We start from the raw sequence: 72089 nt of genomic DNA on the forward strand, positions 1-72089 counted from the left end.
TCAGACCGCTGGTGTTCAGCAGAATCACCAGCTAGAGCTCCTCAGAGTGCATAGGGCAAGCAAATCTGATAATGGTCACAAAATATTGGGGGACTTCCTAACTGCCATGAAATGGACAGGAGCCTTACGCAGGTGCTGAGCCATATCCCCTGATTTAAACTGGACTGGGAATCTCTTGAAATGACCTTGAATCCTGCCTACAATTGAGACTCAGGGACATAGAAACAGATATGAAGGATGGCAGAGAGGACAGTTGGCCTCCGGAAGAAAGCCACTGTGGGAGTGAAGTGCGGCAGGGCGTCCCATTCTGGGCAGGAACACCAGGCATTAGTGAGGGCCAGTGGTTCTGGTAAAGTGTGAACTTGAGCTTGGCTTTCCATCAATTGTACTTTTATTCCCATCCTAAGTGTCTGTGCACTTAGTAAGGACAAGTGTAGGTAACATGTCCTATTTGTGGTCTAAAACCTTTCAATGCATTTTGACACTTCCAGTCATTGTGATGATTCCTTAAGTTTTGCTTGCTCAAGGGAGAATTAAACAAACACCATATTTCCCAGACCCCCCTTATATCTTGGGTATGGACAAGTGCCTACATTTCTTCAAACACACATGGCAAGACTTCAGTTGGAAGGGAGTTTGTGCAGCTGCATTCTGGTGGTGCGGGCGTAGTGGCTGAGATCACCACATCCACATTGCATTCATCCTTCTCCACTTGGGCCACTTTCGCCCCGCTTTCAAGGGCGACAGCCACACAAGGCTCCTCATGCTCTCACAATTTACAGACTAAAAAGATGTGTTAACGGAATGTGCTGGATCTTTAGCTGGGAAAGTTGAAATACTAGAGGTGGGGCTGGGGAGAACTGGGCTCTAAAGTTGGCCTTTGAGGCAGGTAGGAAATTTTCCAGAAGGTGGGAAAACAATCTCTGACCAAGCAGCATCTGTATCCCAGGGTCCTCATCTGACATACTGTCAGGTGGGTGGTAGTGCCGTGGCATGGGCTGGGGGTGGTGGTGAGTGGAGGGATTCTGCTCTCTTGTTTGATACAGTTGTTCAGAAGAAGTCAGGGGCTGTCATATATATATGGGGGGGAGGGGAGTGGGGCAGAGAGAGAGAGAGAGAGAGAGAGAGATAAAGATAAGGCAGGGTTTCAGAACCCCTGCCAGGTGGCTGGTTTGCTGGGCAGTGCTCCAGTTCTGGTGAGAAATTACAGTGCTAATAAAGCTGAGCAGACTAAAGTTCTAAGGATCAGGGACCCTTACCATGGAAATTCCAGAGAGGCTGGGGCTCTGCAAACACAGCAATGCTAGAGTGCGGCAAAGGAGAGACCACACATAGGGCATCATGTCTATATTCTGAGCCACCATCCAGCGGGAACAGGGCTTAAAGCCATTAGATGAGACTGCCATTGGGTCAGGTATAAGACTGGTTCAAATGGGTAAACATGCTAGAAGCAGGGATGGCTTTAGGCCTGATTCGCACGGCTCCACTTTTCTGTGCTTGTTTTGTCCCTTCCTCATCTTAAGGCTGACTTCCCCCGTGGTCACAAGGTAAATTGCAGAAGCCACAGAGCCAAGATGCTCCTCCTTCTCACTCAGAGGGAGACAGGACATTTGATACAAATTTCAAACAGACTATCTCTGACCAGTTTTCTTGGGCAGGGAATTAGGGGCAGTAATGGCTTAGGTCTGGATCACCAATGTGGTCCCCCCTGGAGTGAGGGGTGAGGTCCGCTTCACCCAAACCCCATGACTGCTGTGCAGTTGGGGAGGGCTGGAATGGATGTTTTAAGAGACAACCCTATGTTCAAGAGGAATCTTCAAACTCTCCTAGGCTTGGTCAGAAATCACTAGCAGCATAGTCCATTAAATCACCAACTAAACTTTTGAAACATTGCACATAACGGTATAAGTCAGGATTCTCCAGAGAAACAGAGCCAATAGGATGTGTATCCGCAGAGAGAAAGATTTATTTTAAGTAACTGGCCTACATGATTATGGAGGCTGGTAAGTCCAAAAGCTGTAGAGTGGGCCACCAGGCAGAGACCAGAGAGCAGCTGATGTTGCAGTTCGAGTCTCAAGGCTGTCTGCTGACAGAATTTCTTCTGTCGTATTGCAATTTTAGGGCACTTGCTTCTGAGTGGGGCACCTGTCTCTGAGAAGGAGGTAAGGACTCTCATAGTACCAAGTTCCAAGAGACAGGCCTGGTAGCACAAAAGAAAGTCTGACTACCTAGCCACATGGTTGAACTTGCTCCCAACTGCCTCTGAGTGGCAAAACTTCCAGAAAAAGGCACATTAGTTGGAATCTGCTTCAGTAAGAAAAAAAGTGGTGTCCAGTATAGTTTTCATATACACTCTAGGCTTGGTGCCTTAGGAAGTTAGGGAATCTGAGATAGAAGAGAAGTTAGGGAGGTGAATTGAGCCCCAAACTTGCCTTGCAGGACACGAGCACTGTTTCTGACTCGGTGAGGGCAAAGAGAAAGCCCTCCCATTCCTGAAGCTATACCCAACCTCATGAGAAACAGATTCTTTGTTTATCTTTCATTGTTGCCTTAAAATTATCAGCTACTGAGTAGTTTTGTTATTAAATGGTTATTGCAATGATGATTGTATTAAATTTCAGTTATTTTTATGTTTCTTTTAGGAAAAGGGAATGAAATTATAGAAACAATACTCTTTTAGATAGTAGAAATTGATCCCATTTTCCCTGTCAAAAATAAAATTGAGAGGTTTCGAATTAGAACTTAGAGGTTTAAATAGCTGTAGCAATGAGCTTCCTTTTTAGAAGGTGTTAAGTTCTAATCATTGCCTCATTATCACTTCAAAAGATTTGCTTTTTCAGCTCTGTGGTTAGAAGCGTGTTAATGTCTTAGCAGTGAAGACGAGTTAGGGATTTTGTGGTTTTTTTAGCTAGAACACTCACGGTGAACATTGCTTTTAGTTCAAATTCATGTGAGTGGACTCTTAAGTGGAAGATTTTGGAACATGAAATGGACTGGCATACAATCCATTTTTAAGAGTCAAAGATTTTGATTTTAAAATCAGTAAATCTGGTCCAGTTTGTAGGTTATGAAATGAGATAGACTAAAACATCTAAAGGTGTTTTAAGAGTCTAGGCTTTCCTTGTCCATGATGATGACCACTAGCTACATGTGTCTTCTGAGCACTTGAGATGTGGCTAGCCCTCATGGTGTTGAACTGTAAGTTTTAAATACATACTGGCTCTGGAAGATGTATGTACAAAAGATGAAAGTAAAACATTTCATTAATGTTTAAAAATATCGATTATACATTGAATGATCATAATTTGAATATATTGAGTTAAATAAAATATATGACCAAAATTATTTTCACCTATTTCTTTATACCTTTTATAGTTATTTAAAGGGGCTAATAGAAAATGTAAAATGATATATGTGATTTGCATTAAAATCTGCTGGACTAGCACATGATGTCCTTCATGTTTGTCATTTTTTCCTCATATCTGTGGCCACTGTGTTGGCCTTGGGCGCTTCTGCTTGGTCACTGCAACAGCCTGCCATCTGATCCTCGTTCATTCTCAGCTCAGCTCCATTGTCTGTTCTTTTTGGCCAAGTCTTCCTCAGTTGGCAGGTCATTGCAGTGCCTCACACTGACAGTGACTGCACCGGGAAGTGCTAGGTTCCAGGTCCTCCGTCTGGCCCTCCTTTGCACCACTATGAGGCTTTTAAATTGTAAATTGCTTTAGTCCAAAACTGAAATTTGTTGGAAGGATGTGGGGGCAGAGATAAGTGGAATCTTACTGTATGCACTTTTTTGTGTCTAGATTATTTTGCTAAACATCCATGCTTTTTAAAAGTATTTTTGATGTTGTTTTTAATTCATTCGCATTTCAATTTATATCAGGGACTCCAAAGGTTGGGCCTTGGGAAAGGAAGCAGGAACTAGAGCACCATGGGCTATGGAGCGATTGTTTTATTGTTTTTCTGTTGCCATGTCCATGATTAAAGAAGCAACTGTACAGCTTCTGATTTTTACCCATGAATCAGTTTCTGCTACATGTAGAGAGTGACACTTGTCACAGCCTGATTTTATTTTATTTTATTTTATTTTATTATTTTGTGATCTCACTCTGTTGCCCAGGCTGGCATGCAGTGGTGCAATATTGGCTCCCTTCAACCTCCACCTCCTGGCTTCAAGCGATCCTCCACCACTGCTTCCCTAGTAGCTGGAACTACAGGCATGTGCCACCACACCCAGCTAATTTTTCTGTTTTTTGTAGAGCTGGGATCTCATCATATTGCCTGGGCTGGTCTCAAACCCTGAGATCAAGCCATCCGCCTGCCTTGGCCTCCCAAAGTGCTGGGATTACAGGTGTGAGCACCGTGCTGGGCAAAAGGTTTGGAGACAGCCTGATTTTAAATCAAAGGCATCTAGCTGGGGAGCCCTGGTCTAGGAACTGTATCTAATTTTTCTGTTTATCTTTCACACTGCAGCTGACCTGAGCCTATGGACTACCTCTCAATACTGACTTCTGATGTAACAATAGAAACAGGAACTCATCATTGTGTGCTGTACAATGTAGGGAGTACTTTTAAACAACCATTATATTATTGGATTCCCACAACTGTAAGCAGTAGGCAGCACACCAGTGTTATTTATTATCATTTTGTAGATGTGGTCACAGAGAGGCAGACCAACTAACTGATCTTTCCAAAGTCCCAAGCCAGGTGACTCAGCTGGCCTGTCCTGCAGGCAGGACTCGGCCAGCTCTCTGAGTCTCCTTCTACTGGTGCACATTTCCTGTTAGTATTTTCCTCAGGGAAATCCCTTTGGCTCTGATTCCTGAGAAGAAAGCTTGTCTTCTAAAGTTGCCAAATAATCTGGTCTGCTTTCAATTGAAGGTACTTTGAATCGTGGGAAGGGGAAAGGGGAGAGCTGTGCTAAAAACATGAGTCATTTCTTCAAGATTGAGGAAACAAGGTTTTATATCTCGGGGACTTTTCAGGAGGACGATCAGTGTTTCTTGGTGGTAAAAACAAGGAAGTGGAGGAAGGGAAGAAAGCACACCCAAGTATTTATTTTCCCTTCTGTCTTTGAATGCACATTCTTCCTATTATATTTTCTATTTGCCACATCTCTTACTCATTTTAACAACTTTTTGTTAAGAATACCTATTGGTTAAAAATTATTTTTTATTTCTTAACATTGCAGTTTGCTTTCTATACTATGTCCTTAATTGACTACCTCTGTATAAGTAGCTGGTACACATGTATTTTTTTTCAGGAATCCTTTCTTACTTATATTCAGATGTGGCTTAATTGGACAAACCCCACTGAGGTTCATCACTTTTCTTTTCCTTTTCTGCTTGACTATCCTCTTTCTCCTCCAGCCATCCATCCACCTGCGAGAAAGGGCTATAAAAGGCATCCTTACTTCCTTGAGAGGAAGGAAATGGCAGTGAGTTTTTTCACCAGTAGAAACACGTAGATGAGTCATATTTATAACCTTTTTTTTTTTGGTCGCCCACACTGGAGTGCAGTGGCGCACTCTCTGTAGCCTACTTCTTTAATGCATACACCTGTTTAGTAGGCATTTCATTGCCAACTTTTCAATGCTCTTATGGGTATTTAGTATGATCTGTAAGAATCTGGAGGACTGGTTAGTATATTAAGTCCTGAACTTTTTAAAAGAAACTTGGTTGCTTGTTCTGTTGGTATGAATTAAGTTCTCAACCAAGAAAATAGATTAATTAATTGGGCAATGTTAGCTGTGGGCATAGTTTTAGGAAGACTTCTAGGATCTTTAAAATATCCACTTCTGCCTCTTTCTGGGATGAGAACTATGATATTTTTTCTTAAAATCACTTTGAGCAAATTATAATATACATACAGAAAAGTGCACATATGTGAATATAATTATTCATTTTCAAAAACTGAGTATATCTAAGTAACCAGCAGCCCCCAGTCCTCTTTATACTCCCTGCTATTCTTTTCTCTTTAGCCTACAGGCAACGCTTGTCCTCACTTCTAATAGCAGAGCTTGGTTTTTCCTGTTTTGTACCTTACATAAGTGGAATCTTACTTTACGTAGTCTGGTGTCTAGATTCTTTTGCTAAACATCAATTTTTTAAAAGTATGTTTTAATACTGTTTTCAATTTATTCTCATGTGCAAAGCCTCGGACGTACAGGGAAGTGTGAGAAAAAACCTGAAAACCAGTAAGCATAATCCCATCACCTATAGAGACCTACTATTATAATTTTTGGCTATTTTTTTGAACACTTTTTATATGAAATGTTTAAAAATTTTACATAGCTAAGTGTGCTGTGTATTTAACTTTGAATTCTGTCTTATTTTGGCTTAATATGATATTTTAGCATCTATTTTTTAAAAAATTATTATTACTTTTACTGTTTTTAGTGACAGATCTGCCTCTGTCACCCAGAGTGGAGTGCAGTGGTGCAATCATAGCTCACTGCAGCCTTGAACTCCTGTGCTCAACCAATCCTCTGCCTCAGCCTCCCAAGTACCTGGGACTACAGACATGTACCCCCATGCCCAGTTGAATTTTAAAAATCTTTTTAGAGATGAAGTCTCCCTATTTTGTGCAGGCTGGTCTTGAACTCCTGGGCTCAAATGATCCTCTTGCCTTAGCCTCCTGAGTAGTTGGGATTACAGACATGAGGCACCATGCTTAACTCAGCATTTTATTTTTCATTAAAGACTTCATAAACATTTTAAAAGGCTGAGATTGTCATTTTATAAATGAACCATCATGTACTTACCTATTCCCTTTAGGGTGAATATCTAGATGGTTTCCAAATTGTTGTCAAACAAGTAATGCAGTGGTTGACATTTTAATACAGAAATATTTTGTTTGCTTCCCTCTTTCCCTCCGCCACTTCCTTCCTTCACTTTTTCTTTTTCTTTCTCTATTTTCTATCTTCCTTCCTTACTGTAAATACTTTTCATGTGCCAGTTACTGTTATAGGTACTAGGGAGAAAGCAGTGAGTAAACCAAAGTACTTGCCCTTGCTTGCTTTCATGATTCTAACTTACTTCTTTTTTTTTTTTTTTTGAGACAGAGTCTTGCTCAGTCGCTCAGGCTGGGGTGCAGTGGTGTGATCTCAGCTCACTGCAAGCTCCGCCTCCCGGGTTCACGCCATTCTCTTGCCTCAGCCTCCCGAGTAGCTGGGACTACAGGCACCCGCCACCACGCCTGGCTAATTTTTTTTGTATTTTTAGTAGAGACAGGGTTTCACCATATTAGCCAGGATGGTCTTGATCTCTTGATCTTGTGATCCACCTGCCTCAGCCTCCCAAAGTGCTGGGATTACAGGTGTGAGCCACCGTGCCTGGCCACTTCTTTCGAAAATCAGATTTATTGAGGTATTATTTATATTTGCATGCAGTCAAAAGCATCACTTTCAACATGCATTTTATGACACTGACAACCTATACAGTCATCTAAGTACAACCACAATCAAGTTAATTCACAAAAAGTTCCCTTAGATCCCTTTGCAGTCACTTATCTCCACCCGCCACCTAGTAAATGCTGATCTATTTTCCATCTGTACAGATTAGCCTTTTCCTGAGTGCCATAGAAATGGAATCATTCAGGACTTAGCCTTTTGTCTCCGTCCCCTTCCCTTGGGATACTGCTTTTGAGATGCATCCGTGTTGTTGCATGCATCAACACTTAGTTCTTTTTTATTCTAGAGCAGGCTTCCATTTTATGGATGTACAACATTTTTAAAAGATTGATCTGTTCACCAGTTGGTGGTCATTTGGGTTGTTTCCAGTTGTTGGTGATTATGAATAAAGCTGTTGTAAACATTCACTTTTAGACTTTTCTGTATGTGGACGCATGTTTTAGTTTATGTGGGCCAAATACCTAGGGGTGGGACTGCTGGGTCATGTGCCACGAATTTGTTTAACTTTATAAGAAACTGCCAAACTATTTTCCAAAGCGGCTGAACCATTTTGAATTCCTGCCAGCAGTAAGTGAGAATTCCACTTGCTCTGTGCCCTTGCAGTAAAATATTTTCAGGTTTTTAAAAGTTTTACTTTTTTCTAATAGGTATATGAGCTTATATTTTATTGGAAAGCATCTGTCCTTTGCCCAACTTAATCAGTGTTGATATATTTCAATCTCTCACACTTCCTTATAGATTAACAGAGACTGGATCAGTCCCTCAAATTCTGATGATTAGAAGGGGCCTCTTGGAATTCCTGAGTGGCAATTCTAACTGTGGGTTCTTTGGAGTTCAGGCAGACCTTTGGGGTTGACAAGTATTAGGAGTGTGCTGTATATCAGGAGGGTATGTTTGTGCACTGGGGTGGGGAAGTGGGTGAGGGAAGCCTCTCACTGGTATGTTTATTTCAAGAGCAGAAGAACCTGGGAAATTCCCAAGGAAAGCTTTGTTCCCAGATGACTAAGCAAGATGGGTTGCTGGTGAGCTTAAACTAGGAGACAGCCTGGGGTGGTACTCAGGAATCCAGTCCCGAAATAACAGGGGCCTGAACTAGATTGTAATATTGGTAAAGGCTGGGTGTGATAAAATAAAAAAAATGTATAAAGAGAGTGGAAATGATAAAAGGATTATCAAAATTAGTAGCTGAATATTATTGACATGAGGGTAAATAAGGAGTTGACATGCTTGAAGTTTCACATTTAGACAATAAGGAGAAGGATCTCAACAGTACAGTGAAACAACATTTTTCAAGTCCCTGTCTTTCTAAATCCAATCGTCATGCACTTCCCCAGCTGCATTTTACTTGACCTATCAGCATACTGACATAGGCTAACTGATGCAAAAGAAGGTCCCTTCTTCTTTCCTCTCTGAATCTTAGGGTACTGTTATACTTCCTCTTGATTCCATTGTTTTACTGGCTGCTTTTTCTCATTCTCCTTTGCTGGTTCCTCCTCATCTTCCCCACCTCCAAATATTTAAATCTCTAGCCCAAACCTTTTTCTCAGACCCCATATCTACCTAGCTACTCAACACTTCCCCTTGAGTGTCTAATAAACATCTCAAACTTCAACATATCCACGACCAAACTCTCGATCTCCATAACCCCAAGCCTGCTTCTTTCAGTCTTCCTCTCTTCTTCCAAATGCTCAGGCGCAAAACCTTGAGATCACCTTGATGTCCCTCTTTCTTTTATGCCCCACATTATCTCCATCAGCATATGTTTCTGGCTTCACCTCCAAAATATGCCTGGAATCTGACCATTTCTTTCCGATTCTACTGCACTGTCGTGGACCAAATCATCATTATCTCCTAACTGGATTCTTGCTGAAACTCTCTGTTTTTGCTCTTGTCCTCTTAGATCCATCCTAATGGCAGGAGCCAGAGTAATTTAAAAGAAAAAACACTCTAAGCTTGTCATTCTGCTGTTCAGAATCCTTCAATGGTTTCTTATCTTATTCAGAGTTAAAGTCCTTACAATAGTCAATGGCTAAAGGATTCTACAGCAATTGACTTCTTTCTACTGCTCTAACCCAGGACTGGCTACATAATTTGCATTTCCTAGTACCAAATGAAATGCGGGGCTTCTTATTAAAAATATTATGAAGCAATTCAAGGTGCGGATGACAGAGCATTAAACAAAGTGCAGTGCCCTTCTATGCCCATGGCCTTCTGTGGCTGCACATCTGCACAGCTAGCCCTGCTCACACGTCGTCTTGTGCCACTTTTTCTTTTGCTTTCTCTGCTCCATTTGTAAGGCCTTTTATAGGTTTCTTGAACATACCAGTCAGGCTCCAACCTCACATTCTCTTTCCTCTGCTTGAATTGCTTTTACCTAGATATGCGTGCAATTCATTTCCTGGTTTCCATCAGGAGTCTGCTTAAATATCCGTTGATAAACAGGGACATTGGGAAGGAGCTGTTTGGGGCATAATAGATAATATAATGGCATTTAGGCCTATTTGTAGACTCATGGAATTGTACAGGGTAGACCAGAGAGCATTTAAATGTACTTATTTCTAGGATTAAAAAATCTGCCGACAAAATAAATTAAATGCCTGCCTAAACTTATATACTACCTGTTATGAATTGAGAGCATGGTATTCAAAATAGAAATTCTCAGAAGTTAAGGATATATGGCTCATGCCTGTAATCACAGCACTTTAGGAGGCCAAAGCAGGCATATCACTTGAGCTCAGGAGTTTGAGACCAGCCTGGGCAACATGGTGAAACCCCATCTCTACAAAAAATAGCTGGGCATGGGCCTGTAGTTCCAGCTATTTGGGAGGCTGAGGTGAGAGGATCACTTGAGCTCAGGAGGCAGAGGCTGCAGCAGTGAGCTGAGATCGCGCCACTGCACTCTAGCCTAGGCGACAGAGCGAGACCTCAAAAGAAAAAAAAAAAAGGAGAGAGGAAGAAATTAAGGATACATGATGCATACATGGAGGAGTAGTGTAGGATGTGTCAAACAGCACCAGTCATAAAGTCTTACAAGTAGGCAATGTTCTAATTCTAACATACTCATTTTGGGGAAGTGTTTTTAAAAGCAATAGGTAAAATAAATGAAAGAATGTATATAGAAAAGAGCAAAGGCCTTCAAGCCTCTTCTTTTGGAAATATCCATAGCTATAGGGAAAGATAATTTGCTAAAAGAAAAATAGAGCTTTAATTCTGGAGTCAGACAGCCATGGTTTTGAATTTGGCTTATTCATTTATCAGCCATGAAACTGATTCTCTATGCCTTATTTTCCTCACTTGTAAAAGGTGGATGATGATAATAATAATTTTTCCATAGGATTTTGGGAAGCATGAATGAGCTAACCCATGTAATGCAGTATAGCAGCTTGCACATAAATAAGTGGTATTTCATATTTTGATAACTTACAGGAAAGATATTCCATACCATAAAATACATCAAGCTGCATTTAAAAAATTGTCCCTTTTTCCATAGTCCTAACTTTGAATGTAACATTTTTAGTCATTGCTTTATAAAGACATGGATGTTTATGCTGTAATTGTTTGTGGCTTTGTTGAGGGGAAGTTACACCATGTACTTTATTTTAGCTGACATTACAAGAAAGTTTCTCTGTTGTTCCAAGGAACACTTTTTTTTTCTTTTTTGAGACAGAGTCACCGTCTGTTGCTCAGGCTGGAGTGCAGTGGTGCAATCATAGCTTGCTGCAGGCTCAAATTTCTGGGCTCAAGTAATCCTCCTGCTTCAGCCTCTTGAGTAACTATAGGCATGCATCACCATGCCTGGTTAGCAATCCTCCTGCCTCAGCCTCTTGAGTAACTGCTTCTACAGGCATGCATCACCATGCCTGGCTAATTAAAAAAAAAAAAAATTTGGTAGAGAGTGGATCTCACTTTGTTGCCCAGGCTGGTCTTGAACCCCTAGCCTCAAATGATCCTCCCACCTTGGCCGCCCAAAATGTTGAGATTACAGGGATGAGCCACTGAACCCAGCTGGAGCACAAAAATTTTTTTTTTAAATTGAGACAGAGTCTTACTCTACCACCCAGGCTGGAGTGCAATGGCACGATCTCCGCTCAGTGCAACCTCCGCCTCCTAGGTTCAAGCCATTCTCCTGCTTCAGCCTCCCGAGTAGCTGGGATTACAGGCACGTTCCCCTACGCCCAGCTAATTTTTGTATTTTTAGTAGAGGTGGGGTTTCATCATGTTGACCAGGCTGGTCTCTTAACTCCTGACCTCAGGTGATCCACTCGCCTCGGCCTCCCAAAATGCTGGGACTACAGGCCTAAGCCACCGTGCCCGGCCAGCACAAAACATTTTTGAATAACCTAAAGTATGGTTTAAAACAGAAATTTCTGGGTATTGAGAAAAACTGGCATGTTTCTGAATTGTTGTTCAGCTGTACTTTTTGTTTCGAATAGAAATGCTTCAGATTGGCAGCCTGTTCTTACTATAGAGACGAGAATATGCAACATCACTTATTTCCTTCACTTTGTTTCTAAAGTGAACCCTTTAATCTTTATACTGGATGTTTCTTTATCAAAAACTGGATAATGACTTTATTCTCTATTATTTTATACAAGGATATATTTAGGGATAACTTTTCAAAAACATCAGCCATAGTTATCAAGAAAGAGAGGCGACAAAGGCTCTTATTAAAGTTCCATTAACTTTGACATTCCAGAAGATATGAACTTTAGATTTTGGAAAGATGCCCCAAATAAATGTTCTATCTGCCACTGAAAAAGTCTTTACTGTTGACTCATTATCCCTAGGACATGAGTTGCTTTTCTGGTTATGATTTTTCAAAACCAGAAAAGAATGTTCCTTAACCTAGTCTTTCTCTTAGTACTCCTGTACTGCCTATTAGAAATGGCTGATCAGGATGTGGGACACACATTGCGTTATATTCACCTTTAGTGTTCATTGCTAACTGGCAATGAAAGAGTTCTGTATCTAGCCAGAGATGGCAATGCGGGACTGTGCTTATTTGTACAGTGTCTATGGTACATTAGTCAAATATTTGAGGGTTTACATAGAGAATTATGTTGGCTTCCTGGAAGTTTTTTTGCTTGTAGATTATCCTGACTGGCTGTGACAATTGCTATTGCTCTGTGTTTGCTAGAATTTACCAGCTCGTTGGATCCCACAAGGGAGCAAAATAGAAAAAAAAAAAAAAAGATTAAAGTAAAATGGAATGTACCAGCTCTGTGCTGGGAATACTTGTGTGTTGAAATGAGGACATACCAGAATCAACTTTGCCTTGGTTCACAGTCCAGATGAGGAGTCACCACTGGCAATTAGAGATAAGATTCAGAGGAGAGCTCTGCCTTTTTTTTTTTTTTTTGTCACGTGCTTCTAAGGAAATCATAAAGCTTTAAGCATAGGGATTGTGATTGAAAAATATAATTAGAACAAGAGTCAAAGAAATACAAAAACTTAAATATAGTTACCATTCTCATCCCTATTTCACAGATACTGGTGCTCCATTCATTCTTCATTTCTTCCTTAGAAAAACACCTGTTTAGCTTTACTCTAAATCTCAATACTTCTTGCCCCAAATTCTCCCATGCTATGCACAGATTCAGGACTTTGAGGATTCTACCCAATTCATGAGGGCAGAATTGCTGATATTTTTCTTGCTACTTTCAGATTCTTGAATATTAAAATTCTTGCCACTTTTTCTAAGGCTTCCTCAAGTCTTAGTTCTAAGGTAATTCCCGGACAGTCTCATTCCCTTTGAAATTTGAAAATTGGAATTTCTTTATTATTCCTGCCACATGGAAGTGAAAGAGACAATTTTATCTGCCTATGAAAGGCTTTACAGTTTCCCTGTTAAAACTAATATATATATAGTTTAACTAATTAGAAAATCCTCTCTCTTTGTTCAACCATAGCTCCAGCTTTATTATTTCCCTAACATACACTAAAGAGTCCCTTCACAGTCGCCTCTCTCAGAGGGTGGATCTACAGAAAACACAGTTGTGAAAAACTCTAACTTTAAAATATATATTTAAGCAATTATGTTTTAAGCAGTAAGATTTGGAAATAGAGAAATACATGCTATCACTATACAGGCCCATTTTACCATTAATACCATAAAAGCAGAGACAGTACTATATATTTTACTTATTTATTACTGTCCCTATAATTTTTTGTGTTTTTATTAATTTATGTACACTTAGCACCTACAATAGTACTTGGTATATAAAAGATACTGAAATCTTTGTTCAATGAGTTAATTAGTGTCTTTGTCTTCCGTTGTAGCTCATGTAACTATTAAGGGTCCTACCATGTGGTATTGTGTTTAAAAGATGGGTTTGAATGAGAGATAGGAGTTTCAAACAAGAAAATCTTATATTTTAGCTATTACTCCCTGAAAGGTATAATTATATGTTGGTTATGTCTTATCTTTTGTATAAGAATTCTGAGTAGGAAAAACTGAGTAATTTGTATTTATTTTATATCTCATACAAATATAACATTTTGTTACAAAAATAAATTGATACAAGGGTTGGAAGTTCTGGATCCCAGTCCCAGCTCTCTCCTTGATTATGTCTGGGTCCATGAGCACATTTATGTTTACCTTTCTGGATATAGTTCTGTTAACAGCATCACCAGGTTGGGCTAGATGCTCCCCACTATCTCCACTCTTCCTGTTCCCATTGCACCCTGGTTACCTATCAATTTCTCCCCACTTACGGCATTATATTGAACACATCTGCCTATGTGTGTTTCCCTACTTGATTTGAGAAACTTGGACGCTACCTCACTAAAAAATAATGGCTACTATTTTTGACTACTATCAAGTGCTATATTCTACCTATTGTATGTTACTTAGAGCACCATTAAATAAGTATATCTAAGTCAATTTTGAAGAAGTGAAAATTTAAGACTTTGAGAACTTAAACAACATGCACCAGGTCTGTAAACTTATGAGATTCCAATCTCTACTCTAACCCCAAAGTCTCTGCTCTTAGCCCTCTACACTATATCTTACTTCTTATCTACAGGATGATCATCATGTCCTGAACACCTACTAAGTGCCAAATATTTATATCTTGATTATAATCCTGAAAATAACCTCGCACAGTAGACATGATTATTCTCAGCTTGTATCCTATAGGCCAGGTAACTGATGCGCAAAGATGACAAGTAATCTCCTCCCCAGCCATACAACAATACCGGTGGGGCAGTCTGGTACTTCTTGTTGCAAATTACCTCAAAGCTAGTTGATATTTATGCTTTCCTTCACCTCCTACCCATTCATGTTCCCTTTACCTTTAGCCAGCGCCTTAGCTACTTGGGATTCTTTATATGATTAAATGCTTTTTTCACTTGATCGTTTTTCTTGTTTTTTTTTCCTCTCTTTTTTTTTTTTTTTTTTTTTTTGAGACAAAGTCTTGCTCTGTTGCGGTTCAAGTGATTCTCTTGCCTCAGCCTCCCGAGTAGCTGGGATTACAGGTGTGCACCACCATGCCTGCTAATTTTTGTATTTTTAGTAGAGATGAGGTTTTGCCACGTTGGCCAAGCTGGTCTTGAACTCCTGACCTCAAGTGATCCACCTGTCTCGGCCTCCTAAAGTGCTAGGATTACAGGCATGAGCCACCATGCCCGGCCCTTGATTGTTTTCAAACCTTCATTCCTGAAGTGTCTGAGCCCTTGGTGGGCCTACCTCGGTTGGGTTGTTCCATTCTACGAAATGTATCACTTAATACAAAAGTCTTGACATACATTCCCTGCCCCCAAACAGATTGAGACAGGGAGAATAAAAAGAGAAAAGCATGCAAGTTTTGTTAATTTTACATTCACATGGGGATGTTCACAAGAGAGGGAAATGTCAAGAAGAGGCCAAAGTAAGATGCTTTTATACTTTTTAGATAAACAACAATAAATTTGTGAAGAAATGACAGGGGAAAGGGGATCTGGCTAGGGATAGTAAATTCTAGGGGAGTCAGTAGAAGATATTTGGAGTATGTAAAACTAGTGGAAGATAAGGGTTACTTCCAGAAGTTTATTTACCTAGGCCTGTTGCAGAACCAAATCTCAGTCTCCAGTGATAAGGAATAGTCTTTCACCCAGGTAAGGAGAAGGCAGCCCTCTCAAAAGAATCTTTTTGGCTTGCTACATGCAGGAAAAGACGGGGTGACTAGACTTTTTCTGAAACAGTAATTTTCCCAATGTTTTTTAGCTCAAAATATACCAATTTGTTATATTTGGGGATGATGTTTCCTTCACTTCTTCACTGTAGAAGCAGAAATTCCAAATACCTCTTTGAGAGTTACTCATTCTCTGGGTGTCGTCCACGTATATATAAAATATACATGTTAATAAATGTCTGTTTGTTTTTCTCTTGTTAATCTGTGTTTTGTAATAGGGGTCTGTTTCAACTACATGTTGGGGTTTTATTTTTCCCTACCCATTCATGCACCAATCAATCTAGCATCAAGCTATATAAAACAACAACTGATAAGTTCAGGAGAATTGGGCATGGCTCATCAAACACCCTGCTATTTGCCCAGGAAGCTAACACATTGCTGTTGGCTGTTGTGTGTGCCCAGGAGAAGGGATAGAGGCTTACATCCTAGCTTTTGCTTTTCCAAGTATGCTTAAGGAGTGAGTGTGTGTGTAGTTTCTCAGCTTGGAGAGTTCTGATGTGAGGTGAGGTTCGTTTATTATGCCCTCAACACTCCTTATCCTGTTTCTCAGGGGACCTTTCTGAATCTCACTTTGCACAGGTCTCCCCCAAAGCTGCCTCCTGGGCTGTCATCTCCTGGTTCCAAGGGGTGGCCTGAATGGGACTGGGGGAAGAATGATCAGGAAGCAGTTGGTCTGCCTTGCCTGCTGTTACTCTTCTCAGTGACCTGGTTTCAGGGTTGTCCTGATGTGATGCCACAGCTTCTGACAAGTGCCATAGATCCTGGCTGGTGATGATCCAGTAGGGTACACATGGTGGAGAAATGTCCACCACCAGAAAGCTCTCCACAGCCCATCCCTGCCTGCTGCACCTGTGGTCTCTTTGGCTCCAACCCTGGGACACAGGCTTTTTTATCTTGTCTAGGTTTTCTCAGAGTCTTTATGTCCTGATCCATCATCCACTTTCTTTTCACCGTGACACTTCTGGGCTCAGTTTGGGGAGGAATGATGGTATTCAGCATTAGTTCACCATCTGGTGAGGAACTAGAATCTTTTATGCATCTTTATATTCCCTTCCTTAAGATGCTTAAGATATGTCCTAGAACAGTAGTCCCCTACCTTTTTGGCACCTGGGACCAGTTTTGTGGAAGACAGTTTTTCCGCAGATGAGGGCAGGGGATGGCTTCGGGATGAAACTGTTCCACCTCAGATCATCAGGCTTCAGATTTTCATAAGGTGCATGCAACCTAGATCCCTCACATGTGCAGTTCACAATAGGGTTTGTACACCTAGGAGAATTGAATGCCACCTGCTGATCATAAAAAACATAAAAAACTAAAAAAAAAAAAGGAAAACCACTTTGTCTATGATCTTTAGACTTATTTATATTTAAATTGTTTTTTTCTGTTTAATTTTTAAACAGGAGGTGGAGCTCAGGCGGTAATGTTTGCTGCCGCTCATCTCCTGCTATGCAGCATGGCTTCTAACAAGCCATGGACTGGCCCTGGTCCACAGCCTGGGGACTGGGGGCACCTGTCCTAGAACACTGACTTGGACTGCCTCACCAAGTTTAGTATGAAGGACAAGTCTGTTTCATTGTGAGGAAAAACTATGTTAGAAAAATATAAATATAAATATATAATATGCTATACTTAAGTTAGTATAATTTAATGCACAATAACTGTGAAGTAAATGACCACTAAATAAATAAGACTTTGGATGAGCAGCTGGAGTAGGCTGCATGCCACTGTGACAGCATTATTTCTCAGTGCTGCAGCAGTTAAGTGCTACTTAAAGAGAAGAACAGATTACTAAAGGTTGATTTGAACAAATCCTTTAATACATTTGCTTGTTGTTTGGGATTTGTTATTTCAAAAATATTTTAACTTCTCAATTTTGGCCCAAACACCATTAATTATTTGTGAATGAGCTTTGTAAAACTGAATGCAGAAGTTTTGATTATGAGGCAAAAACTCTGTCATCCTGTTTTAAGGAAGATCTACATGCCCTTCTTGGTGATATTCTAGGAAGCAAAAGGAGAAGTGCTCTCTGGGAGATGAATTTCACTACCCTTGTTTTCCCCCTCCTTGCAAGGTTGGAACAAATTCCCATTTATTTAGCAAGCAAAACATACTTCACAATTTCCAAATAAGAAGTAAAGTTTGCCATGTACACATCTGGAACCTGTGCATCTAGTCTCAGTTTACAACAAATCATATTTGTATTCTATGAATTCACCAGAAAGCTCAGTTTTGAGTTGACTCAATTCATAAGAAAAGTGCAATTAAGGTAGCTGATATTGATGACAGTTTAAGTTAAATATTAACCATTCACCCCTAGTACGATTTCAGGTTCTAGCTTGTTTCAAATTAAATCACCATATTTATCAAATTAGATCACCAGAATTATTTAGTGTAACTCTTTGTAAAGTTGCCTTTACTAATGTAACTTAATCTGCCTTATTTGAATGTCTTTGGCATTCTTGAATGCTGATATGAGAAATGGTCCTATGGAATTAAAGTTTCTGCATCTTTTTAGAAGACTCTGTTGCAAAAATTAATAATTCTGCAAGAGCTACCATTCACAGAGTACATCAGATGACCCAGGCACATGCTTTACTGAATTTAATTCTCACTGTAGTCTTTTAGGTGTATATTATAATCCTTACTTTATATATGAAGAAACCGAAGCTATGTTAAACAACTTGCTCACACCTAATAAGTGCTTGACACAAGATTCAAACCGAGGTCTGTTAGATCTCTAAGTTTGTGGCCTTAACCAATGTTTTATATTGTAATTATGCTATATGTGTAGAATTACTCATATAAAATGGTAAGAAATTGGGAGGAACTATATTGTAGAGCCAGAAGTCTGATTGGGATGGCAAGCTACAATCAGGATGATCTTTGGCACTTATGGACTTGCCTGGAAATTTCCAGATTCCATTTTATCAGAAGCTGGATAAAGACTGGACTTTGGTCACCCAACCCTGCTGGAGACTCAGATTATTCCTGACTCGGACATTAAAGGGAAACTTAGTTCCACGGGCAAGGGTGTCTAGGACACTTAGGTAACCACATGAACAGGCGCTTACCTTTGACTTCAGGGCCTTCAATGAGTTATGGGTTAAGAAATCCTTATCTAAGCCATGCTAGTTCCCAGTTTTTCTTGGCTTCTGGGAAGCCCTGTATCAAATGAAATACTCAATTCCAATATTTTCCTGAATGTTATTATGTTCTTCTTTCCCTCTAAGTCAGTAGACTTCAAACTGTGTTCCACGTAGTTCTTTGAGTTCCACAGGCCCTCTTTTAGGGTGCCCCATTGCTTGAGGAGAAGATGGAAGGGATGGAGCTGTGGGCAGGCATCCCGCCCCTTAGTCCAAGCAGCTTCAAGGCCACAGGCATGAAGGACATTAGCTCAGCTCCACCACTGCCTAGTGATTTGATTTCTTTATGCCCCAGTGTCCTCATCTATAAAAAGGTACTAATAGTCCTATCTTGTAGGTTTCTGTCATGACAAAAGGACTAAATTGCATGTATGACACTCAGAACCCTGCCTGACAAAAAGCAAGCACCCAGGAGTTGTTAGTCATAATTATTGCTTGACTATGCTTTTAAATACAATGTTTTTTATAATGAAGAACACTGAAACTAAAAAAAAAAAAAGGAAAACCACTTTGTCTATGATCTTTAGACTTATGTTTAAATTGTTTTTTTCTGTTTAATTTTTATTTGTATGTTATTTTCACGTAAATGAGATTTAATTCATTCCCAGTCTGCCATTTTTGATCTACCAAACTACCTCCTCATAAATGATCATCCCTGACTTCCCAGTGAGAAACTTGGAAATTGCCTTTATTTCTTGGCTGACAGATCTGATAAATGAGTGTTAGAAGGAAAACTTTAGCTAAAGTAAATTTAACGGAATTTGTTGAGCCAAGAACAATTTGCGAATGAAGTAGCCTCCCGAGCCAGAGTAGGCTCAGAGAGACACCAGTGTAGCCACGTGGTGTAAGAAGATTTATGAACAGAAAGAGAACAGGGAAGCACAGAAAATGGAAGTGAGGTACAGAAGCAGCTGGACTGGTCACAGCGTGGTGCCTGCCTTATTTGAACATGGTTGAAACGGTTGGCCCTCTCTGATTGGCCAAAACTCAGTGTTTGGCACAAGAGTAGGTTACAGTCTGTTTACAAATCCATTGAGGTTATAGTTTCCTAGGTACAGAGAAGCCTTTAAGTCAAACTTAAAATACGTAAGGAGACAGCCGTAGGCCAAACTTGATTTATGCTTCTTTGCCCCTCACTTTGCTACTGGCTTCACTGCCTCAGGTGCTCTGTGCTTGAGACAATTTAAGATTGAGACCCTTTAAAATATTTTGCTGTCCTCTTTGCAGATGAGAGTGTATTAGTCTATTCAGGCAGCTATAAGAAAACACAATAAACTGAGTTGCTTATAAACATTAGAAGTTTATTTCTCTCAGTTCTGGAGGGAAGTCCAAGACCAACGCACAGGCAGACTGGGTGCCTGGTGAGGGCTCTCCTCCTGGTTCACTCTTCCTGTGGGCCTGTTTTATAAGGGAGCTAATCCCATCCATGAGCACTCCACCCTCATGATCTAATGACGTCCCAGAAGCCCCATCTCTTAATATCATCACCCTGGGGGTTAGGAATTCAACATCTGAATTTCAGGGGGACACAAACCCTTAGACCATAGCAGAGGATACACAGAAGTAAAAAAAGATAGATAACAACAAAAGAAAAATAATGGCGATTACTAGTCATTTTAATTTTTTTTTTTACTTTCCTTGCTCCCGCTTCCTACTTTTGAAACATTTTTAAAGTTTTCAATGAGAAAAGAAAAGCCCAGACATTATTTATTTTATTGTATTTTTTCCCCAGTAAAATATATCATGCATACAAACTGGTAAAAATAACATACGTTCACTGTTTTAAAAAGGAGGATGAAATGAGACTCACTGAGTGTAATCTTGGGTTTGCCCTTCACCTGGCTCCCTCTTCACTGCCTCACTGTCTCTGGGCTTTAGGGAGAGGATGTCTATGGACACCGTCTGCAGCCTCCTTTGCCTTTCAACTTCCAGTTAGTTTTGGCCAATGGAGTATTGCATTAAACTCGTTTTTCTACACACTGCCCCTACTTTTGTACACAATCCCTTTCTTAACTTCTCCTCAAATTAACTTGAGGTTTCAATTTACTTCCTTTAAGGATCCAACCAGCTCCCCCTGAGCTGGGCCGGCGGAGGCTCTCCCTTATCCTCGGCAGAGGTATATACCAGTTTAAACTTTGTGTTAATCATCCCTTTGCTTAAAAAGAACTAATGCCATCATATAAGTATGTCAAAATGCATATTGTTTAGTTTTGTGTTTTTTGACTTACGTAAATGGATTGATTCAAAGTCTCCCTCACTTGTGTTCCATTTTTTTCCCTTTGCTAATTTGGAAATTATACATTTTGGCCGGGCGTGGTGGCTCACGCCTGTAATCCTAGCACTTTGGGAGGCCGAGGCGAGCGGATCACGAAGTCAGGAGATCGAGACCATCCTGGCTAACACAGTGAAACCCTGTCTCTACTGAAAATACAAAAAATTAGCTGGGCATGGTGGCGGGTGCCTGTAGTCTCAGCTACTTGGGAGGCTGAGACAGAATGGTATGAACCTAGGAGGCAAAGCTTGCAGTGAGCCGAGATCATGCCACTGCGCTCCAGCCTGGGCGACAGAGTGAGACTCTGTCTCAGAAAAAAAAAAAAAAAAAAAAAAAAAGGAAATTATACATTCTATGTCTAGGTATTTAATAGTTATTTTAGAAACTTTAATGTTTACATTTAATTTAATAAGTTTCAACTTAAACTTTTCCTTCCCTTTAAACATTAAGGTCTTAGAATGCTTCAACCCTGATTACCTCTCACCCAACTGCAATGCTATTTTTATTCAGTATTTTGGATCTGCCTAATTTTTAAACTTGCAAAAAGTGGTCACTGTTGGTATTACTATTTCATGCCATCAGTGATTCCTTAGATGGAGCCAGGTGTTATAGTTTTTTTCACTCACCATTCCATTTTGCATCTGAGATATTTCTTTGGGATCATTTCCCTTTTTCTTCAGAGGTTCTTTAGTGAAGTCTGTTGCTAGCAAAATCTGTCTTTGTCTGCAAATGTGTTTTATTCTTGTTCTTGAAAGACAGTTGTACTGAGTTTTTCTTAGTATTCTGAAGACAATATATCACAATCTTTTGACTTCCACTCTTGCTTTTGAGAAGGCAGCTGTTAATCATTGATTCTCTGAGGTGAATATCTTCTCCTTTTAACTACTTTTGGATTTTCTCTTTTCGGTGCGTCTCTTTGGTTTGTTTTAATGTATTGTCTAGAGATATAGGTCTGTTTTATTTATTTTTTAATCTTGTTAAGTTTCCTTGGACTCAGTGAATCTGAGAATAATCTTTCATAAGTTGCAAAAATTTCTCAGCCAATTTCTCCGTTCAAAAACATTTTACCTTCATTCTGTTAGCTCACTCTGAAAAACTGAGTAGATATATTTTACGTTTTCTCATTCTATGCCCCAAAACTTTCAACCTCTCTTTCCCAGTTTTCATCTTATCACCTTTCTGGCTGTGTTTGGGTAGTCATCTCTTCGGTTGTGTCTAATCTGCTTTTCAATACATCCAATGAATTTCTAACTTCAAATATTAATTTTACATTTTCTATTTCGGTATTTCAAATCTGCTTGACTATTTTAATGGCCTCTTATTACTCTATGTCATTTTTAATTCCTTCTATTATTTCTTTAAACATGTTAAACACATACATATGTGTGTATATATGTGTATGCTTTTTTATATATATATATATATATATATATATATATATATATAGTTACCCCTCAGTATTCATGGGGGATTGGTTCCAGGATGTCCTGCAGATACCAAAATTCACAGAGATACTCAAGTCCCTGATGTAAAGTGATGTAATATTTGCATATAACCTACACATATATTCCCCTGTAAACTTTAAATCATCTTCCTAGATTACTTATAATGCCTAAGACAATGTAAATGCAATGTAAATAATTATTATACTGTATTGCTTAGGCAACAGTGACAAGAAAAAAGTCTGCATATGTTCAGTACAGATACTACCATCTATTCTTTTGTCTAAATATTTTCCATCTGCAGTTGGTTGAATCCACCAGTGTGGAACCTATGGATGTGGAGGACTGACTGCACTTACTTCTGCTAAACACGTTGGTATACTATCAACCTGGAGATTTAAAACTACATTTTCAGCTTGGGGCTTCAATTTGGGAACACAGATTATGTGAATTTTGTTGCAAGCCAACATAAGGATCAGTTTATGGAAGGAATTCTTTGAAGTGACTCTTCCTCCTTCCCTTCTCTTTCCTCTCCCTGTCTTCTTTTCTTCTTTTTATCTCTCTCATTCTTTCTCTAAATCCTTAACCTTCCCCCTTTCCTCTCTCTCTCTCTTATCCTTCCTTCCTTCTGACAAAGACTCTCTCCTTTGACTAAAACTTTAGTCAGGCTCCTGAGCACTTTCTGACTAGGCCCAACCTTGGGCTTCCCTCCCTGTCTTTGTAGAATCCAGTGTGCGCAAGGATCTTGCTAAGTCAGCTTAGCTGTAGAAAATCCCCTACCTTTGCTATCTGAGCCCCCTCCATATCTGATCCCCCTGGCCTGCCTTCAGGAATTATCCTGTTAGATCAGTCTAGCCAGAAACCCTTGTCCTTGATGTTTCCCCTGAGTAATTTTCTGTTCACTGATCCCCACTCTGCTCCTTGGTTAAAAATCTCCACTTATTCTTGCTGGAGTAGGAGTTGAGCCAAATCTCTCTTGCAACTGGAAGACCCTGTTACAGTGCTCCCCATACCTATGACCATGGCTCCCCTTGAATAAAGTCTGCCTTACCATCTTGAACAAGTGTCACAAATGATTGTATTCTTTAGCTCTCCCTCCCTCCATTCCTCCCTCCCTTCATTCCTTCTTTTCTTACCTTTTTCTTTTCCTCTTTCCTTCTTTTTTTTTTTCTTTTTAAATGGAGTTTCACTCTTGTTGCCCAGGCTAGAGTGCAATGGCACAATCTCAGCTCACCACAACCTCTGCCTCCTGGGTTCAAGTGATTCTCCTGCCTCAGCCTCCCGAGTAGCTGGGATTACAGGCATGCACCATCACGCCCAGCTAATTTTGTATTCTTTAGTAGAGACTGGGTTTCTCCATGTTGGTCAGGCTGGTCTCGAACTCCTGACCTCAGGTGATCTGACCACCTTAGCCTCCAAAGTGCTGGGATTACAGGTGTGAGCCACTGCACCCAGCCTCTTCTTTCCTTCTTTTTCTTCCTGCTCTGAGGTTATAATTGGCAAGTAGTGCTAGCATCTATCTCTGCAGAGTGGGTTTCCATGTCCCCAGTTATTCTCTCTTTATGTTTTGTGCAGGGGGCTTTAACCTGACTGATTTGAATCCTAGACTATATGCCCTGGGCCACTGGGATGAAGACAATGCCCTCAGCATAAATACCACTTGAATGCTGTTCTTTGGGACCTCTAAGGACTCACCTTACTGCTCCATAACTTCAACCCTGCATTTAAAAATGTTTTCAAAATGTAATTTTAATATAGGTGTTCTGCACTGGGAGGTTTTTTTCTACATAGGCAATATGTCATTTGGCCAAAAATGGAAGAAATGGAAAAAACAGAATAAATAATGTGATTTTTTTAAAGGTTTAGTAAAGCAATGCAAATTTTGGTAGATTTCAAAACTTGAATCATTTAACTAATTTTTTGTATATAATGAAGAATGTAGCTTCAAAAATCTAATTTTATCTATCACTATTAGAAGCACATAGCCCTGTTTCTGTCATAGTTATTTAGAAAAGAGAAGATAAGGCCAGGTGCAGTGGCTCACACCGGTAATCCTGTCACTTTAGGAGGCCTAGGTGAGTGGATCGCTTGAGGTCAGTAGTTTGAAACCTGCCTGGCCAACATGGCGAAACGCCATCTCTACTAAAAATACAAAAATTAGCTGGGTGTGGTGGCATGTACCTGTAGTCCCAGCTACTTGGGAGGCTGAGGCATGAGAATCCCTTGAATCCGGGAGATGGAGGTTGCAGTGACCCGAGATCATGACACTGCATTCCAGCCTGGGTGACAGAGTGAGACTCCATCTCAAAAAAAAAAAAAAAAAAAAGGAAAGGAAAGAAAAGGATCTGCACATGAATGGAATCTCAGGGCTATGGCCTATGTAGGTAAAATAAAGGTGAAAATTATTTCTCTTATTCAGTGTTGCAGGAGGTCAGGGACCCAGAACGGAGGGACCAGCTGGAGCTGTGGCAGAGGAACATAAATTGTGAAGATTTCATGGACATTTATCAGTTCCCAAAATTAATACTCTTATAATTTCTTATGCCTGTCTTACTTTAATCTCTTAATCATGTTATCTCCGTAAGCTGAGAATATACATCACCTCAGGACCACTATTGTACAAATTGATTATAAAACATGTATGTTTGAACAATATGAAATCAGTGCACCTTGAAAAAGAACAGAACAACAGCAATTTTAGGGAACAAGGGAAGACAACGATAAGGTCTGACTGCCTGTGGGGTCTGGCAGAATAGAGCCATATTTTTCTTCTTGCAGAGAGCCTGTAAATGGACGTGCAAGTAGGAGAGATATCGCTAAATTCTTTTCCTAGCAAGGAATATAATATTAAGACCCTAGGAAAAGAATTGCATTCCTGGGGGGAGGTCTATAAACGGCTGCTCTGAGAGTGTCTGTCCTATGCGGTTGAGGTTCTCTGCTCTTGAACCCTGTTTTCTGTTAAGATGTTTATCAAGACAATACATGCACAGCTAAACATAGACCCTCATCAGGAGTTTTTGATTTTGCTCTTTACTTTGTGATCTTTGCTTTGCCCTTTGCCTTGCGACCTTTATTGGCCTCAGAAGCATGTGATGCTTGTTCTCCCTTTTGCCCTTTGAAGCATGTGATCTTTGTGACCTACTCCCTGTTTGTACACCCCCTCCCCTTTTAAAGTCCTTAATAAAAACCTGCTGGTTTTGCGGCTTAGGTGGGCATCACGGACCTACCGATATGTGATGTCACCCCTGGCGGCCCAGCTGTAAATTTCCTCTCTTTGTACTCTTTCTATTTATTTCTCAGACTGGCTGACACTTAGGGAAAATAAAAAGAACCTATGTTGAAATATTGGGGGCGGGGTTCCCCGATAATTCAGTTTTTCTAAAACTACACCGAACTAAACTAAATTCTCCAGTGAGCATTCTCACAGCCTGTCATTTTCATGGGTTCACTTCCTACATTTTGTTCCCTAAATCTTAGTGACAATGCCTCTTAGGATAGAAGCTGAAACAAACAAAAATTGTTAGGTTGTAGATGTTAGTTCCCTGTTGATACTAATTCTTTTCTCTTCTTCAATTTCTTATTTGATGAGAAAAAGCCCTCTCGCATTCTCAAGTTCAATGGTCTTTTCAGCAGAAGGGCACATGCTAGTAAATATAATTTTCTATCTGTGTGTGTCTGAGTTGGTGATAATAACACCTCACATCTGTGGAAGATAAGTTATTATTCTCCTTGGAAAAACTCTGACAAAGATTAAGTTTTCTTGAGACTATTACATATTTTTTCACAATTAAAAAAAAAGTTGTAAAACTTATCAAAGTATTAAAATAGTGCATTTCTGTTATAATAAAAATAGCTTCTGTATATATGGGTTTCTCATATATATAAATATATATGGGTTTCTCCTAACTCTTCAGGGTAGATATTATTATATTCAGAAATTGTGGATCAGAAAAAAAAAGTAAGTACTTGCCCAAGGTCACACAGCTATAAAATGGCAGAGCTGGGATATAAGCCATGTCATAATTTGCTCTAAATTATACTATGCCAAGGCCCCTTCAAGCCTTAAATCCCTAAAACCTCATAAATATAGAACTCTCAGGGCTTCTGTAGAAGCCCTGTGGTCTAACCTCTTAATTTTACAAACAAAGAAACTGAAACCCAGAGAAGTTAAGTGATTAACCAGGATCACACAGTAATTAGAACTTAGATCTTATGATCCTGGGCCACTGATTGTTTCTGCATGCAAATCTGAAATTTAAAATTTGAGAACTATGAATGAAAAATGTTTAAATGAAAGTTGAAAAACATCCCAACTTTGGATACAGTCTTAATGTAGGAATATTTGCCACCTAATATTGATAATGGTATTGTGAAGAGTGGTGAAGTGGCGACGGAGTGTGAAGAACCTTCTTTCCTGAAGTTTGACCTGCTCTAGGAGAGGAAACCAATCATTCCTTCTTTCTTTCTTCATCCTGTGCCAGGACCATGGCATGTGCTGTTCCGTCTGCCTGCTATGATTCCCTACCTCTCACTTGGTTAACCATCATTCTTCCTTCAGATCTCAGTTCAGAGCATCACTTCCTCAGGGAGGTCTTCCTAGAATTCACTGGCTCCACTTACACTCTGGGCCTGCAGTGTGGAATGACTGCAGTTTCCTGAGTCAACCAGGACCCTGGATCATGGCTCAAGCTGACATCTGCTGGCAATGCCACCTTCCCCATTTATATTTGTGGATCCACCCTTACTCCACCTTTTTCACCGGGCAGACACCAACTTATCCTTAAGACATAGTTTAATCATTACCTTTCCTTAAGGATGGGGGTGGCCATGATGACTACCATGGCCTCAGAGCTCTTATCACAATGCCTGTAGCACTTTGATGAGTTCACTGCTTTATAGCTCTATCCCCACTGCCAGAATATGACCAAGTTTTTTTATCACTGCATCCAGAGGGGTTTGAATGGTTCTGGGAATAAGAGATATTTGTTAAAGAAATGCTTTTTCAAAAAAAACTTAGATCACTGGAAATTATTCAATTCATACTGAAACCCTGATTGGGAACTAAATAGTAAATATTTACAGTTTATCACAATAGAAAGTTCTTCATTGCTTATGTGGATATCTTATAGTTATGATGCAAGTTACTCTGTTTACACTGTACAAAACAAAATTTCCAGTGTGTTTGTGAAGCTATACAGTGTCTTTTATATGTCACACTGTAAATATTTGCTGAAGTCATGCAATGGGCTATACACTTGTGGAATTTTAAGAGGTGTTTGGTAATTTTCTGTGCTGTCAAAGAGGGTAAAGTCTAAACTAGGTGTTAGCACTATTAGATTTATTCAGAAAACTTATCTTCCTACCTGTACCAAAATCACCAGCTCCAGGGGCACAGGAAAGCCTTTCTCACACCTGACAGAGCTCCTCAAACTAAAGCAAGAGCCCAGGACACATCCTCTGTGCCTTGGGGCCAGCAATAATGTTCCTGCCCTGCTGCAGTGTGGCCTCCTTCTCCACTGGACCCTGAGACCTCAGGGCTGAGCAGTTCCCCGGTGAAACACATTCTTTCTGTACTAACACCCTTCCCTTTCTGACTCCACCATATCAGTTTCCTTTCGGCATTCTATCAAATTACTATAAACATAGGGGCTTAAAAGAGCACAAGTTTATTTTCTTACAGTTCTGGAGGTTAGAAGTCTGAAGTGAGTCTCACTGGGCTAACATCCAAGGGTAGGCAGGGCTGTGTTCCCTTCTGGAGGCCGTATGGGACAATCAGTTTCCCTGCCTTTCTGGCTTCTAGGGGCTGCCCACATTCTTTGGTTCATGGACTCTTCCTCCATCTTCAAAGCCAGCAACTACAGGTTGAATCCTTCTCACATTGCTTTACTCTGCCCTCCTTTTCTGCCTCTCTCTTCCAGTTTTAAGGATCACAATGTGATTACATGTGGCCCACCTAAATAATTCATAATAATCTTCTCATCTCAAGGTCCTTTACTTAATATCGGTGAAGTCCGTTTTGCTAAGGTAACGTGTTTACAGAGTCTGGTGTTTAAGATACGGACATCTTTATGGGGAAGATGGGCATTATTCTGCCTCCCACATCCACCATTTCCATGATTATTGCCATTTTCCCTCAGATATATACAGCAATTTGATTATTCTCCAATAAAGTCATTAACGTAATAGATATTTATTGATGACTTTGGCTATAAAGATGAGTTAAAATATATATGTTTACATCTAATATAAAATATACAGAGCCAAGCAAACAGTTGTAAAACCACGTGAAAAGTGTCATCTGAAAAGAATTTCAGGGTATTAAGAGATCAGAGAGGAAACAGTGCTCAAGTCATCTCTGAATGAGACTGGAGATTGGAAATTGACTAGAAGCCTCCTGGCAGGGGGAGCTTGGAGACAATCTTGAAGAATGTCTGAGAATTTTCCAAATAGACAATAGAGAATAGAAGGGGCTAGATAGAGAGAACAGCATATGTGAAGGCTCTAGACTGTGAGAAAGTATGTGGGCTTTGGGAACTGTGGTTAACTTGGTGTCACTAGAGCGCTGCTGTCCTGTCGCACTTACAGTGATGATGCAACTGTTCTGTGTCTGTTCTGTCTGTCACTGTCGCCACTGACCACATGTAGCTATTCAGCATTTGAGATGTGGTTAGGTGACAACGGGACTGAATGTTTTCTTTCGTTTTATTGTAATTAATTTAAATCTAAATAGCCACATGTGGCTAGTGACTACCATATTGTCAGCACAGCTGTAGGGCATAGAGTACCTCTGAGTGGGTGATGGGAGAGATGAAGCTGGAGAGGTGAATGGGGATTGGATTATGCCAGGCTTTTGTTTGTTTGTTTGTTTGTTTGTTATGCAGGGAGTTTTGCATTTGTCCCCTGGAGATGTGATTTTCAGGCTGTGTTCCATGGTCATTGGTTCTGCACAGGTTATCCAGGGCTGCTGCTGGGGCTGGCAGGGGGGTGAGAAAGGGTCAGGAAGACTTGAGTGGCTGGGTGGAGGTCTGCTCCCCACTCCCCATCAACCCATCTCATGAGTTCCCTTCAGCTGAGCAGCTCTTATGACATCAGTTTAATATATTGGGCTTTTGTTGTATCGTATTATTGAGAGAAAATGACTGCGTTGCAGGATGGTGAGAAATAAATGATAGAGATTTGCATTTCTCATATGTCACTCTGGCTAGAGGTCAGCTCAAGGCTGTAAGGAAGAGACTGGAGAGACAGAGAAAAGAAGTGAGTCTGTCTTAATAGTCCCGACAACAGACCATTGGCTATCCAAATCATCAGTACACCAGGGAATAGCTTTCAGGTGATCTGCCGACTTTCAACATGAAAAATTCAGTCCAGAGTCCCAGGTGGGGCTCACGAGTCTGCGTTTTTAACAACTCACCAGGTTATTCTTATGTGCCCTAGAATTGGAAACCCATGTATCTCAAGATTTTTTGCACAAACTGCAGCCCATAGGATAAGAGAGAAACTTAGATCAGAGTAGAGGTTTTGCGACTCTAAGAACCAAAATGATTTCAGGTGCCTGGTCATCCTCAGCCTGGTGGACACTCCTTCATTCACTGGAGAAGCAGCAGCAGGGCTTGCTTCGAGTCCAGGGAAGCAAGAAAACAGATCTGATCCCCCTGTGGAGTGTGGAGTGGGGGCACTGCCCTTGATGGTGGGAGTGAAACCAACTTGTTTGCAGGTCAGCACATGAGAGACAGCCCTGGAAGCACTCAGGGGTGATGAACTTGACATGGAAGCAGAAATCCTGCAAAGGCTGGGGCGGAAAGCTGCCGTGGAAGTATGCGTCATGATTGTTAATGTGACTTTATCTTAGTCCATTCCTGCTGCTTATAACAAAATACCTTAGGCTGGGTGCAGTGGCTAATGCCTGTAATCCCAGTACACTGGCAGGCCAGGGCAGGTGGAACACCTGAGGCCAGGAGTTCGAGACCAGCCTGAACAACATGGTGAAACCCTGTCTCCAGTAAAAAAAAAAATAATAATAATAATAATACTAGCTGGGCTTGGTGGTGCACACCTGTAATCCCAGCTACTCAGGAGACTGAGGCAAGAGAATTGCTTGAACCCGGGAGGTGGTGGCTGCCATGATCCGAGATGGCACCGCTGCACTCCAGCTTAGGCAACAGAATGAGACTCTGTCTCAAACAAAAACAAAAACAAACCTCAGACTGGGTAGCTTATAATCAATGGAAATTTACTTCTCACAGTTCTGGAGACTGGGAAGTCCAAGATCAAAGTGCCAGCAGGTTTGGTGTCTGGTGAGGCTTGTACCTTCTTGCTGTGGTGGAGCCCTCATAACTTAATCACCATCTAAATGCCCCACCTTCTAATATGGTTGCTTTGGAGATTAAATTGCAACATTAAATTTGGAAGGACACAAACATTCAAACTATAGCTGACTTCATCTACATCTCCAGCTGGTGAGGTCTGGAAGAAGTCAGGTTACACATATAGATGAGAAAACTGAGGGTCAGAGAGTGGAGGTCTGTTGTATGAAAGGAAAATAAAAACCTGGGACCCCAATTCAGTACTCCAAGGGGAAAAATTAAGCTGAAAGCTGACTCATGCAAGCACCTGCCATTCCTTTTGTTCTTAAGCAGATAGCTACAGATAAAAGATTAAATATCTTCACTCTGTGTTTGAGGCAGGAGAATAGGGTCTGGAGGCAGGGAACCGAATGACTTCCTAGACCTAAATCAAGTGGAAATTCTTCAGCTGTGACAGGAAATATTCTCTCCATTTATATAGGGCGTACACTGAGTAAATGACTTTGTAACTTTACTTCATCCTCTTCATTTACATAGGGCATATACCAAGTAACCAATGGAAACCTCTAAAGGGTATTTAAACCCCAGAATATTCTGTAACAGGGCTCTTGAGCCCCTATGCTCAGGCCCGCTCCCACACTGTGCAGTGTACTTTCATTTTCAGTAAATCTCTGCTTTTGCTGCTTCATTCTTTCCTTGCTTTGTTTGTGCGTTTTGTCCAATTCTTTGTTCCTGGACACCTTCCACTGGTAATGTGTTCACCTTATCTTGTGTAAAGTGTGGATTCACTGAGTGCAAGACAAATACATAATTGACTATTCCCCTACCTGATCCTTTTGTCTTGCAATATGTGAGTTCAGTCACGTGACCATACCCTCCCTATTCCTTCTCCAGCTTGCTTTTCCCCTTTACATTTTTGAAGCCCTTAAAATCATCTCTGGAGAAAGGCACAGACCTGTCTCCTGGGTGCATCCTCAACCTTGGCAAAAAAAACTTCTAAATGGATTGTGACTTGTCTCAGATGCTTGTTGGTTTACAGTTGTTATATGTTATCTAAGGTAACTCAGCTCTTTAGTGGAATTCTAACCCAGGTATGCCTAAATTCAAAACGTGAGGTTTTTTTGCATTATAGTGAATGATGGATATCAAGGCTTTTCTGATGACTTTGAAAAATAGTTGGATAGGCCAGGCACAGTGGCTCATACCTGTAATCCCAGCACTTTGGGAGCCCCAGGCAGGTGGATCACAAGGTCAGGAGTTCAAGACCAGCCTGGTCAACATGGTGAAAACCCATCTCTATTAAAAACACAAAAAATTAGCCAGGTGTAATGGTGGGCCTGTTTTCCCAGCTACTCGGGAGGTTGAGGCAGGAGAATCACTTGAACCCAGGAGATGGAGGCTGCAGTGAGCCGAGATTGCACCAATGCACTCCATCCAGCCTGGGCGGCAGATGAAAGAGTAAAACTCTGTCTCAAAAAAAAAAGTAGAGAACAGAACATTCTCCAGTTATGGCCTCATTGTTTTGTTTGTTCTTGGCAAAGTTTCCACTGACATAACTCAGTAAACTTTTACATCTGAGTTCAATGCAGTGTTTTCAAATAGGTGTGGACAAGAGGTTCGTTCATTGTTGATGTAGAATTGAGTACGGAATATACTTTGCTTAAATTACTTTCACTATTTTTTCTCATAATATTCTTGAAAGTCATCTATTAATGCAGTTCTTACATAAAAGGAAGAGATAACTAAAAAGGATATAGAGCCAGGAAGTAAATTATTTCCCCAAACACTTCAAACAATTTAAATGTTCAAATATAGAGTTATTTGTGAATATGCAAAGTAGCAAATCAAATGGGTAATTCTCAAAGCCTTCTGTTTTAAGTGATGAGAAGCAAAGCCTTTTCAAGTTTATGTAAATAATTGACCACTTCCTTGAAAAAGTTTTAAGATTTCTCTAGAGACAAGGTGAATCATATCAAGTGGCCTAAATAAACTTTAGTTTTGAATGAGTAAATAGCTCAAGGCAAGGTGGTGGTTTTACTAAAGTAAAAAAAAAGAAGTTGTCAAGAATCAGGCTTGCCAAAAAATTTTCAAAAACTAAGATGACAGGATTTTCTTTGGAGGGTTATGAAATGTTCTGAAGTTAGACAGTCTAGAATTAGATGGTTCAACAACTGAGTGAATTTACTAAAAAACACTGAATTTTACACTTCATCAGGGTGAATTTTATGTTATGTTAATTAAATTTTGGTAAAGCACTTATTAAATGAAATTGTAATAAGAGGATGTAAGAAGATTCAGTCACAAAATACACACATATACCACACAAATTTAAAATGCTTTTAGCTAAAATATTAAAAGACGAGGTAGTCACTTTGGAACCCAAATTCGTTGTCTGAAAGATTTTTAAAAATCTTAAAGAGAAAGTAATGAAGATAAGGAAATCATGAGTGAAAAAAATAAACAAACTTGGATGATATAACCAGAAATAACACATAAATGAAATAATTTCAGAAGAACAAGATATATGCATTTTAAAAGTAATATGGAAAAGCAACGGACCCAGAATAATCAAAAGAATCCTTAAAAAGAAGGACAAAATTGGAGGACTCACATTTACTTCAGAACTTACTACAAAGTTACAATAGTCAAGCCAGCATGGTACTGACGTAAGGATAGACACATAGATCAATGGAATACAGTCAGAGTCTAGAAGCCAGCCTACATATGCAAGACACTATGGAGGGTCTTCAAAAAATTTAAAAATAGAACTACTATATGATCCAGCAATCCCACTACCAGGTATATATCTAAAGGAATCGAAATTGGGATTTCAAAGAGCATTTGCACTCCCATTCATTGCAGCATGAACCCAAGTAACCTAAATATTCATCATGGATGAATGGGTAAAGAAAATGTGTTGTATATATACAGTGGAATATTGTTTAGCCTTAAGAAAGAAGGAAATCCTGCCATTTGTGACAACATGCATAAGCCTGGAGGACTTTATGCTAAGTGAAATAAGTTAGACACAGGAAGACAAGTACTACTTGATGCCACTTATATAAGGAATCTAAAATAGTTAAACTTGTAGAAGCAGAGAGTAGAATGGTGGTTGTCAGGAGCTGGGGAAAGGGGGATATAGAGAGCTATTAGCCAAAAGTTACAAAGTTTCAGTTATAAAAGATGAGTAAGTCCTAGAGATCTACTGCATAGCATAATACCTATAGTTAACAAAACTGTATTACATACTTAAAAATTTGCTAAGGGGATAGATCTTATGTTTTATCACATACTACACACACACACACACACACACATGCACACACACACATACACAAATAATTATAAATATAGAGGGTAGGAGGAAACTGTTTTGGAGGTGATGGGTATGTTTAGATTGTGGTAATGATTTCACAGATGTATATTTAGCCTCAAACTCATCAAGTTGCATACATTAAATATGTACAGTTTTTTTTGTCAATCATACCCCAATAAAAGTTTTTTAAAAAAATCCTGCACACACACATATATACATGTGTATATATGTGTATAAATATATATATGTATATAAATTTATTTTAGATAAGATTGCCAACACAACTCCGATGGGGAAAAGAAGTCTTTCCAAACATGCTGCTGGGACAACTGGATCTATACATGCAAAAGAATGAACTTGAACTACTATTTCACACTATATTAAAACAATTATCAATTATTTTGGGACTGAAGGCAATTAAGAAGCAGCAAATGGAAAAAGCTCTCCCTGTCTTCCCCTTTTCTGCCTCAAGGTAGGATATAAATTCTCCTTTACTGGAGACAACTCTAGACTCCATTCACCCAGCAAAGGCACCGGAAGAATCTGCAAACAAACGTTACTTCATTAGTTTACCCCCATATAGTTATTTTCCCACTGTTTCCTACCCCTGAAAGGAAATTGCCTTCCTTTGTCCTGTCATTTCTCTATAAATGTATTGTTCTTTGTTGAAGATGGGATATAAACCAGAGTTCTAAGCAACTGCTTTGAGTTACTTTTCATTGAGGTTTCTCCTGCATGGTGTTCACTGTATGTGTTAATAAACTTGTTTGTTTTTTTCTTGTTGATCTGCTTTTGTTACAGGGGCTCATCTCAACTAAGAACTTACACAGGGACAGGTAATCTTTAGCTTCCCTGACAACTGAAATGAAAGAGCTAAAATTACAAAACTCTTGAAAGAAAACGTGGGATTTGCTATGGTTTGAATGTCCCACCAAAACTCATGGTCAAATTTAATTGCCATTGGGGTGGTACTAGGAGGTAAGACCTTTAAGAGGTGTAGATAATGAGGGTTCTGTCCTCGTGAATGGATTAATGCTGTTATCGGGGTAGTGGATTAGTTATTGAGGGAGAGGACTCCAGGATAAGTTTGACCTCCATTTTCTCCCTGTCTCATTTGTCACCTGCCTTTCTGCTTTCAGCCATGGTATGATGCAACAAGAAAGCCCTCACCAGATGGCTAAGCAGATGCTGGCACCACGCCCTTGGACTTCCCAGCCTCCAAAACTTTGAGCCAAATAAATCTTTTGTGTATAAATTATCAAGCCTGTGATATTTTGTTACAGCAGCAGAAAACAGACTAAGACAAGATTAAATCTTTGTGACCTTGGGCTAATCAATGATTTCTTAACTATGACAATCACGTATCAGGTAAGAGCCTTTAATCCAGAATATATAAAGATCTTTTATAACTTAACAATGAAAAGACAACACAATTTTAAAAGGGCAAAGTATTTGAATAGACATTTCTCCAAATAAGTTATATAAATGGCCAATGAGCATGTGGAAAGATGCTCAACATCTTTTCGTCATTAGGCAAATGCAAATCAAAACCACATTCACTAGGATAGCTATAGTAATAAAAAAAGGAACAATAGTAAGTGGTGAGGATGTGGAGAAATTGGAACCCTCATATATTGTTGGTGGGTATGTAAAATGATGCAACCACCATGGAAAGCAGTTTGACAGCTCCTCGTAAAGTTAAGCATGGTGGTACCATAGGACCCAGCAATTCTACTCTTAGCTATATATGTCCAAGAGAGATGGAAATTTAAGTCCACACAAAAATTTAATTTGCCATTTTCATGGCAGCATCATTTATAATGGCCAAATATTGGAAACAACCCAAATGTTCATCATCTGATGAATGGATCAACAAAATGAGGTATATCTATACAATGAAACAGGATTTGGCAACAGAAGAAAGAATGGAGTACTGACACAGGCTACGTCGTGAATGATCCTTGTAAATACTAAATAAAAAAAGCAAGTCATAAAAGATCACATATTGTATGATTTTATTTATAAGAAATGTCTAGAGTAGGCAAATCTACAGAGACAGAAAGTACATTAGTGGGCACCTAGGGCCAAGGAGGGGAGAGAGAATGGGCAGTGATGGCAGCAGGGTGTTTGGAGGAGGGTTGGTGATGAAAATGCTCTAAAGTTATAGAGATGTTTGCACAAATATATTCATATATTTAAAAACATTGAATTGTATATGTTAAATGATTGAATTTTATGGTATGTGACACATGTCAAGAAAGATGTTTTTAAAAATAGTTCAGGAAAATGGATATATAGACAAATTATGCAACTAGTTCACTTTCCAGAATCCCATAAATTAAAACTCCTATGACTTGTAAATCTTCTAGATCCTAGACCAGATTATCATAAGCCTATTCTGAACTAGGAATTTCCTGGACACATGCCAAGGAATAAAAACTCTTGGCTGGGTGCAGCGCCTTAGAAACCCTGAGAGACAAGTATTATCTTTTAATCAACAAAACTGGTAGAGGATTAAATTATTGGTTCAGAGTACAGGCTTTTTGCTAGACAGAAACATCCAAAGCTTAATACTTAATAAAGGAAATTAAGAACAGAGACTTTTCATAGTGGAAACCTTGTTAAGTTTACCAAGGCTTACAGGAGATAGTACCAGAGCATGCATGTATTCGGCAGCTACCGAGAGTCTGCTATTTACCAGAAGATATTAGACACTGGAAAGAAATGTTTAAAAGGCTGAGTCCCTGCCCTAAGGGAGCTTATGGTCCAGGGAAGAGACACAAATGCATTTCATATCACATGTTAAGTGCTACGGGGAGGGTATGCAAGGAAACGAAGGGACAGAGAAGAGAGTTGGTCACCCTGGCTGGGAGACCAGAGATGCCTCCTCAGAGGAGTTTCTAGGAGAGGATCAGGGTTGGAGCAGGTGTGGGATTTCAAGGCACAGCCATCTGGACTGGGATGTGCACTCAGAAAGAAGAAAACCTCAGGGGACAAAGAGAGCCAGTGTCTGAAAAACCGCGCCAAAGGCTGTTCTCTTCTGTTATGCTATGTTTATGTTTCTTTGAGGAGGGAACTGTGTAAGAGGTAATGTATGGTAACGTATTAGTGCTTGAGAAGGAAATGCCTTGACTCAGTGCCGTTTCTTCCCCAGTAAGAATAGTCTCCAAAGACTGCTAAAAATATAGAGGAGAAGCAAAGTGAAGTATTCGTTTTTTCTTTTTTCCATTTCTTCACAGTAGGTGAATTCAACCAAAATTCATCATCATAGGAGCAGCACTTCTTTTTTAACCTCACATACATTTTTACATTTTCCTTAAAAACTCTTTATTTCAAATACACACAAATGGAGAGAGGAGTGTGATAAAACCCCATATTCCTGCTGTCTTGGTCTGTTTTGTGTTGCTATAAAGGCGTACTTGTGGCTGGGTGGTTTGTAAAGAAAGAGGTTGAGTTAGTTCATGTTCTGCAGGCTGTGCAAGAAGCATGGTGCTGGCATCTGCTCTGCTTCTGGTGAGGACTTTTGTGCTGCATCAAAACATGGTGCAGAAGGTCAAATGGCAGGCAGGCAGGTGCAAAGAAGGATCAAACCTGGGGGGCCTCCTGGCTTTAGAACAACACATTCCCTTAGGAACTAATCCATCCCCTCAAAACCAATCCACCTTGGGACAGCATGAGAACTTACTCACTACCCTGAGAACAGCACCAAACCATTCATAACCCATGACCTGAACTCCTCCCACTACACCCCACATCCCAACATCACCACACTGGGGATCAAATTTCAACATAATATTTGGTGGGGAACATACAAGTCATATTCAATCCGTAGCAGCAGCCATCCAGATTTTAAAATAATCAAAATTTTGCCCACTTGAATCACCTATCTGCCCTCCTTTTTTGTTGAAGAATTTTAAAGCAAGTTCCAGGCAAAATGGCACTTACCACTTAGTATTTCAATGTGTCCCTAAAAGAGGGAAATATAACCAGTTACCACTATCACACCTAAATTCATAACAATAATTCATTAATATCTAATTCCCAGTCTATTCATATTCAAAGTTCATTGACTGTTTAATAAACTTTTTTTTTTTTTTTTTTTAGATGGAGTTTTGCTCTTGTTGCCCGGGCTGGAGTGTAATGGCGTGATCTTGGCTCACTGCAACCTCTGCCTCCCGGGTTCAAGTGATTCTCCTGCCTCAGCCTCCCGAGTAGCTGGGATTACAGGCGCCCGCCACCACGCCCGGCTAATTTTTGTATTTTTAGTAGAGACGGGGTTTCATCATATTGGTCAGGCTGGTCTCGAACTCCTGACCTCAAGTGATTCGCCCGCCTCAGCCTCCCAAAGTGCTGGGATTTCAGATGTGAGCCACTGTGCCCGGCCAATAAACGTCTTTTTAAGATGATTTTTTTCTTCCAAATCAAGATCCAAATGAGACTCACATGTTACATTCAGTTGTCACACCCCCTTGTCTTCTTACATCTGTAGCAAGCCCCTCTCCCCTCTTCTTTTCCCTTCCTGTTGACTTAACTGAAAAAACCTGGTGTAATTGTCCCATAGAACAATGTGCATAGAATATACATTGTTCCACATTCTAGGTTTGCCTGATTACTTCCTCATGGTGACAGTATCATTCAACCAGCTCTTCTTTGTATTTTTAGTAGAGACGCGGTTTCACCATGTTGACCAGATGGTCTCAATCTCTTGACCTCGTGATCCACCCGCCTCAGCCTCCCAAAGTGCTGGGATTACAGGCATGAGCCACCGCGCTTGGCCGAAATGTATTTCTTAAGTAATAAGATTTGAAAGTTGCAATTACTCCTTGATTCATTGGCTACAGAATGGATGTTGTGTTAAATAACATTCATCTCATTGTACATCTCTGTCAGAGCTCTTGAGTGACTAGATGCACTGTCAGTGAGCAATAATATTTGGAAAGAAATCTTTTTTTTCTGAGCATTAAGTCTCAATAGTGGACTTAAAATATTCAGCAATCCATGCTATACACAGAGGTGCTGTCATCCAGGTTTTGTTGTTCCACTTAAAGAGCGTAGGCAGAGCAGATTTAGCATAATTCTTCCTAGAGTTTTCAAAATGGCAAATGAGCATTCGCTACAATGTTAGGTTACTAGCTGCAATAGCCCCAATCCAGAGAGTCAGCTATTGCTTGAAGCTTTGAAGCCAGGCATTGACTTTTCTTCTCCAGCTATGAAAGTTCTGAAGAGCATCTTCTTCTAATATAAGGCTGCTTTTTGTCCACAGACAATATGTTTCTTTTGCCCTTTTCATCAATGATCTCAGCTGGCTTTTCTGGATAACGCTGCAGCTTCTCCATCAGCACTTGCTGCCTCACGTTGTACTTTTATGTTATGGAGATGGCTTCCTTCCTTAAGCCTCGTGAGCCAACCTCTGTTAGTTCCAACTTTTCTTCTGCAGCTTACTCATCTCTCTCAGCCTTCGTAGAATTGAAGAAAGTTAGGGCCTTGCTCTGGATTAGGCTTTTGCTTAAGGGAATGTTGTGCCTGGCTTGATCTTCTATTCAGTCCACTCAAACTTTTTCCATACCAGCAATAGGGCTGTTTTACTTATCGTTTGTGTGTTCACCTGGGTAGCACTTACTTTCCTTCAAGAACTTTTCCTTTGCATTCACAAGTTGGCTGTTTGCTGCAAAGGTCAAGTTCGGTACAAAAGAAAATTTCTTGGAAATTAAAAGTGCTACCCTGCTACCTTGGTTTTCAACATGCCTTCCATGCTAAATTTAATCATTTCTAGAATTTGATTTAAAGTGAGAGATGTGTGACTTCTATTTTCACTTGAACACATAGAAACCATTGTAGAGTTACTAATTGACCTAATTTCAATATTATTGTATCTCAGGGAATAGGGAGACCTGAGGAGCAGGAGAGAGATTGGGAATGGCTAGTTGGTAGAGCAGTCATAGTAAAACATACATTTATTGATTAAGTTCATCATCTTATATGAACGTGGTTCTTGGCACCCCCCAAAAATTACAATAATAACATCAAAGATCACTGATCACAGATCACCAGCATAGATAAAATATGAAAAAGTTTGAAATATTGTGATAATTGCCAAAATGTGACACAGAGACATGAAGTGAGCACCTGTTGTGGAAAATTGGCACCTATAGACTTGCTTAACACACAGTTGCCACAAAAACCTCAATTTGTAAAAAACATCTGCATCTGCATAGCATCGTAAAGTGCAATAAAATAAAATATGCCTTTATTCAATGTTTTTCAACCAGTTGTAGTCATTATTGTTTTCACATCCTCAGATGTCACATCATTTGACAATGGAAAACCTTCAAGTGGATCTGTGTGTTCTGCTGGTATTTTCCTTGCTTTCTGGCATAAGCATGTCACAGAACCCCAAATTCAGGCTCGTGTACCCAGCATGCAGCTGAGGCCAAACACTGACACAAAGGTGCTTGGAGATAGAGAAGGGTTTATTTGATTTGCCCAAAATGAAGTGGGAGGGCAAAAATCTCTCCAATCTACCTTAACAAAAAGAAGAGGTGGGGAGTTTTTATTTGGCTGGAGAGTAAAGGATGGGGAGTTACAGGAAATCTAGGGAAAAAGTCTATTTCTTCAGTCGGAGATAACACCTTGAGCAACCAGATTTCTTGGCATCAGCAGCTGGTCGCAACATCCCTCTAGGCATTCATTCTTTCTGCAAACTTTTTTGTGACACTGAAGTTATCTCCTGCTGCTTGGAACAGGAACAGTACATCTATGGTTTATAATTACATTGTGAGAGCAAGGAATCTTGGGCAAAAAGCAAGTGGTTAACATTTGCAAGCAAGCAAGGGCCTAATCAGAATTCTCATAATTTCAGATAATAAAAAATGCTGGGGTGTTGAAATCTCAAGTGGCCCAATTGCAAGCTGTCCCAGGCTTAAAATCAGCTTTGCCCTAGACTTATAATCAGCTATTTCTCTGAGGAGCCCTAATTCTTTCCAATGAGAAGTGATTTTTAGAGACATAATCTAGGTGATATAGGTGCTCATTGCTATTGGGCTGTCAGTGCTTCTAAATATATCAGTCAACAGAACTAAGTAATATATGCTTTTTTAAATAAAAAATCTTTTCAGAGTTTATAGTAATTTTTTTCTGGTTTCTAGTGGGGTTGGATGTAGTAATATTTTTAATTCAGATTAACAATATAAGGTTTCTACTTAACTTCTTTAATTTTTTTTTCTCGTCTTCCTTTTCTCTTACATGGAAAATCTTGATTCCTACCAACATTAATATAGTTACCTACTTGCTTTGTCCTATAATGTGTATAAACTAGTTAAAAAATACAAAATCCAAATAAAAATTACTCAGTTAAGTTGAAACAATGTTACAGTTCTTTTCGTCGTTAAAAATTTATCCTACTAAGACTTTATAGCTAACATAAAGGTAACCAGGTATAATTCTTTTTTCTGTAAGGTCATGTTACCAACTTGATGATATTCCATTAATGTGTTAATTTCAGTTTATTTTTATGTTGGGGATTGATTATTTTCTTTTTAGATTAATTTTATTTTTTGAAAATGTAAAACAGGCACATAGAAGGAAACAACACACACTGGGGCCTATCAGATGGGGGAAGGTGGGAGGAGGGAGAGAATTAGGAAAATAATGGGTACTAGGCTTAATACCTGGATGATGAAATAATCTGTCCAACAAAACCCCATAACACAAGTTTACCTATATGACAAACCTGCACATGTACCCCTGAGCTTAAAAATAAAAGTTAAAAAAGAAAATACAGAACATTTATAAAGATTCCAAATGTAAAAGATTTATATGATTCTGAAGTCTATATAACACACCGTTCAGAAAAGTCTTGCTTCCATCACTAACCCTTCCCCCATTCTCTCTCTCCCCCTGCATGTAATCACCTTCAAATACATTTAATTTAAATTTCCAGTATCTCATTTTGAAAATATAAACATGTATGTGTGTGCTTACGCATATTCTTAAACGGAAAAAGCAAGATGTTTTGTAGCATGCTATAATGCTAACTTTCATGTAAGAAAAGAGGAAAATACTGTATCTTCTATGCCCAAAATGAATAATACTACTCATTTCTCAGTTCCCTAAAGCAGCAATGATCAGGGTTGCAATAGAAGGTGAAGCAAATAAATTGAAGTAACTGTTGGTAATTCAAACAAAAGATTCATCTTGCATTAATTACCTGAACTATTTGAATTTGTGTTGTAATCTATATTTCTACTTGTTTTCTGCTCCTAAAATTGTTTCTATTTACCATAACCAATATCGTATTTCCTTTATGTGTCTTTATAATGCTTGAATTATTTCAGACAAATTTACTTTCTCTTTTCCTCAGTTTTCAAATGTTGGATTGGACAAGAGATGACCTTTTAAGTTGTCTTTCAGCTTTAGCATTGTTCTAAGCAAGCTGTCTTCACCCTTGTAATAGCTGCCATAATCCACTAGATGTCAATGCAACATAGCAACCTATTTTGGGCATTTAAGCCTCTATATCCTAGGTTTAAAACCAGGAGAAAATTAGAAAATTTTATTGATCTGTTATTTATTTTTGTTAAAAGTAAAATACTCTCTTAAAAAAGACAATACGTAATCCTGTTCTACCTAAAAGAATATAAACAACTCCAATAGAATTAATATTTTCACAGGTATCATTTTTCTAGTGCTTAAGTTTAAAAATTCAGTTTTCAAATCAACATGTATAGACTATTCCCTATAAGAGTAGTGGAATACAGAATTGAAAAAAATTTTTTAGTCACTATATCACATTGTAAGATTTGGCATATTTAGGAGAAAAGAATGAAATTTGTTCAATATAATCCCAGATAATGGTGATCGTTGCCAAAATAGTATGATGTTTAGAGATAAATTATTTCTTTAGTGTGAAATTATTTATTAAATTATTAATTTAATAATCTTCTTGACAGATTTTTAAGTCCCTCATGAAAAATTCAGAATTATTCTGCAAATAAAAATGACATTATTTCTCCTCCTTGAAAAAAAGGGATGAAATAAATTTTAATACAGAATGATGTTATGTTGAAATCCAAACATTGGAAAAAGTGGTTTATTTTTTCATTAAAACTTTAAACGTATCAGGGAGAGGAAATTACTGGTGTTGAAAGGTTGTCTAGTTTTTAAAAATGCCACCTTTTGCTTATGTACCATTATAAATAATATGCTTAACATGTTTGGATTTCAAGTGCATTTTCTCTCTCTCTCTCTCTCTCTTTCTCTCTCTGTTTCTCTCTCTCAGCCTATAATTTTTCCTGTCTAGGGACTGTGAAAACTAGGAAATGCACAACAGTAAAAGGAATAATGCGAGTCATTTCTCAGTTCCCTAAATCAGCAATGATCAGGGTTGCAATAGAAGGTGAGGCAAATAAATTGAGGTAACTGTTGATAATTCAAATAAAAGATTCATCTTGCATTAATTACCTGAACTATTTGAATTTATGTTGTAATCTCAAATGTAAACTGCTGATAAGAAAGTTTTCAATGTAGAATTATTTACTTTCATTAAAGTCAGAATAGTAATCTATACTCAGTAAGATTAGTTTCTATCTGCTTCAACAAATCGAAGTCTATATTTTTCATTTTTTCTTTGTGAAATCATTGCTAAAACAGCCACCAATTTAACAAAATGACATGTTCTACTCTAGAATTACACTGTTGCTTGAACTTTAGTGCATAGACATGGCTTTTACCTAGCAATGATGTTGTAGAACGCTTTATCCTTCCTTAAGGAAGAAATAATACACAACACTCCTGGGAATTTTGCATCATTTTCTGGCAATTAGCTTGTATGGGGTTTCTAGGAGATCACAAAAAGATTCAGAGGTGTAAGCTTTTTCTTAAGAGCATGTGATCTCTATATGGTTTTCTTTTAAATTTATCTTTGATGCACTTTGAAGAAGCTAAAGGTGTGATACTGACAAGCTCCAGCACTAATACAGGAAAGAAAGATACATATTCTTTAGTGATTTCCTTCTTTGGGGAAAGACTTTGCAGCATCATCAACGTTGAGGTTTGCAGGAGAAAGCCACCTTAGTGGCAGGCCTTCCAGAAGGTGGAAGTGGAGAGAGGGTGGACGAGCTGGGTAGAGACCGTTCCAGGGCGGGTCGCCAGGGTCTCCGTGCAGGAGCCAAGCAGTTGCCTAATAAAATTTTGTTTAAAACGAAAATTACAATAAAGCCCCAGAGTAGTACCAATTCTACATAAAATGACAGTGGTGTTTGCATTTATACCCTACTTGTCTGCAAAGAATTTGAGGTATCGGGACCTGTGCAGTGGCTCACGCCTGTAATCCCAGCACTTTGGGAGGCTGAGGTGGGCAGATCAAGAGGTCAAGAGATCAAGACCATCCTGGCCAACACGGTGAAATCCCGTCTCTACTAAAAATACAAAAATTAGCCGGGTGTGGTGGCGCATGCCTGTAGTCCCAGCTACTTGGGAGGCTGAGGCAGGAGAATCGCTTGAACCCGGGAGGCAGAGGTTGCAGTGAGCAGAGATCATGCCATTTTATTCCAGCCTGGCGACAGCTCAAGACTCCATCTCAAAAATAAATAAATAAATAAATAAATAAATAAATAAATAAATAATTAAAAAAAAGAATTTGAGGTATCAAAAGATGAAGAAAAATGAACCCTGGGAAGGAAGTCAATAGACAGGGAAATATGACATCAGTATTAAGCTTTATGAAAACTCTTTTAATACAAGGAGGAAAAGTAATAGCTATCCATTTGGCAGCCTCAGCTACCAAATTACCTTAGAACAAAGAATTAATGTAAACATATGGGAGAATGCTATTTAAACCTGATTTGATGTAACTGTTTACCTTGATATTATGTTTATACCTATGTATATATATAATAGCAAAATATCTATATCAATGTCTATATAAATTTATCCTTTATCTAGCTATATCACCTTGTTATCTCAATAATTTAGAAGTTGTCATATCTTTTTTACAAATGAAAAGAAATTTTATAATTATGAAAGGAATACATATTTGTTTCAGAACATTTGGAAAATAAAAAAAATTAAATTTAAGCTTATTAGCATTTTGGGTTATTCCCATTTGTTTAATGTTTATTTATTTTAATAATTATACAAATATAAGTTTGACTCTTGAATTTTCATTTAACATTATATCATGATGAATTTCCAAGTGATTAAATATGCTTGGGAAGCATCTTTGTAGTGACTGGGTAATATTCTGTCAAATATATAAATTATAAATAATTTATTTTACTATTTACCTACCACTGGATATTTTGATTATTGCAGATGTTTCACTACTATAAATAATACTGAAGCAAACATCTTTGCATATACATCTGTCAACCTTTGTCTAATTGTGGTATTTCTTTAGAAGCAGAATTACTCAAGAACTATGAAATTTTTGAGTTAGTTGTCAATTTCCTTTCCTAAAATTAAGATCAATTTACAGTCTTACAAATAATGGATAAGTGCTTGTTTTAGTTGAGAATTAACATTTAAACATATTTTGCCAATTATACAGATTATAAATCATACCTTATTGTGTTTTTATTGCATTTTTCTTATTAGTGAGTTTGGTCATTTAAAAATATATTTATTGCGGCCAGGCATGGTGGCTCACACCTGTAATCCCAGCACTTTGGGAGGCCGAGGTGGGCAGATTGCCTCAGGTCAGGAGTCCCAGACCATCCTGGCCCACATGGTGAAACCCCTTCTCTACCAAAAATACAAAATCAACCGGGTGTGGTGGCACATGCCTGTAATCCCAGCTACTCGGGAGGCTGAGGCAGGGGAATTTCTTGAACCAGGGAGGTGGAGGTTGCAGTGAGCCAAGATCACACTACTGCACTCCAGCCTGGGTGACACAGTTAGACTCCAAATCAAAAAATATATATATAGCAATTAACATTTTCCCATTTAGAGCTTTTTATTATAAACTAAGAATGCAACCTCTTGTCAAAATTATTTCTATCCAATTAGATTTACTTTTACATTTTATTATTTTTTGCTTTTTTGAATGTACAGAAGTTTTGATTTTATTACATCATGTAATCTCTTTCATCGCCTTTATCTTAGAAATGTCTTACTTTCATGTCAGTTAAAAATACACATCTGTTTCATGCAGTATTTTAGAATTTCATTGTTTATACTAAAGTCTTTAATAAATCCTTTAGTACAGTATAAGTTGAATGCTTATATTAATTGTTCTTGAAATAGATAATTTTTTAAAGTTTTGTTGAATAAGTAAATCATCTTTTTTCATTTCTTTATGATTTTTTTTTACAGTATACCAGTTTCTTATATTTTAGGGTTTTCTTCAAACTGTTTTGTTCCATCAATCTATCTTCTAATTTTTTCATCAATACCGTACAATTTGTATTGTAATAGTTAACATTTTTAAACACATCATTCCTTTCTTGGTTAGTTTCAAGTATTACTGAGCTATTCTTCCTCGTTAATTCTTCCAGAATCATTTTGGGAAGTGTGTCTCATCTCAGATAAAATCTCATTGCCATGTTATTTTTATTTGTTCTTCATTAACACATGAGAATTAATTTAGGAGGAATTACAGTTATGCATTGTTCTAGCCAGGAAATTTTAAACTTACCTTTTATTATTCCTCTCTAAAAGTGCATAGTTTTCTAGAAATCAGATCTGCTCCATATCTTATAGGGTTATTTCTAGGTAGTTTATGTCATCCCATGGCTACTGGATTTTGTATGTTTATTTTGTATCTATCCACCCCAGTGAACTCTAAGGTTCTTCATTAATTTTGGGGGATGATCTCGGATATATACTACCATATGCAAATAATGAGAATTGCTGATATAAATTATTAAGGCCTGTTGAAGGTAGATTTTGATAATATACTCAAAACATGATTTAGATTTCTCACTAAAAAGGAATACCCGCTAGTTTTTTATTTATGAATTTACATTTTATTGTTAGATCTAAGAATTAATAAAGTGATTTTATTCTTATATAAACTACTTTTATTTAAATATCATTGAAGTAGAATAAGAAATCTGAAATTTTTAAACAGTAAAATATACCTACATATGTTTTTGATGTCGTAGTACCCGAAGCACTAGAAATAAAATGTTATATCTAACAAAATAACATTGAAATTACACATAAAATAAATCACATTTGTATTGTGCATTATCATGATCTTCCATAAATAAAATACAAATTAGTTCTGCATTTAGTTAAAAAAAAAAAAGAAAAAATCTTTGCTAACTAGATAATTTTTTTAAGAAACGATTTTTCTTCATTTGAAATCTTTGGCAACATAACCCAGATACTTTACTTTGGCAGAAATATTCTTAATACTGTTAACATGAACTTAACCCTGCACCAGTACAGACATTACTATTACATTTTGAACTAAAATAATATAATTAAAAAACACTGTCTGAAATAAAACAAATCACCTCTGCTTACAGTGTAGTTATGTTTACTTTAGAAGTGTGTGGGGAAAACGCATGCTAATAAATTTACAATTGAAATGAAATATGTTTCTGACTTGTAATAAATTTGCTTTAAAAATAGTAGTTTGATATATCTAATCATAGAACATTTACTAGCTATATTTCAATTTTTCTTTTAATATATTCATAATTAGAATTTGTAGTATTATGCAAAATTGATATTTTCTGACAAAAATTATAAAATGCTGAGTTTTGCATTTAATTAATATTACCCTAAGGACAAATAATGAAATTCATTGACTGAGAATAAATTTGCTAAGCTCTTAAAAAACGAACAACATTCAGGGAGATTATTAAATAAATCCATGCAAAAGAATATGCATTAGGAAATCAATCATTTTATATCATTTCTTGAAGAACTACATGAGACAGCGATCTCTAATGACATAATAAAAATAATTGTTTCATAGATATATTTATGTTTGAACAAATTGAAATTGATTCACGAATATAATTTAACAATTAAGATGTCTGTATCCTTCAACAACGTGAAAATGATAAAGCTTTATTCTTCTGATTGCTTCACCTTTAAACTTTATGTAGCAAAAATGTTTTTATGCACATTATCATCATATTTTTCATCTTAAAAAGTGTCAGTAAAATGCAGTGTTGTTTACTTAAAACATAATAGAAAATATTTTTATGTTGGTGTATTGTCTGGTGCAAAATATATTTTTTAATATTTCTGGTAAAGTATCTTAAGGGATTTCCAATCTTTTGATCATTGGGGTTTTGGTCACTAATATCACTGCTAATTCACTAGGGCTAATACTTTTAAAAAACAAAACTGCATTTGTCATCCTATAAATAAAACAAAGCTATGAGCTTATTTGCACAAAAACACAGAGACAATTAATTTGACTTCAGTTTGGAGATACTTCACAAAACTGTATGTCTCATAGATAAAACCATACTGGTGTTATATTTTATACCAACTAGTTTTAGCAATCATTAACAACATATAGTAGGTAATTTTAAGTGATTTTCATTTTGGATAGCAACTACATGGTCATATATATTTTACACATAACATACCACATATAATAATAACATACTGAGATATACTGTTAAAATTTATCTTAAAATATAAATATCTTAAAAAACTCTGATTTTATTATGTAGATAAAAAGTCAGAGTTCTTATTTTAATTAAGAACATTCTATGGGGGGGAAACAAAACCAAAACTCCCATTACACTTAAATTCAATACACTCAGTTTAAACACATGTCACTATGTTTAAGATTTATTTTCAAGATGTTTTAATTACTGAGAAAAGTTTTTGTAGTCAGTTATGTTCACGGAGTTGTAAAAGTAAATTATTTTTAAAACAACCTGCTCTTAATTTAATCTATGGCTCAAGAATTTCAAAATATTTGAGTTTAAAAATAAATAAAAATTTCATTATTGTATATTGAATTTAAAAGAATCTGACAAGGTTTTTTTTTGCTTGCTTTTTTGTTGTGTTTTCATTCATTAATTTGTAAGCAGTTTTTATTCCAAAGGGTTATTAGAAACATAGTGAACTTTACTTGCCATTCAATTTATAACAACACATGACTTTTAATAAATTAAATGGAACACACTCAGTGCAGAGTAGTACTGTAGAAAGAGCTCAGCCCTTTGGAACAGAGATCTGAGTTCTGGATGGGCTGAGAGACTTTGGACCAGTCACTTAATCTGTCTGAGCCTCTGCTTCCATGTCAATTACTGACCTTTCACTGTCCTTGAACAAAAACATAACATTAAGCTAATACTATCATTTTGTCTTTTCTTGAGAATTTTGAAATAAATGGCCAATTCAAGAGCATGCCCTTAGCTGAGGGCCTGCACTTTTATCCTTAGGAGGGACTTGATGGATTTTTCAGTGGGGAGGCCTGCCATAAGCCCAGTTTATCAACCTCATCACTAAAGGATTTTGGAGCCCTGGAATTGTCCATGGTTTGGAGGGTTTTTCAGCTGCTTGAGAGTTACTTTGAAGAGAGGTAGAAAACGAAGGATTGACAGCACTGGTTTAGTCTCAGAACTAATTTCCCTGGTTCGTGTCTACATGAACAAGGACTGATTAAAGAGATTTTTAGAGTCTTTGTGGGAAAAACAAGGCTAATTCCATCTGGAAGGCTGACCTGAGCCTGCTGGAATAAGTGGGTAGCAAGCTAAAAAAGCAAGGAATACAGGACTCAAATGTGTGTTTAGATGGAAAGATCTGTTTATATTTCAACTTTGTATTGTTCAATAACTTCCTGGTTGGGCTTGTTTTAGTATGGTGAAGAGCTAGGATTTGGATCCATTAAATTAATTTTTCTATCTAAAGTCTTCCAAATGTAACAGCTTGTGAGTAGAATGTATAATGTTTCCTCATAAAATCAGCCATGAATTTTAAACAAATTAATCCTTAAGTGTCCTCACATCCCCTGAAGTCCATTGTGTATGCTAAAGAGTATTGTCCATCCCTACTTCTGTGAAATGCACAATTCCCTCGGGAAAAAGTCTAAATTTGAACTCCTACAGAACTTTCATAGCACTGTCATTTTAATGAAGTGGTATCAACTCTTGGAAATTATTGTGCTAAATAATTTATTTCTCTCTTAAAAATGATTTTACGATATTAATTTAGAGAACACCTGGTTGGGTTTTAGCTATTTTCCCTGCTGCAATTTCCCTCTCAACTACAAATCGAATCTCACATAGTGTTTGTTTTACAACGATCGTGGTCTTCAGCCTTCCAGAGCATTTTTGGAGAATCGCTGAATGGAGTTCTCCTATAGACTTAAAATGCATGTTCAGGACATGCAAATGAATTGTAGTCCAATTATGCACTGAAAAAACAGCCCTAAATATTCTGTTAATGAACTGCATTCAGGCACTAAAAAGACATTTCATCATGACAGGATTATAAAGATCCTGCCCTTAATTATGAGTTGTAAAAGCCACTTTCAGGTAGAAATAAAGAGGGTAACAGTTGTTCAATTAGAGGTGAACATTCATCTAGGAGAGGAAAAAAGCCTTTCTGTGATAAGACCCAGAAATCTTGTTTTTCTGCTAATGCGATTTCATACATTTTTGTTGCATGGTGGGCTGAGCAGCATTCCTGGTCTGTTGCCTCGGATGGGAATTGTTCAATGCCATGTCACACATAGCTGTGCCCCGAGTCATCATGCTGAGCGGTGAACTGATCCCATGGTCGTCGTGACAGTTTCTGGAGAAAGCAGGCGCATGCTGATTCATTCTCAGCCTCCTCTTCCCATCCCTGTCTCCAGCCTAGCATCCTTTTCACATTTATTCATGAGCTTATCACTCGGGGCAAAAAAAAAAAAATTATTTGCATTATAACATTACATTTAAAAGCTATAAATTACGCAGAGCTATAAATACTGCCTTTTGGTAAACACCATAAAATCTGTGTGTGTTTGTGCACACGCAAGCGTGAAATGTCGTTTGGATTTTCTCCCTACTCACTGCATCTTATAAGTCTTCAGTCTTTAGCATTCTGAAATCTAGCAGTTAAAACAGTGATAATTTAAATGGGTAGGAAAGGATTTAGACCTGTTTAAAACAAGCCGTGATTCTGTGTTAACTATGGCATTGGGCTCACTCCATTTGGAAACTGTCCACAATAAAGGTGATGAAATATAACATATCTGGAAGTTGAAAAACTGAAGATGATTTTTGTTCTGTGCTGTTCAACAGAGGCATACACAACTGAACTGATACATATTTTTTTTATCAACCTTGCCCCTCTAGAATATTTGTAAAACACTTAATAGACAGACCAAACTTAAATTCTATTGGTCAAATATTTTCAGAAGCTGAAGAGGTGATAGTTTGAGAAAAGCCTAAAACCTTATCTGAGGTTGATTATACAGGGTTATAATTCCACAACTCCTTTCTCATTGTATAAAAGAAATTCCTGTACATCAAGCCTGTAACTCTGACATGCACACAAACTTGAACTTGCAGAGAATCTTTGCATCCTGGGCATCCAGCGGCCTGGGCACTGGAGGTGCTGCTGTTCAGATGAGTGTTGTCTGTTAGCTCATTGTGTCTTTAGAGCAGCCCAGTCAGGGTTGAGGGTGGGGGTGGCTCAGGTCGGGGTTGGAACAAACTTCTTTCCCCCAGGTGCAGTACAGACTGTGTGCTAGCTTGATTTATTCATTCTGATTTATCATGAACCAAAATATGAACTACAACATTAGGAAGATTATAAGCCAATGTTCTCTTTTAAAAAGAACATAATCATATCCTTTTTTGGGTATTTACTGTATTAATTCATTCTCATGCTGCTATAAAGAACTGCCGGAGACTGGGTAATTTATAAACGAAAGAGGTTTAATTGACTCACAGTTCCATATTGCTGGGGAGGCCTCAGAAATCTTACAATCATGGTGGAAGGCAAGGGAGAAGCAGGCACCTTCTTCACAGGGCAGCAGGACAGAGTGAGTGCAAGGTGAGGAAATCCCAGATGCTTATAAAACCATCAGATCTCATGAGAACTCACTATCCCTAGAACAGCATGGGGGAAACTGCCCCCATGATTCAATTACCTCCACCTGGTCCCACCCTTGACATGTGGGGATTACGGGGATTACAGTTCAAGATGAGATTTTGGTGGGGAAACAAGGCCTAACCATGTCACCTTATTTTCCTGAAAATCTTCCTTAAATCCAACTAGAATGCTTCCTATCTCATTTTAAGCCCATTTCTTCTTGCCTGTCCATAAGCAAAGATCAAGAATGAATCTTTATTAAATTAAAGGGAATCTCACTTTGTATTTAGCAGGGGACAGGGAGATATGAGTCTCAGTCTATAACAATCATGCAGGAAGCTTATCTGTAAATACAACGGATTTCATGGAAAATGCCCTGTTCCTTTGGGTAACAGAAACTAAATTCAGTCCGTTACAGGTATCCCCGACTTCCTTTAGTATTGTGTCACATTTTGTTTTTCTTGCATGCATGGCAAACCTTCCCCACCCACACACCATTCTGGGCAGCAGGAAATCCTTTCCACACTGGTGTCATGCTGGGCCTGGGGGAAATGTGGCTGTTCAGGGCTGCTCTCTAGACACACCCAGCTGACCTTCTTTCTGCTTCTGCATCTTTCTGGTTACAGGAATCCTAGGGCTTGAGGCTCCAGACCTGGGCTTCACTGAGGCAAGGCACAGGTCCTCTATGGTCTTGGGGTTTCCAAATCTCCCCAAGGGTGGAATGGTGAAGCCTACATCCATCTCAGATCACTCATGCTCCCTGGTGTTCCTCTCCTTCTCTAGGCCCAAGGGTCTTCCCAAAGTCTCTTCAGGACCTGAGAATTTGAACCTCAAAAGCCAGAGGATATGTAATCCCTTCCATGCGGTAATAAGAAAGGAAGGCACTTTTATGCTAACTCAATGAAGAATTGGGAATAAATGAAATGAAGGGATACACAATTATTATTGTGCCACTTTTTGGCAGATGCAACAAACCAGTTACCTTTGTCTTTTCTAAGATGGCTTTCCAAAAATGCCATTATTTGATTGTTCTTTTTTGGGTGGGTGGGGACAGGATTTTGCTCTGTTGTCCAGGCTGGAGTGCAGTGGTGTGATCTTGGCTCACTGCAGCCTCTACCTCCCTGGCTCTAGCCATCCTCCCACCACAGCCTCCCAAGTAGGTGGGACTACAGGCACACAGCACCACAACTGGCTAATTTTTAAAATTTTTTTAGAGACAGGGTCTCACCATATTGCCCAGGTTGGTCTTGAACTCCCTGAGCTCAGTGATCCTCTCACCTGGGCCTCCCAAAGTGCTGGGATTACAGGCATGAGTCACCATGCCCAGTTTGATTGTTCTTGATGACTTCGCTGCCGAGTTCAGGATGAAGCAGGGATGCTGTGGAGGGGATGTGCACTTACCATGAAGGAGGAACGGATGTGGAGAATGCAGAGAGGATACAGCAAGAGCTGCAGCCATGGGCAGTGTGCCCGAGGCAGAGTGTGTGAGTGAGGGACAGGCAGAGTGTGTGAGTGAGGGACAGGGATGGCTGGAGGAGGCAGAGTGTTTGGGTGGGCCTGAGGCTGGCACCCGAGAGCCTTCTGTGCTGCAGTGAGGAGTTTCAGACTTGTCCTGGAGGGGACAGGGCCAGTGAGAGTTTCAGCAGAGAGAGAACAGGATGAGATTGGTTGGGGGCATCCCAGTTTGTTCACTGTGCAGGATGGGGAGCTTGGGGGCAAAATGGGAGGCAGCTAAGAGTCCTTCTTGGTCCATTCATTGATCTAAGCTTGTGGCTGTTGGAATGGAGGTGAAGGGACAGATCTGAGGGATGAGGTAAAGGAGGAAATGCAGTGAATGAAGTAGAGAAGGAGAGAAGGTTGCCTCTCTCTGGAACTTTCCTGGTTCCTTGTTTCCAGGGGCTTGAGGTATTAGGCCTGGTTCTCAGGCAAACAACTGGAGCTCCTGGAGACACAAAAGGCAGCACCCAGGTGCCACGAAATCGTAAGCGAGGGACGTCAGCAGAGATTTTCCTTCCCACTTTCCCCATTCCTTGTCCACTTTGCTCTTCCTCCATTTCGAGTTGTATCTTGTTATCCCAGGGGAGAAGTGATGCAGCTGAAATAATACTTGTGATTTCTGAAAGCTCTTGCCTTTCAAAAGTTTCAACCTAGACTGTCCCAGGACATAATGTTTATTTATAAAGATTAGATTTAGACCAATATGTGATGACCAAAGCAGGTTTCCGGCACAGGCGTGGCACAGGGGTAGTTAGGAATACTTGGGCTCGAAGAGAGAGTTGGAAAGGGTACTAATGGGTGTTGGGAGTTGTGTTCCCAGAAGCAGCTGTGCTCTCTGACTGCCCAGATACCTCCCCTTCTGGCCCCAGGCTGAGGCCTCAAGATGGGTCCCTGGAGAGACAGTGGCAGTCCAGGAGCAGGGTGCCCTTGAGGCTTTCGTTCAAGGTGAAGCCCAGAGAGGGGGCAAGCCATGCAGATTTTCCTTCTATTTAGCATGGAGTGGGGTGGGGTGGCAAGAGATGGCTGCGTGGGCCTCTAGACAGGCAGGATAGTATCATGGAATTTCTCTACACCCTGCCTGGGATAGGGAGAGATCACATATGCCCAGAGCTCCCTGAGTGGGTGCTCTCTCTACATACTCTTACGGAAAGTTGAGGTAGGCGGGTGGGGGACCGGGAGGCTGGAATAAGGGAGGTTATATGGAATTGACATAGATTGAATTTAACTTTAGTTACAGAGGGCAGGGAAAATCACATTTCCTGAACACTCGATTTTGTGTTACCCAGGGACTAAGAACCCAGCATAGTGTTCATCAGAAATGACAAGAAACACAGTAACTGGGTCAGTGAGAGGGAGCAACCAGATTAACAGGAAGGCAGGTGGTGAAGCCAAGCGAGATTCCGGAGGTGCTGCAATGACTTCCCCAGCGTGTGCAGAGCACTGAGGCCATTCAGACAGCTCCCACTTCTGCTTTGAGCAACAGTTCTTTTCTCACCAACGTAGAAAAGAACAAGAGGCAGAGCCGATGTGCAGATGAGAAGACGAGTCAATTTTGAACATGTTGAATGATGACAAATGAATTTGGAACGTGTTGAATTTAAAGAGTCCAGGTGGGGCTGGCTTGCAGTGTTCACAGGTTGGAAACTGAGGTTTCCAACCTCAGTTTCCAACCTAGGGAGGTGCATGCATGGAGTCCAGTGTTGAATTATTAACATAGAAGCCAGGCTGATGCACCAGATGATCTGGGGAGAGTGCAGAGGTGACTGGGGATGTCCTCCAGGATGTCTCCAAGGATGGGACCGGAGGCCACCAGAGGATTTGCTGGAAGACGAGGAGCCTGCAAGAGTGGCTGAAAAACAGTGGACAGAGGAGTAGAAGGAAAATAAGGAGATGTTTGGTTTCTGAAAGCAAAGGGAGAAAAATGATTTTGATAAAATGGGGAGTGCTGAGTGTGTTGCCTTGCTCCTGTAGCTCAGCTACATGGAGACTGAAGCAGGAGGATTGCTTGAGCCCAGGAGTTCAAATTCAGCCTGGGAAACATAGTGAGACCCCATCTCTAAAAAAAAATTCTCTCTCTCTCTCTCTATATATATATGTATATACACATATACATATATTTGAGAAGTGGTTAACACTGTTAAATGTGGCCACTTTCACTGCTTCTACCATCATCCCTCTGACCTGTGCCACCATCTTCTCTGGTATCACTTAACATCATCACAGAACTCACACTTGTCCCCTACGGAATACTTTTCCTACATCAGCCAGAGTGAAAAATGCAAAACAGATGATGTCACTTCTCTGGAAATAAACCAAAGCCCGCCTAATGGCACACATAGTTTTATATGACCTGCCTCTCCCCACCCTGTCCCCTCTTTGCCTTCATCTCTCTCCTCTCCTCAGATTCACTCTGCTGTAGTTGCATTGGCTTCCTTCTGTGGTGTGCCAGGCCTGTTCCTGCCTCAGGGCCTTTGCACTTGCTCTTCCTCTGCTTGGAACTTTCTGTCCCCATATATCACTATGACTTGTACCGTCATCTCCTTCAAGATTTTGCACACATGTCACTGTCCCTGAACATCTATTTAGAATTGAAGCCCCGGCTGGGCACAGTGGCTTACGCCTGTAATCCCAGTACTTTGGGAAGCCAAGGCCGGTGGATCACATGAAGTGATCAGGAGGTCAGGAGATCGAGACCATCCTGGCCAACATGGTGAGACCCCCATCTCTACTAAAAATACAAAAAATTAGCTGGGTGTGGTGGTGCATGCCTGTAATCCCAACTACTTGGGAGGCTGAGGCAGGAGAATTGCTTGAACTTGTGAGGTGGAGGTTGCAGTGAGTCGAGATCATGCCACTGCACTCCAGACTGGGCAACAAGAGCGAAACTCCATCTCAAAAAAAAAAAAGAATTAGAGTCCTCTACCCTCATCTCCACTTCATTCTTTAACCTTATTTTAGGGTTTATGTTTCTTCTTGGCACATAACAAGGACTGAAGGAGTATTAGTTGAATAGATACAATGCTGCCTTGTGGTCAGCAGGGTAAACATATCAAAGTATCTGTTGTATTTAGTCACAAGAAATCATGAGATATTCTGGTGAGAGCAGTTTCAGAGGACTTGATTGGCAAGGGAGAGTTTTCAAAGTGTTGGAGTGGAAATAGATGTTGAGAAAAGAGAAACTGAGTTTTGACTACTGTTTGTCACAGTTTGACTGACTGACAGGAAGGAGAGAGTCATAGTCGTCATTAAAGAAAGATTTCTTAAAATATCCGAAGAGACTCACACAATCTCATAGATAGACTGAGGGACAAGAGCTTATGCTGGGTGGGTGTGGGAGGAGACAGGGAGGAAGGTAACTAGGGAGGCAGGGAGGCAGGTCTCTAAGGGGACCTGAATTTAGAGCGCTGGGAGAGAGTTGGCCTTATTCAGCTCTTCTCCCAAGGCTGGGAAAGGAAGGAAGATGGACATGGAGATGTGCAGAAAAGCTTTGGGGGGAAAGACTGTGACGTTCTGGCTAGATGTGTTTCTATTTTTTTTCTGTGTAGTAGTTGCAGGAACAGGACGCAGAAAGATTTTTGGAAGAACTGAAAGCCACACCTGGATCTCCTAGTGCCCCAGGGATGACATTTCCTCCAGCTGCACATGCAGCCTGGGAATGGGAGCTGAGAAGTCAGATCTGAACTTGATTCAGAGTGGAAGCTTTGTCGGGCAGTTTCAATGGACAAAAATAGCAATGGGAAAGGGAAACCGAGGCTTTTGACAAGCTTACGATTTTCTAGCTCAGCGGAAAATAGGCATACATTTCTGTTCTTTCCAAGTAAGCAGAACTGGTGGATGATCTACCACATAGTCCTGAGTCTGGAAGAAGCCAGCAGTGATCTTTGGATCTTTTTCTCTTGTTTTCAAGAGGAACATCCTTTCTATGCTACATTTAATAATGGAAAACCTAAAATGAGCAATATAAGTAAATATCTTTTTCATCATCAGTTGGAGAGAGAACATTAATTCAACCTTGATAGACTGTGTGTTAGAATTGTGCTTTAACTTCTTCTCATCCTTCAATAGGTGTGTCAGCTGCAAGTAGTGACATGAAGAATGGCAGTGGCGCAGTATGAAGCCACAAGGGCACCTGCTGACCATGACAAGGTGATGGAAGGAAAGAGACTGACCATGTAAACAAATGCCAGGGGAGGCAGGGTGATGAGCTTCAGCAAGAAGGAATTTTGTGCCGAAAACAGTAATGTGCTCTGGCTTACAGCAGCTAATCCTGAATTGGAAGACAAGCTAAACATGACTAAGAATGCAAGAGATAGATTGCACTTTTAATTTTAAAAATTTGCCATAAGCTGGGTGTGATGGCTCATGCTTGTAATCCCAGTGACTTGGGAGGCTGAAGCAGGAAGACTGCTTGAGGCCGGGAGTTTGAGACCACCCTGGGCAACATAGCAAGGCCCCATCTGTAAAAAATAAAAAAATTTTCTGGGTGTGGTGGCACACGCCTGTAGTCTTAGCTACCCCAGAGGCTGAGGTGGGAGGATTGCTTGAGCCCAGGAGTTCAAGGCAGCAGTGAGCCATGATCACGCCACTGTACTCCAATCTAGGTAAGAGAGCGAGACCCCAACTCCAAAAATAAAATGAAAGCCACACGAAAAATTTGCTATACCTCTCAATTGTGTCATAATAAACTTTTCCATCTGCACTGGTGTTCTATAATCTAAACTAGTAGCAAACTGACTGATAACTTTCTATGTAGGATCAGACTCTGGGTACTTATCTTTATCTATCTATCTATCTATCTATCTATCTATCTATCTATCTATCTATCTATCTATCGATCTATCCCCTATCCTATTTAGTTAGAATTCGAGCCACAATTTTAAAAACACACAATTGATTAAAAGCAGCAAATGCATAATTGCCACTCGACATCACAGATCTAGCATTTGGAGCTGTTGGAAATTTAATATAGCTCCGAGTTTTCTGGTAGTCATAGAAATATATTTTTTATTCTGATAAGTACTTATAATCTTGTGCAGAGTAACATGTATCTAAATCCTAACTTTAGAAAGGAATACATTTGTTTATGTCCTTATAAATGGGTATTAACATAATACATTTTTTTGTCTTTACTGTTTCTCTCCAGGGCAGAAACTGTTTAAATAGTCAGTCTTAAATCCTTAAATGCATTCTTCACAATGTTAGAGTAAAATGATTTCTGTATATTGTTTTTCGAAGTGCTATCTTTGGAAATAAGAATAGAGCATGAGATCCTAGAATCATGGAAGACCTAGAATAATTGTTATTATTAATGGCCATCACTCTCACAGCCCTTATGCATCAGCCATACATACCTAGCATTTTACATATATTATTTCACGTAATAGTCAAAACAACCAAATAGTGGAAGTACTATTAATATCACCTTAATTTCCTGTTGAGGAAAACATAGTTCCAGGAGGTCAGAAACTGTCACGAGGCATAGCTATTAGGGGACAGAGCCAGAATTTGATCTCAGATAGGCTATTCCCTGAGCCTACACTCTCACCCCCTACTGTGTACTCTTTCACCCTCAAATATTCATGTGTTGCCTAGTGCACAGGGTCATAATCAGTTCATAGTTTAATTCATTCACAAAGGCCTTAAATACAGTAAATTGAAGGGAATATCTCAAATATTTTACTATGAAAGGATTTTGTGATTTTATGCATTCAGGGTCATCTCCTCTTCTTATAGAGTTGGACTGGCTCAAAGGTGTCCATAGAAGGGCCAATATTTTGTGCAAGAGTCTTTCGATCTACTTATTTATTGAAAACTAGTATTCATCCAGTATGAAGTGCCAGAAAGTATGAATTCACAATTTATTTTTTTAAATTAAGAGGAAATGTAGCCAATCAAAAACTTTAAGATAAAATGTCAAAAGTTGGCATTTTGTAGAAAGATTGCTAAATGAATCATAAAATTGTCAATTCATCTAATCGAGTAGGGTTATTTTGTCATTCATTTAAATTTAGACTATTATTGTATTAGTTAGGTTTCTCTCCATTGAATATAACAGAAACTTAACTTGCGTCACTGTAAGCATAAATAGGAACTTGCTGGAAGGATACTGGGAGTCACTCATAGGACTGAGTGAAGAACTGAACTATTAGGCCTTGGAAAGATCAGGGTCTATGCAAACCCCAGGGTAGAACACCTTCAGGAGTCAGTGCTTCTCTGTGCATGGTGGTTTAACTTTTTCAGCTTTCTCTGCTGGTAGAAGACACGGCTACCAGCTTTTCTAGAATCATATACATATCAATCCCACTCAGGGAAAAAGAGAAAACATTCACTTGTAGCTTCAATGAGAAAATTCCATGGGAAGGGTTATGATGGGCCTTACTTAGGTCATCCACCTAACCCTGGACAAATCTCTCTGGTCATGTGAAGTAGACAGCATTATAGACCCAGCCTGGTCACGTGCCAATACCTGTTGTCAGGGGTCTAGAGTTTGAGATTAGATGTCCTACCACTACTACATGATCAGAATGGGCAGAAGAAAAGTAGGATGCTATTCTGGGCAGATAAAACAACTTGTATTTGTTACAAATATTTATAAAACTCAGCTTTAATTTTAGGGCAATGTAAGAGGAAACTACTGCTTTGTAACAAACATCCCTAATATCTAGTTGAATACAACAATAAGCAATTATTTATTACATATCTATGGGTCAGCTGGACAATTCTACTGATTTTAGTTGAACTTGCTCAAGCATTTGCAGGTTGCATAGGGGTTGACCAATCTGGGGTGTACTCAGCTGGGCAGCTCTGCCTTATTCTCCTTGGACCAGCAGACTAGTCTTAACTTGTTCTTCTCTCAGTGATGATTAAGGTACAAGAATATAAGCCCAATCATGGAAATATCTTTCAAGCATTTGATCTCATCATTTCAGTCCTCATGCCATTGGCCAAAGCAAGCCACCTGTCCAGCTCCAAAACAAGTGATGGGCAAACACATCCCATCTAAGAAGGCAGGTGTGTGAATGTTTATGAACAATAACCTTACCTCCAAAATTAATTAATATCAAAATGTTCTTCCTGGAATTAAAAACAAGAGCACCTAATTCTAGCCAAAATTCCCGCAGGGTTTTTCATGAATTTTGATAAGCTGATCTCAAAAGTTTATAAGAAAGAGTAAAGACTCAAAATATAGCCAAGATTGTTTTTCAGATAAAAGTAAAGTGGTGGGAGTTATCAAGATTTTTCATAAAGCTGTAATAATAAACACATTTAATACGGGTATAGGGAGCTACATGATGGAAGTGGCCAAGGAGCTGCTTTTCGAAAGACAAGAGGTTGTAATATTCAATTTCAAACTGAGTTTCTATCTATGATATTTCTCCAAACCTTCAGGCAAGTCTTCTCCATCCCCACCCCAAACACATATACACACAATAGGAAAACTGAGAAAAAATCATGAGGACATGGATTCTATTCACTCTATTGTAGCACACAGAACAGGGTCTGGTGTACAGTAGATACTTGATAAAAATGTTCTGCATAACTAGATAAAAACTAGTATGAACAGGTTTGACGTATTTCCACAATGATAACCACACTGGTTGTGACTCCTATACATCTTTGAAGGTATAGAGATGGTAGATTATTTACATTCCTTTTCAACATCTGGTAGCTCTGTCTTAAAATTTTTGCTTTTAAGTACTATGATAATTTGTGAGAGGTCTCAATACCCACCCAATTAACTTTTTGAGACTCATGGGAATGAAACCAAGGAGAATGAAATTGAAACAGGCATTCAGTTTCTAGGTAAAAAGAGATGACAAGAAAAACATGTAAAAGAAGTACAACATGAAATAAAAGATGTAGGAGTATTTTCCTTAGAATATTAAGAAAATGCAATACTATTTTTTGCACAGTTGAAGAACACGATTGAAGAGAATTACCTATCGGAGTAGGTTAGTGTTAGAAGCAGATGTTGTCTAGGGGTTTTGCTGAAAGAGACAAACTTTTAAAAAGGTTTTCATAAAATTTAAATTTTAATAATCAATATTTTATAATATAATACATTTACATTTTAGAAGTTATACTTAGTATATATTATATATAATTAGTATATGTAGTATAATATATATACTAAGTATAATAGTATAATATATCTTAGTATAATATATATGTGTTAAGTATTTATATACCCGTTATTCCCTTGGGTAATTTATCCTTCATCTTTGTGAGCTTTTGGTCTTGCCAACTGTGTTTTGCTCTCTGTAGTCCATCTTTGTAATATAATCTTTGAGGTGGGCAAGAGCTTACTGAAGTTATTGTTCCTTATCTGGAGGGTTTAAAAAATTAATATTAACAGAATGACTAGGAAAAAAGGAGACCTGCATGTCCAAATGGAGTTCCAAGAAAGGAATTGAAAGTGCCTGTGTTAATCTGTCTTCCCCACGAAGACTGCTAATACCGGTGAGGGTGGTGACGGGGTGGGCCAGGTTCCCTAGAGCCTGGATGAAGTGACTGAAGTCATGAAGACATTTCCACTGGATGGAAATGTTTAACTGAATGGTGGAAAGAAAAAACATTTCCATTCATTCAGAAAACACCGAAGGCCCACTGTGTGCCAAACATTGCTCAGCAGTGAACTAAGCAGATGAAAATCCTATTCTCCTCGGGTCTTCATGCTTGCACGCTTGCTTCTCCTACCCAGTTATTACTAGAAACTATGGAGGAGAAAATAGAGTGAAGGGTAGAGAACCAGCCCGTCTGAAGCAGCCATCGCTGACCCATGGAGAAAGGGCTGTGAGACTAGGAGAGAGAGGGAAGGGGATCAGGCAGGGCAGGATCCCAGGACAGGCTGGAGGGTGGTCCTGAGCTGGCCACCTGGGAGGAGTGAACTTCCTGACTAAGCAAAAGAAACTACCTGTGAGGCCGTGGGGTGAGATGAGTTTCCCATCATTATCTCTGTCCTTCCATTCCCGAAAAAATAAATAAGAAGAGAAGGTCCTCCCCTCCCAAGAGCTTCCCAGGGTGGTTTTAGTGGAATGTACTTGAGAGTAAATATCAGAAGACTTGGGTTCTAGTGTAAATTCTATTGCTGACAGTTTACTGGTGGGTAAAATGAGTTCAGTTTACATAGTCTCTCAGGTCTCTCTCAACTCTTTATGACTGTGTAGCCCACTAGAAGCAGAAATAAAGATATTCCCTGTTTTGTGTGCATACATTTCCTAGACCCAAACTCATGTCTTTGCATAATGCTTATCAACAGAATAACTAAATAAAGCATTATTCTGTTTATAATAGAATGCCTCATAATCTTGTATATTGTTGAAATACCTCAATTAAAGTTTTATTATTATTATTGAAACTTCATGGCATGAAAAGTCAAACTAATTTTTTATTCTAAAACCAAACCCACCAATTGCCAATTTTTCTTCAGTGTAACAACCACGTCTTCTTTGCCTATCGTAACTGTGTCTTAGTTTCTATCTGAAATGTTAACTTACCTGTGAAGTTCCTAATATCCTCAGTCAGAATGCACTTTTTCATTTGTCTTCTCTCAGCACTTGTTTTATCCCTCTGCTGAATCACTTGGCATATTCTCACCTGTACTGGGTGTGTGTCTGTGTATGTGTAAGGGGAACAAACATATCTCCCACAAACGATTTTGAGTTCTTTGAGGGTAGGACTTGTATCTGACTCGTCTTTATATCCAAACAATTAACACAGCACATTGCATAAAGTAAATGCCCAACACACGTTTGTGGGAGTGCATTTACCTGCCCTCTGACACATGCCAGTTGTTCTGGCTCCTGCAACTCCTCAACTGCCTCAATTCCTGGGAAACTCAGCTAATAGTGATTAAAACCCACAGATTGCAGAAAGAAGACGAGATAAAACACAGATTGTCTGGGTCTTGGAAAGGAGCTATTACAGATGGAATTGACATTGGCAAAACACCAAATAACATAAAAATGTGGTAGAATTGATTAATTCTGCCCAGTAAATAAACAAAGTTAATTTACCTTCTCAGTTAGTCATATATCTATGACTCCTGGCCCAGGTAGAAGTGGAGGCTGGCAGGCTGCTCGGGTCATAGGATGGGGCCATTTAATTGGAGAGGCCCCGGGCAGGGCTTTCCTACATACGTCCAATACTACCTGAAAGTACCTACCATACAGGATAGACCCCATCTGTAAGAATTCCGGTCTCTCTAGTTTGGAAGAGGGGAAATGGTCTCCTTTTGTTTCTGCTTTTATTTATATATTTTTCGTTGGGTGTGGGAGGGGTTGCAAGGGTAGGAAACCCATAGCATCACAGGGGTCAGCTGATCTTCTTTGGTTAGTAAATAAAGGGGGTCCCCAATCAGAGGTTCCAGGTAGCCATGTCAGAATGTACTCCTGGTGTTGAATCCACCATTTATCTTTCTAGCACTGGATTCATTTCTTAGTTAATGGGTCTTTGGTATAACTTCCAGGTCAGATCAGTGTAATTGCAAACCACTTGGGTGGGATTTTTATTCCAGGGGATGTGGGCGTTGGTACAAAGTGAAGAAGAGAGAAGTCTAAGATGAGCAAAAAATAGTTCTTATCTTCAAAGTTGGTTATGGTCCAGGAAAAGATGGGCATGTCCACACTAGTGTGGGAAGTGGTTTGTGTGGGCTGAGTGTGGAACTGAGCCAGTTTCCAACTTCCACATTTACAGAGTTCTAAGCCTTTTCCTTTCAGCTGTTTGTTCAACCCACGGCTAATGAGCTCTGGAACAGCATGTGGAGCACATATTCGTATGACAGGGTTTCTGCTTTTAAGGAGTTTGTAAGCATCTTGTGGAGAAAAAATTGACCCCACAAAACAAATAATATAAACATTTAAAGTGCTTTGTTGTAAGACAGTAACATTAGGTATAAAATAATTTTATTTATAAAGAAAAAAATTGGTATTGGCTTGAGTAATTAAAGATATCAAGGAGGAGTAGGATTTGAGGAGGACCTTGAAGAAAGTGAGAGCTTACAGAAAGGGGAGTATCCCAGGGGGTGGCTGATCCACCAGCACCATAATTACATAAAGTCATTTCTGGGATCATGCGATAACCATATTCTTAAGAAGCCTTGTGTATTCTCAAATGTTTTATAAAGTATTTATTAGGGGTTGGGTAAAAGGAGACTAGAAAGTAGAGAGTTTCAGAAGCTCATTAAAAAAGTTATTTGTCAGGCTGGGAATGGTGGCTCACGCCTGTAATCCTAGCACTTTGGGAGGCTGATGAGGGCGGATGAAAAGGTCAGAAGATTGAGACCATCCTGGCTAACATGGTGAAACCCTGTCTCTGCTAAAAATACAAAAAATTAGCCGGGTGTGTTTTCATGTGCCTGTAATCCCAGCTACTCCGGAGGCTGAGGCAGGAGAATCACTTGAACCTGGGAAGCAGAGGTTGCAGTGAGCTGAGATCACACCACTGCACTCCATCCTAGGTGACAGAGTGAGGCTCCGTCTCAAAAACAGACAAAAAACAAACAAAAAAACAAAGTTATTTGTCAAGTCAGGAACAGTGGCATGTGCCTGTAGTCCCAGCTACTCAGGAAGCTGAGGACTAGAAGTGTTTCAGATTGCTTTGGGCTTTGGAATATTTTCATATACTTCAAATGAGATATCTTGAGATGGGACCCAAGTCTACACACAAAATTCACTTATGTTTCATATACATCTGATATGGTTTGGCTGTGTCCCCACCCAAATCTCATCTTGAATTGTAACTCCCACAATTCCCACATGTCATGGGAAGAACCTGGTGGGAGGTGATTGAACTATGAGGGCAGGTCTTTCCTGTGCTGTTCTCATGATAGTAAGTCTCACAAGATCTGATGGTTTTAAAAATGGGAGTTTTCCTGCACAAGCTCTCTCTTTGCCTGCTGCCATGCAGGTAAGATGTGACTTGCTCCTCCTTGCCTTCCACCATGATTGTGAGGCCTCCCTCGCCATGTGGAACTGTAAGTCCAAGCCCAATCTCAGGTATATCTATATCAGCAGCATGAAAACAGACTAATACAACACCTTATACACATGGCCTAAAGGTGATGTTATATAATATTTGTAATAATTTAGAGCATGAAACCAAGCTATTTTTTTTTCTTTTTAGACAGCATCTCACTCTGTTGCCCAGACTGTAGTGCAGTGGTGTGATCTCAGCTCACTGCTGCCTTGACCTCCTGGGCTAAAGCGATCTTCCCACCTCAGCCTCCTGAATAGCTGGGACTACAGGCATGTGCCACCACTCCCAGCCCACCATGCCTGGCTAACTTTTGTATTTTTTATAGTGACATGATTTCACCATGTTGCCCAGGCTGGTCTTGAACTCCTGAGCTCAAGTGATCAGCCTGCCTTGGCCTATCAAAGTGCTGGAATTACAGGTGTGTGTTGCCCCTCTTGGCCCAAACAAAGCTTTGATTGCATTTTGACTGCAACCTGTCATATGAGGCTAGGTTTGGAAAATTTCTACTTGTGGTATCATGTTGGTGCTCAAAAAGTTTCTGATTTTGGAGCCTTTCAGATTTCAGATTTTCAGATTAGGGATGATCAACCTATTGTAGCATAGCTTCCATGCCTTAACTAGTCCGTAGGCACCCCAACAAAGTAGCTGTGTGTTCCTGGACAGCTATTTTGCAGGGCACAGTGCTAATACCTGGTCAAGCTCCCATTCTAACCAACAGGCATAGAATGAAATTAATGAAATAATCAATGGCATTCTATCCAATACTCATTATGAAAATTTAAGCTGTAGGGGAATGGCCACATTTAAACCTTACCAGGCTTCTAAGTGTTTTCAAACATATCATCTTGTTGGATTTCCATTCACTGCCTTCCTGTGGTAGGGAGGCAGACTTCTTCGATGGCCACAATTGATTCCTGCCTCCTGATATTCACATCTTATGTGATCCCCTCTTATTGAGTGAAGGCTGGATCTAGAGACTTGCCTCCAACCAAAAACATATGGCAAAAATAATGAGATGTATGTAACCTCTGTGACTAGATTACAAAAGACTGACTTTTGTCTTCCCAGCAGTCTCTTTCTTATTGGTGTTGATGAAGTTAATTGCCCTGTTGGACAGGCCCATGTGGCAAGGAACTGAGGGCAGCCTCTGACCAGCAGGCAGAGAGAAGCTGAGGTGTCCTCAGTTCTATAACTGGAGAGGAACTGAAACCTCCCAATAGCCATGTAAGTGAAGGAGTGCAGGAAATTTCACCCCAAAATATGGATCCCTAGTATAATGAGTATTTTGAATTAAAGTCCTTAAGAGATCAACAGATGCTGGGAATGACTTTTTCCTTATCTACATGAAGACTAGACAGACCCACCAAGAAGAACAATTAGTTTTCCTTCCTCTCCCTGTTATCACACTAACTATTGCAGAGAAAAAGACCAAGAAGTAACCAGACCTGATTATACCCCTTCACGAAATATCTATCCCTCAGGCTCATTCCATTTCCAAAGAGAATCATTTATAAGTTAACCTCTGTTCCCCTATCCATTCATCCTCCCAAGTATTCTTTCATTCTCCCTAATAATCATTTATTGCCCCTCAACAGAATTACCTATATTCCCATCACTCTCCTCCCCTCTGAAATAAGGCTATATAAATATTTGAACCCTATTGGGATGTTGAGTAATCATTCTTGATTCTCCCTCATGGTATGTTAATAAATTTGTGTGCCATTTCTCCTATTAATCTGCCTTTGTCAATTGATTTTTTTCAGCAACCTTCTGACAGCTGTAAACCAAAAATAAAATTCTAAGCCCCACAACTGACTGACGGACCCCTCTCCTGGCCAAGGTCATTCCAAAGTTAACCTGAAAAACTAGTTCAGGCCATGAACTAGTCTCAGTCTTGCTCTAGTATAGAATCACATGACATTTAGCAAACCCATAAAGAAATCAAAGTATTTTAGCCCAAAATACATTTCTTTGACATGTTTTGAAATGGCTCTAAAAAGCTGTCTCTTAGGGGAAAATCTCCATTCTGTAGAGCATCCCCTTTCTTTTCTGGGTCTTTTCCCTGATCCAGGAGACCATTAATGAAGTGTCTGGCCCCCTTAGATCTGATATGAGCTACGAAGCCTGCTACCTGTAAGCTTGATCTGCATAATAAAAACCTTGGTCTTCAGATAATAACCTAACTTTTTCAACCAATTACCAATCAGAAAATCTGTGAATCCACCTATGACCTGGAAGCCCCTGCTTCAAGTTGTTCCACCTTTCTGGACTGAGCTAATGTACACCTTCCATGTATTGACTGATTTCTGCCTATAACTACTGTCCCCCTAAAATGTGTAAAACCAAGCTGTAACCCAACTACCTTGGGCACATGTTCTCAGGACCTGCTAGGGCTGTGTCATGGGTCATGGTTATTACATTTAGCTCAGAATAAATCCCTTCAAATATTTTACAGAGTTTGACTCCTTTTGTTGACACAGCAAAGGGGAAGCTTTCCCTTCACCTCTACATATGTGAACTTGCAAGTGAATCTTTCCCCAGCTGACCCTTCAGATTGCCTTGATTGTCACCTGTAAGACAGCCTGAAGCAGAAGATCCAGACAAGTGCCCTGGAACCCACTGGAAACTGTGATGTGATAAATATATGTTGTTTTAGACTCATTTGTTATGTAGCAATAGACTCTGTGATATGGCAGGGGTTAGTGATATCTTCACTTTAAGACCAGACAAATATGGCTCAGAGACAGTAAGTGACTACTATTGGGTAGTGTGGAGTGGCCAAGCTGAACATTTGTGATCTTCAGCCTGGTGATGTGTCACTGATCCCCTGCACTACTCCTCCTCCACATGAGTGTGGTATATATGGACTGTCAGGCCCTATCAATCTCTTGTTACTTGTCTCTTTCTTCTTTATCTACCAGTGCTCAGCCCAAGCCAATGTGCACTAAATGTATCTTTCTCTGTTCCACCATAGTGATCTATAATTGTGAGGAGTGCTGGAAAATCCTGGGAAGCTGTATAGGGATTAAGCTCAGCTCCCCTTTTTGGGGGGTAACTAAGCCCCGTGCATTTGTGCTAGTGGGGACCATGCCCAGACTCAGATCTTAGCTATGCCACTTAATGACTATTTGAAATGTTACTAAGTGCCTCTGGGAATCTGTTTCTATATCGGAAAAATGAAGGTAACACAACCTGTCTCTTAAGATGCTATGAAGATTAATTCAGGCAACACACGGAGCCCTGATGTGCAAACATTCAAATGTTACGCTCCCCTTGCTGCTGTCTGTCCTTAATGTAGCCAAAGGTACCCACGCATCTAGGTCTTCTCACAAACACATGCATATTGGACAAGCCTGAGCTTTTAACAGTCATAATATAAAAATTTTTTTTTACTTATGTTCCAGGTTTATCTTTTATCCCTATTAGGTAATTATTCAAATCAGTTGAAACTGGATAAATATCTGTTGTAAACCAAAAATAAAATTCTAAGGCTCCCCAGCCACCTGAATGGACTTCCCCCTCAGCCAGGGTGCTCTTAAAATTTAACCTGAGAGACTGGTTCAGGCCACGATGGGAAGTGGGGGTCAGACATGTTTCATTATACCTCTCTAGTGTTAACATAACATAGACCTTAAGTCTGATTGAAACATCTGCAATCTATTCTCTCTGAAGCCTGCTACCTGGAGGCTTCATCTTTATGTTAAAACTGATCTCCACAACCTCTTATCCCAACCCAGGCATTTCCTTTCTATTGATCCCAGGTATCAGATAAACACAGCCAATTGTCAACCAGAAAATTTTAAATCTACGCATCACCTGAAAGCACCCCTCCCTTTTGAGTAGTCCTACCTGTCTGGACTGAACCAATGTACATCTTAAATGTATTCGATTGAAGTCTCATGTCTTCCTAAAATGTGTAAAACCAAGCTGGACCCAATTGCCTTGGGCAAACATTCTCAGGACCCCCTGAGGGCTGTGTCATGGGCCATAGTCAGTCATGTTTGGCTCAGAATAAATTTCTTCAAATATTTTACAGAGTTCGACTCTTTTCATGGACACTATGAACCAAGTATCTCTAATATTCAAGGAGTATGCAAAGGCCTCTGTGGCATGATGGTCAGCCTATGGAAAATGAACATCTTGCCTTAACTAGAAGTATAGAATGTGCTGATTAGGGCTATGGGCTCTGAAGTCAGGCTTCCCAGTTTGAGTTCTCTGCCAAATTTAGCTGTGTGACCTAGGGCTTTGTCATTTGAAAAATGACTATAAGAATAGTACCTGTTCATGAGGTTGAGAGGAGAAGGTGAGGATTAAATAATTTCAACCTTGTTATATGTGCAGCCCAGGGCTTTCAGCATAGCAAGCATTTTATAAATATTAGGCCTTGCCAGTTTCACTGAGAGTTTTGAAGAGGAATAAACAAGTAACTTCTGATATTATCTAAAGCTGAAGCCCAGAAAAGCACACTTGTTAAGGGAAGTTTCATTGTGTAACATGTATTCAGGTTACGTATTTTACAGTTACACCTGGGGGCAAATTCATTGATCTAGGCAGATTTTAATAGGTCTAGCTGGAAGCTTCAGAAGTGCAGTGATGGAATTAATTAGACACTAAATCCTTGATGAAATCATACCTTATTGTGAACAGATTTGAGAACTGTACCTATTCAAAAGCCTTGCCCACAAGCTTCTAATCCCTATGGAACCAACCAAACTCATCAAGAAACGAGTATGTTTTTAAGGTCCAATTTGTGATAAATAGCTCTTTTTCCATTTTCCTTGCTTTCTGCGAGACAGGGGTGAGAAGCTCTGCTGAAGGTACTTCCTTAATGAAAGTGTTTCTTTTATCACGGAAAGGAAATATTGAGTTATTCATGTCAATTCCCCCTAACTATGAGCTCTGTAGCTCTCTAAGGAAGGAATCCTGTAGCTTTTCCTGAGATGCAGGGTCTGCCCGGCAGGGAGAGTGAAACAGACTAAGTCTGCCGCTCAGCCGCCTTTGTCAAGGGCCAGACCCTGGCCTTGGGAACTGACTCGCAGCAGTTTGCAAATGTATGTGCTTGGTGGGAAGCCTGCAGTTCCCTTTATTCTTGAACCACAGGAAACCTGATAGGGAAGTCGGAGTGTGTCATCCCTGACTACCCCAGCTTCCAAACAGGAACATGATGAGTAACTTTTCAGACAATATCAAACATGAACATTCAGTGTTTAACCAATTCTTTCTCCAGACGCAAATAATAACTTGTTCTACATGCTTTCCTACAAACCTACTGTTTAAACAGCCAAGTAAAAGCATAGATCTTCCACTAGGTTTGAAGCCTGAGTTTTTACAGGGAATGAATAAGAATTTCTAATTTTTCTACCTCCCTCACTGTTACCATCCAACTTTTATTTCTCTTTCCTGGTTTTCTTTAAACCCCTATGGAAAGCCATCAAATCAAAACTAATGAGAGGGTTCAGGACATGCTACCCCTAAATATAGGCGCACTTGGAATACTGAGTGTTTTAAGCTGAGGGAAACTGAGAACATTGCAGAAGCAGGAAGGCCTCCTGAAACTTCTCCCACCTTCTTTTCTGAAGCAGACTAGGAAAGTAGAAAGAATTTTCTTACCATGCCCTGAAGCAGGTCATAAGACCCTCATTTGAGATGTATCTTTTCTGTACCTAGAGGAAAGGAGCATCTTTATCTGTGAAGACACAGGGACTCTGAGAAAAATCTCAACAATAGGCCTTGCTATGATTACCATTAGATCGCACCCACTTTGTCCTCTAATCATACTTCCCCATGACTGTTCGCTTTTCATGAAGCCTAAGCATAAAAATACACGAGTTTACCTGTTTCTTTGATCTTCATATCCAAAGGCTCCTGTGTCACGTAAAGCTTCTATTAAATAAATTTGTAGGCGTTTCTCTTGTTAATCTGTCTTTTGTTATAGGGGCCTCAGCCATGAACCTAAGATAGGAAGAAAAGATATTTCTTTTGTCCTGTACTATTCTTTTTACTCATATTCAGAATGACTAGGAATTATAGACTTTTCCTATCAATTGTTTTCATATATGTACCTGTCTCTGTCTAAAAGCTTAGGAAATACACCTATGGAAAAGAGATGAATCTGTCTCCTGTCATGCTGGAGGATATATCTTTCACAACACAGATGACCCCCAGAAGAGTGATTTTTTTATGCTCATTCTATATCTCGTTTGTTTTTAACTTAGTTGTGAGTGAAGCTCATTTCTTTTCCAAGCCCCACTGAGGTAGACATTACAAGTATTCATCAATCTCTGGCTATTTTCTAATTCTGGGTGTATGGAGTGACACACTTTCCCACCCCCTTGATTTTAGGCTTGGCCACTTAGTTTTCTTAGGCCCATGAAATGTGAATGGAAGTGACCTGTGTAGAAAGTGTTGGGAGGAAACTTTTCCTCTACCATTTCAGGCTTGGATTGTTGGGGCCCTATGAGTTAACAGACAATAGGTAAATTAACAGGAGAAATGACAAGTTTATTAACCATGTCCGTGTACACTGGGGAGTGCTTTAGTAACAAGTAAATCCCCTTTAGT

At 39.4% G+C, this 72089-nt stretch overlaps 1 long non-coding RNA gene across 1 annotated transcript; it reads left to right on the plus strand.

Moving 5' to 3' along the window:
* The first annotated feature begins 4605 nt into the window (after positions 1 to 4605).
* On the plus strand, positions 4606 to 35315 carry LOC129059795 (uncharacterized). The gene is made up of 5 exons (XR_008525884.2): positions 4606 to 4881; positions 6155 to 6196; positions 34325 to 34530; positions 34860 to 34894; positions 35198 to 35315. It is a non-coding gene; the product is annotated as an uncharacterized LOC129059795 (long non-coding RNA).
* The last annotated feature ends 36774 nt before the right edge of the window (positions 35316 to 72089 follow it).

The sequence above is a fragment of the Pongo abelii genome, chromosome 5, assembly GCF_028885655.2.
Source record: "Pongo abelii isolate AG06213 chromosome 5, NHGRI_mPonAbe1-v2.0_pri, whole genome shotgun sequence".
In the NCBI taxonomy this organism is placed as follows: domain Eukaryota; kingdom Metazoa; phylum Chordata; class Mammalia; order Primates; family Hominidae; genus Pongo; species Pongo abelii.